This window comes from Silene latifolia, chromosome 11, assembly GCF_048544455.1.
Source record: "Silene latifolia isolate original U9 population chromosome 11, ASM4854445v1, whole genome shotgun sequence".
Lineage (NCBI taxonomy): Eukaryota > Viridiplantae > Streptophyta > Magnoliopsida > Caryophyllales > Caryophyllaceae > Silene > Silene latifolia.
The window spans coordinates 11485894-11557410 of NC_133536.1; the positions used below are offsets into that span (position 1 = coordinate 11485894).

The following is a 71517-nucleotide window of genomic DNA, read 5'->3' on the forward strand; positions in this document are numbered from 1 at the left end:
GTTTACAAAGAAGTTTTCATAATTTACAAAATTAAGATGTCGTATTATATATTTTGCATGGAGTTTTTAAGGATAAGTAGTCAAAGACTATTTCGTTAAAAAATAGATGGTGCTAAGACAATAAGAACGGTAACTCTATAATCCAACTATATATCTGAATGTTAGTATACAACTAATATAGTTAAATACCAAATGCCACAACGCTTTCGTTGCTTTTTTGTTATAGGAACTGATGATTAATCTGTCCTCATCTAAATCAATCCCCGAGATTTTGTTTGCTTCCATTTGTAGCATAATTTGACTTTTTGTTAAATTTAATAGTTTTCTTTACCAGACCATGGTAACGTCAAATAACGTTTTTAGCGGTGCCATAAAATATATACTACTAACTGACATTATTATACTAACTTGGTAACCCAAATATTTTAAAAAATGACATAAACTACTAACTGATATTGTCACAGATAATACTACTAAGTGCCCGTGCATTCTATGTAATAGAATCAGAGATATTGCGAGATGTGTATAAGGAACAAATACTCTTAATTGTAAATAGTCAAGGTAAAATTATGTTGTAAGAGATCTAATATTCTCTCTCAACGCACTAAATATATATAATTATGATAACTGCTGTTTTTGTAACATCATTCAGTTTTATGTAATTGTAAAATAATTTGCAAAACTCATAAAGATATGTCTCCGTTATTAAGGGTTCATATTGATGAGCTCCACCATGTTTATAGAGAAAGCGTTTTGAATTTAATTAAAACCGGTTGTGTCTGTAACAATGAAAAAGTGAGCGACATACTATAACTAATTAACTATGTCACTTGATGTTAACTAATCGATGGCAAAACTTTTATGCTAAAAGCATTAATAATTTATCGGTTATCATCTATACCAATCACGATTTTTTTTCATCAATGACAACATAGTAGGACTTTTTTATCAACTTAAGAATATATTTTTACAGATAATTCTAATGGAAGCCCCGTGCATCGCACGGGCTTTCCAACTAGTATTAATAATAAATGTTATTAATTTTAATAATAATACCAATAATAATTATAACAACAACAACAACAACAACAACAACCACAATAATAATAATAATAATAATAATAATAATAATAATAATAATAATAATAATAATAATAATAATAATAATAATAATAATAATAATATTAACATTAATAACATTATTATTCACAACAACAACAACAACATTAACATTAATAACATTATTATTCATTTCAATAATAATATTCATAATAATAATAATAGTAATTATAATAAATAAATTATTAATAACATTATTATTAACAATATTATTAAATATAATAATAATAATAATAATAATAATAATAATAAAGAATAATAATATTAAAAAAATAGTATTATTGATAACAAAATTAATAATAACTATTAAATTTAAGATGAGTAAAGCTGAAATGAGTGAACTTAATGGAGTGAATCAATCAATCAATCGAATGGAATGGAGTGAAATGAATCGAATCGAATGGAGTGAATCAATCGAATCGAATGGAGTGAATCAATGAATCGAAATGAATCAATGAATAGAGTTAAGCCGAATCGAAATGGTGAAAATAAGCCAGAAAGAACATGGCCTTAGTTAATAGATAAAAGTTCTCATTTCAAACAACTTGGGTCTTTATCTAAAAACCCTTTTTTTTTTTATCAAAGCGTCTTGCTTGTGACGGGCTAATCCCGTCACAAGCTGAAGACCTCTCACAAAAAGGGAGATGAGATAAGGTGGGGCACCCCCATGTGCTTCCCACTCACCTCTAAATGAGTATTTTGTGAGAGGAAACGGTATCCGTCACAAGGTTGTGACGGATATCGCCCGTCTTCAATGAGATTTTGTGTTTTTTTATTTAGCGGAGTGCACACTTAGTCACCTTACAATAGAGGTGACATGAATTCTAATCTGAGACTATTGTCTACAATAACAGGTTTTAACTACTAGATTAAAACATTTTCAACGTCTTTATATAGAAACTTGGTAATTGGAAAATCTTATAAAATTCACGGTTTGAGTTGAAACTCAAAATGCACAACACAATTATGGAGTACTCGTATAACGTAGCAAAAGTCAACTACATCTAGCTCTAGATTTTTATTAAAAAAAAATAAAATCATCTCTACGGCATCTCATATCCAATGAGAAATTACTCTTTGTATTTTATTTAGGTATTTCCGTATTTATATTCTTCTTTGTCATTTGTAAGAATAATTATAGTCAACTCTAGCTTTCTTGTTTATTGTTAGATTTTGGTGTATGATTATGTACTTAATAACTCTAATTAGTCCAAATGTTAACTATATTAGCAACTGATATAGTCATAAACGGTGGTACTTATAACCAAGGTACGAATCACATTTACATCGATTTGCTTAAGTTAGCGACCATTATGACCTGGCTCCTTATAAACAAATGATGGGTCGGAAACGAGCAACTTTTTTAGAGATTATTTTGCCCTTAAGGACGGTAGTATTAGTCTTACGATGAAAGCAAGTCAAAAATGTTTTCACTTGCATATACTCTCTAAGATTAAGTGTACAAAATTGTACAACCTTAGCTTTCTTACGAAAGCTCTCTGATTACCTCTTTCTTGTAAGAAGACGGATAATATGAACAAATTTTGAATAATGTTGTAAAAAGTCTATAAACTAACAATAAAATATACAAAGTAATTGATTGCAAGTGTAAACCTTTTTTAATTTTTATTTTTAATTTTTAATTTTTTTGCTTGCGGAGGTGGCTGTTATTAATAAGGTGCTAGGAACAATTTCATGTACATAAACTTTATATCAAATGGTGAACGAACGAAACGTTATGAGTTGTTCCCTAGTTTTGTTGCTAACACCTTTGTTTCTATGTTTTGTGGATTCATACAAAGCAATCCCTCAGGTAAGTCCATATCGTATTCAATGGTCTAGCGAAGGAGCTATTGTAGATTATTCTCGTAAAATAATGAAAACTTTTATCTAATTGCTTACTAGTTCGACCACCTATATATTTTCAGTCTATAACTTTACATCATAACTACAAATTCAGTTTAGTTGGTAAAGTCATGAAAAATGCTGCTAATGTCCTGACTTCAAATCCCGTCAGCATAACGTCTTAAATGACTTTGTGATGAGTTTAATGAAGTGTAGGAAGTAGAAGACATTCATAGAATTGTAGGAAGATCTTCATGTTGAATTTCATTAATTGTATTGTTGTTAAAGTACAATGCAGTTGAGAAAGTAATATATGCAGTTGGACAAGCCAATAATCTGTGGACATTGTCCAGCAGATAAAGCAACAACCTAGGCTACAAAGGACAGAAGCAGTAGACTATGTATCATCTAAATACTCTAGTTTACATAGGATTCTTTTTCTTTGCTTTAAGATATGAGTAAGCTTGCTTCTTAGACAAGTCTGATTTCTTGTTGCTGTCCTTTGTACTCGAATTAGTAGCATACTTAGTTGTCTGATTAGTAATTTGATTAGTGGACTGATTCTGATTAGTACTATCTTTACACTCCCCCTCAAGATGAGAGTGGAGGCTTGATGAAACTCCCATCTTGGAGAGTAAGTACTTGTGTTGCGATATAGGACAAGATTTAGTGAACACATCAGCCACTTGATCTTTGGTGTTCACATCAGATGTTGTGAGGAACCCTTGCTGAATCTTTTCCCTTATGAAATGGCAGTCAACCTCAATGTGTTTAGTACGTTCATGATACACTGGGTTGGCTGCAATGGCAAGAGCTGCTTGGTTATCACACTTGAGATGAGCAGGACCTAGATGTTTGAGACCTAAATCCTGTAGGAGCTGAAAAAGCCAAGTGACTTCACACGTAGTCATGGCCATTGCTCTGTACTCTGCTTCAGCGGAGGATCTTGACACAACAGATTGTTTCTTAGACTTCCAGGATATGGGTGAATTTCCAAGGAGAATGCAGTATCCAGTAGTAGATCTTCTACTGAATGGGCAAGAAGCCCAATCTGAGTCACAATAGGCAGTAAGCCTAGCTGCAGAATTACTGGCAAAGAGAATTCCCTGACCAGGAGCTGTCTTAAGATACCTGAGTACCCTTCTGGCAGCTTGCATGTGATCAGAGGTAGGTGCTTGAAGAAATTGACTCAGAAGTTGAACAGAAAAGGCAATGTCAGGCCTGGAAATGGTTACATAGATGAGCTTACCAACCAGCTTTCTGTACAAATCAGGATGAGGAAGCAAGGTCCCTTTGCCTGGTTCGAGTTTAATGACTGGATTCACTGGCAGTTGAATGCTCTTGGATTTATCCATGCCAAAAGTTTGGAGCAAATCCAGAGTGTATTTCCTTTGAGAAATGAATAAACTAGCACTGCTTCTCTCCACCTCTAACCCCATAAAGTACTTTAGTTCACCTAAGTCTTTCATATGAAAGGAGGTGTTTAAATGATCCTTGAGAGCTTGTATTTCAGAAGTATTATCACCTGCAATCACCATGTCATCAACATAGATGAGAACGACAGTGGTGCTTCCATGTTCTTGCTTGATGAACAAAGAATGGTCAGCATGGGATTGTCTAAATCCAAACTGAAGCAGAACTTGAGATAATTTAGAAAACCATTGACGTGGTGCTTGTTTGAGGCCATACAAGGATTTGAGCAGTTTACAAACTTTTCCTTCAACATTGCTACTCTCCCCCTGTCCCACTGGATCCAAGATGCCATCACAATAACTAGGGGGTAACTTCATATAAACATCTTCAAATAAATCCCCATGAAGGAAGGCATTTGCCACATCCATTTGGCAAGTTTCCCAGTTGTGAATAGAGATGACAGCAAGAAGAGCTCTTACTGTGGACATTTTTGCTACTGGGGCAAATGTCTCATCATAATCTATGCCATACATCTGCCTGAATCCTTGAACAACTAATCTGGCTTTATGCCTATCAACGGAACCATCAGGATTGTACTTGGTTTTGTAGACCCACTTACATCCTATGGCCTTTCTTCCTATGGGTAAATCAGTGAGGACCCAAGTATTGTTGTCATGAAGGGCTTGTAGCTCAAGATTCATAGCATGTATCCACTTGGACTCCTTAATGGCTTCTTGAAAAGTAATAGGATCACTCTCAACAGAAGTAGAGCAGCAGACATGGCCAGCAAAGGGCAAGTGGAGAAGAGCAACATTGGCTACAGTAGTGGGAGCCATGACAGGATTATTGACTACAAAGTCTTTTGTCCATTATGGTGCTCTTCTGTCTCTCCTTGGTCTATTAGATATAATAGGACCTTCTGTGGGTGGAGTGACTTCTGGGAGCTCAGCATCAGGAGTGGCAGGAGGATGAGGATTCTGGTTACCTGGGGACTCTTCCATGTGAGGGCTTGCTTCATGTTCAATAAAGACAGTTTGGTCCCCATCAGCTGGAGTGAACTGTGGTTGGTATTTTTCTGAGTGAAGTGTTGGAATGAACTGTGAAAAATTCTTGATTTTGCATGGAAACACCTCTTCAAAGAACTTGACATCTCTGGAAACAAACACAGTCCTTCTGACTATGTCATATACCTTGTATCCCTTTTGAGATAGGGGATATCCAATGAATATGCAGGGTATTCCTCGAGGTTGAAATTTGTCCTTATCTCTGCTTGGATTGTAAACCATGGCAAGGCATCCAAAAACTTTCATCATATTATAGTTAGGCACTTTCTTGAACAAGATCTCATATGGAGTTCTATTCTGTAATAGAGGAGTAGGGAGTCTGTTGATAATAAATGCTGCTGTGAGTACACAGTCACCTCAAAAGGACAAGGGAAGACCTGAACTGAATCTAATGGCTCTGCTGATCTCAAGTAAGTGCCTGTGTTTTCTTTCAACTACACCATTCTGCTGAGGCCTGTCAATGCAACTTGTCTGTTGCCAAATACCTTTAGACAGAAGAAATTGCTTACTATCACCCTCTGTGATTTCAAGTGCATTATCTGATCTAAGGATTTTGATAGTCTTCCCAAACTGAGTTTTGGCAAACATATAAAAGTGAACAAGTAGTTGAGCTACCTCAGATTTGTGTTTCATTAGATATATCCAAGTAGCTCTACTATGGTCATCAACCAAAGTCAAGAAGAACTTATGTTTGTTTCTTATCTCTTTTCTATAAGGACCCCAAACATCCACATGGACTAAATCAAACAGCTCACTATCTTTATCAGTTCTCACAGGGAATGGTAATTTTGTTTGTTTTGCCATTGAACAGGGAATGCAAATTCCTTTTGGATTTAACGGTTGGACACTTGGGATATGTTTCAGTTTATTGTCAGAGGCATGACCCAATCTTAAATGCCACAGATTTGAATTCTTATCATTGAAAATTGGCAACACATTACACATAATATCAGGTGCACTACAAGACTTGAAAATTGTGCCCCCTGAATTTTTCCTTTTTCCTTGACTATTAGAGAGTACAGACACACTAGCATTACATAAACTAGAATACTTAATCCTTGATGAACTATCAGCTAACTTAGGGTGTTTGGTGCCAACATTATTTAGTAAGTAGTAAACACCCTTGTTCTCCCTTCCAAGTCCCCTAGTTGTCTTGGTTTGAGAGTCCTGTATCACACACATTTTTGCATAAAACACCACATAACAACGTTCATCTTGAGTTAATTTTTGAACTGATAAAAGATTATGTCTAAAGGCAGGGACAAATAGAACATTGTTCAAAGTTATCCCATTGGAGAAGGTGTGTGTTCCTGTATGGGAAACAACAACTGTTTCTCCATTAGGTAAGTTTATTTTAGGTTTAGTTTGCAATTCCCTGACATTTTGCAGAAGAGTCAGGTCAGATACCATGTGGTCTGATGCTCCACTGTCTATAATCCACTCATGAGAGTGGTTATGAGCATAGCCACAATGTAGATAAGCCATACCTGCAAAATTAGCTTCTAGCTCATCCTCAGTATCCGGGTAAGATCCCATTCCTTTTCCTTTGCTGGTCATGAGTTGCTCAAATTGCTGAGTAGTGAGTATGACAGTGCCTGCAAAATCATTGGAAGCTTCTCCCAAAGCAGCATTTGCAGCACCTTTCCCACCTTTGTACTTCAAATTTTGCTTTCCTTTGTTTATTCCTCCTTTGAATCTCTTGGATCCAGCACCCTGATATCCACCTTGATATCCTCCAGAGCCTTGGTGGTCACTTTTGGATCCAGAGCCCGGATAACCACCTCCGAGCTTGTATTCCTGAGATTTTTCAGGAAATCTTTGTGACACAGGGTGATCAGCAGGATACCCAACTATCCTCCAACAGGTATTCTTGGCATGACCATCCTTTTTGCAGACTGGGCAGTAAGGGATGGGGTCAGTATCCTTCTGATCAGCATGCTGACTAGCACTAAAAGCTGAGTTATCCACTTCCATCTTCTCAGCTCCTTTATAGTTCCTTCTCTGGGCCTCCTCATGCTGAAACAAGGCAGCAGCTTCCTCTACAGTTGGTAGAGGGGTCATCATGAGTACGTTAGTCCTCATGGTGGCATAGGAGGAGTGCAGTCCATTCAGAAACTGAAACAGCTTCCTCTCTTCCTGCTCTTTGAGTTGTGCATCAAGCCAAGCATTGATTTTAGGGGTCACTTGTGTGACAGGAGGCCAGTCAGTCATGATCTCCAGATTTTGCCACAAGATCCTCAATTCTGTGAAGTATTCACAAATACTCTTCTCACCTTGTTCCAGATCTTCAAGCTCCTTGTTGAGTCTGAACTTTCTTGCGCCATTACTGACAGAGAAATGTTTTTGGAGGTAATCCCAGATCTCCTATGCGGTCTTGGTGTAGAGAATAGAGTTCTTGATAGATTTCTCCACATTGTGAAAAATCCATGAAATGAGCAAGCTATTACATGTATCCTAAGCATCAGCTCTCAAAGGATCACCAGTTGGCCTCTTAACAACTCCAGTTAGAAAGCCCAACTTCCTTTTTGAGCAGATTGTTATTTTCATCTGTCTCTTCCACTCTAGATAGTTCTCAATCCCTGATAGCTTAACATCAACTACCAGTGGATGAGTACTTTCTGCTGGGTGGAGGTAAAGAGGATCAGTTGGCTCCATGAATGATGGTGTTTTGGAAATGTTTCCAGTGTTTGCGAAAGGATTTTCCATGAAATGAGTTTATTGTTTAGAGTTCAGAGAAAGTTTTGGTGTGAATTTGTTGAGAGAAAGACTGCTCTATAAATAGGCAGTGAATCAATGTGTAGTTGTTGAAGGATAGTAAATGCTCAATTCATGGACAGTTATCAGTCTCCTCATTCCCGAGGCTCTGATACCATGATGAGTTTAATGAAGTGTAGGAAGTAGAAGACATCCAGAGAATTGTAGGAAGATCTTCATGTTGAATTTCATTAATTGTTTTGTTGTTAAAGTACAATGCAGTTGAGAAAGTAATATATGCAGTTGGACAAGCCATTAATCTGTGGACATTGTCCAGCAGATAAAGCAACAACCTAGGCTACAAAGGACAGAAGCAGTAGACTATGTATCATCTAAATACTCTAGTTTACATAGGATTCTTTTTCCTTGCTTTAAGATATGAGTAAGCTTGCTTCTTAGACAAGTCTGACTTCTTGTTGCTGTCCTTTGTACTCGAATTAGTAGCATACTTAGTTGTCTGATTAGTAATTTGATTAGTGGACTGATTCTGATTAGTACTATCTTTACACTTTGTTAATTACAGTGGCCAAGTAACCAAGAAGATCAATGGCTAAACCATGGAGGAGACTTAAGCAACCGGAGATACGCCGCAAAAGAGACAAAGATAAGCCCAAAAATAGCACCAAACTTGCAATTAAAATGGAAATATGAAACTCAAGGATTCATCTCCGGAACACCGTCTATTTACAAGGGAACGATCTATTTTTCTAGCATTGACGGTAACATTTACGCGATCAAGGAAAATGACGGTTCACTTGTGTGGAAGCAAAACTTACATGAACTAACAGGGTTCAATGCGACCGGGATCATTTTAAATGGCACCTTAGTCGTGTCACGAGGGACCCCGTCGATAGCCGCCGGTCACTTGTTGATTGTTGGAATGTATGGTCCTGCCGTGGTCCTCGGGTTGAAAAGAGATAGTGGCAAGCTTGTTTGGATGACTAGGCTTGATAGCCATCCTTATAGTCTCATCACCATGTCTGGTACTTACTATAATGGGTAAGATCATTAACCTCTATTGTAAATTAGTAGGTCTCGCTTAAGACTGTTATGTAATTCTGCTTTTATTCATTTGTTCACCTTTATTTAAAATATATTTCATAAAAAAGCGAAGGTAAACAATTGAGAGGAACAGCATGCGTATGATTTTTTATTGTGAAACGGATTAACGGATCTAAATGTTCTATTAATTCACAATAATGATTCATACAATGGTCTTAAATGTATTAAAATTGTCTCGAGATTTTATTTAGCTAACTAATTTATCGCTCGAATGTGCAAGGGCATTAACCTTTATCGTAGATTAGTAGGTCTCGCTTAAGACTGTTATATTATTCAGCGTTAATTTGTTCACCTTTAATTAAAATACATTTCATAAGGAAGCGAAGGTAAATAGTTGACAGGAACAGCATGCGTATGACTTTTTATTGTGAAACGGATCTAAATGTTCTATTAATTCATATTAATGACTCATACAACGGTCTTAAACGTATTAAAATTGTCTCGAGATTTTATCTAGTTAACTAATTTATTGCTTGAATGTGCAGGGCATTTTATGTGGGAGTGTCCTCTTTAGAAGAAGTAGCACCAATTGATCAATGCTGTACATTTCACGGTAGCTTCGCAAAACTCGATGCTTACACAGGAAAAATCATATGGCAAACATATACACTTCCTGACAATAAAGGCAAGCAAGGTGACTATGCAGGTGCATCTGTCTGGGGTAGTAGTCCTTCAATCGACATATCTCGAAATCACGTCTACATTGCCACAGGAAATCTTTACTCAGTTCCAGAAAGGGTGGAAATATGCCAGGAAAAACAGAACAATCAGACAATTCCTACACACCCAGAGGATTGCATTGACCCAAATATCCACTTTGACTCGATTTTGGCCTTGGATTTGGACTCGGGAAATATTACATGGTTTCGTCAGTTGGGAGGATACGATGTCTGGTTTTTGGCATGTAATGGTGTTTCGGGACAGAATTGTCCACCCGGTCCAAACCCGGACGCTGATTTTGGAGAAGCACCAATGTTGTTAAGTGTTCATAGCAAGGGTTGTAGAAGAGATCTTGCAGTTGCTGTTCAGAAGAGTGGATTTGCTTGGGCTTTGGATCGAGATACCGGTGATCTTGTTTGGAGTACGGTATGTTTATTAATAATCTTGCAAAATTTTCCGAGTACTTGGAAGCCTTTAACATGACTATTATTGTGCAAACCTGTTCCACTAACATGACTATGCAGATGTCAGCTAGTTTAGGTGATAAAGTCAAAAGAGGTTAAAGTTGACTTATGTTAAAGTTGACTTATGTATATTCACCTGGTTTGAATCTCGTCAGCAACACAATGATGTTAAAGTTGACTTATGTATATTCACCATAATATTTGCTTTAATTGATTATGTCAATAATGATTAAGCACATGATACAATAAACACAAGAAGCAGGACCGGGAGGTTTAAGAGGAGGCGGTATGTGGGGAGCAGCAACAGACGAAACAAGATTATACACCAACATAGCAAACAGTGATGCTAAGAATTTCACCCTAAAGTCGTCTACAAAAGTCGTACTTAGCGGAGGATGGGTGGCTATGGACCCGAAAGGTGGCAAAATCTTATGGTCAACCGCGAATCCTGGAAATGCCTCTGCATTTGGTCCTGTATCAGTTGCAAATGGTGTCGTGTTTGTTGGGTCGTACGACAATGAAGGTGGCGTATTTGGGATAGATGCTAAGACTGGTGGTGTTTTATGGTCTTATAAGACTGGGTCACCTGTGTATAATGGGGGTGTTTCTGTTGGGAATGGGTGTATTTATGTAGGGAATGGGTTCTTTGGGACTAGTGGTATGACTGTGTTTGCTTTCTGTGTTTGATGGCTTATGAAGCCTTGAAAAATAAAACTTACTCTTAAATTCTTGATTCCTCCATATATATAAATTAAGATCTTATCCATTAAATTATTGTCGATGAGATAATTTAAATTCACGGTTAAACTATTTCTACGTCTTTTTAAAACTTCATTTCAAGAATTATAAGATACCGAGGAAAGTGTAACTCAAAAGAAACCGTGCTAATAAAAAGAGTGAATAAACTGATTTCGAAATACTTCGTTTACCGTTTTTACTTATGTTTTAGATTTCAATATACTTCACCTTAAAAGCAAACCCTCTGCATAAAGAATTTTGAATTTTAAACAGATGTTACACGAATAGTTATTCACCAATTTGGATCTAGAATGAAAATATATAAAGTAATGGTGTTATGTAGGATCATCTAGTACCTATGAGAAGTGAGAGTGAACCTCTATTTGAAGTCGACCCTTTAAGAGCGAACCGCTACTCATTACTCCCAATAACGGCTTTATGTTTTTTTTAGGGGAAAAACCCAAAGGTTTTACTGTATTAACGATAAATCAAAAGAAACAGCATTGTTTACGATCGGTGGTAAGTCATCCGACCATTTAACTCTACCGACGACTCTAGGATACAAATGAGCAAGCGCATGAACTACACTATTGTTAACACGACAAGTATAAGACCATAAAATAGAAACAAAAGAGTTACAAGCAACGAAAATATCATCTATGACTTAACGACAAAACACTTCTTCCTTTAGCCTTCCTTTTGAGAGCCTCGACAACTTGTAGACAGTCACTCTCAATCACGACCATGGAATGCCCTCTCCTCCACGCTTCCTTAACTCCTTCGAGAACAGCCACCGCCTCAGCTACTTGCGGTTCCCAAACCTGCTCCTGCCAATAAATTTGCCCAAACAATTCCCTAGCTTCTGTGCATTCGCCATATTGGTTCGACCCGCAATGGGTAGGTCACAAATTCTTGCCCAATTTGGAAAGCGAGATAGAGAGACAGCTGTGATCTTACCTGCTGAGTTCGGTTCGTTAAAGCACCATAAAAATTTCTCGAAGTGCCACGGCTGCCCCTCCAGAACCCTAGCCTTCTCCCTCGCTGCCCCAAAGCGGAAAATGAATGTCTTCTCCTTCGCGTCGACCACGTTGCCCATCATAGACTTCGACGGATTCCATAATTTTATCATCGTATCGATTGCAGCTTTAACATTAATGGCCCTTGACGCCCATAATTTACCAACCAGTATCAAATCATTTGTAGCAAGTTAGCAACGATACCCCCCCCCCCCCCATCATCATCCCAATCAATCGAACCCTCATCCTCCGCCATAGGCTCTTTCCCTTCCCGATGTTGGCCCCTGGTAACACTTGACATTCGACACCTACACAAAAAGCGAAAACAAGCAAAAGACGAGAATAGAAACCAATCTCACGATTAAAATCGCGAGAAAAGCCTCGAGAAAGAGGATGAAAAAGCAAAGATTTTTTGACAGTAAACCCTAGACTTAATAACGGCTTTATGTTAGTTATGAATTATCATGTAGGAGTATTTGAATTCTTAGGTATGCATACGCGATAGAATCATCGTTGAGAGTGACAATTCTTCGCTATCAAAGCTATTACTCATAATCGCGGTGTTATATCAGTCACATTTTTGACAAATTACAATTAAATTAAAGTAAATACAATGTTCGTGTAAGTAAGAATCGTCATCAATAATGACGGTTCACTATTAAAAACATCATTGCTAATATTCTGTTTGAAAAAAGTTTAGGTTCAAGGGTATGTCTTACTCAGTCCAAATCCGGGCAAACTACCGATCTTTTTGAGAACTCACAGTGATGTTTACAGATCTCTTATATCATTACTAATGTTGATTCGCTTTTCCATCTTCTAAGAATCAAGTAATTTTTTTTTTCCGATCATTTTCGGTTTATGTGTGTCATTCTTGCGTAAGAGTCATGCTAAGCTTTTTTATGTCGTTTCAATTTTATCAGATATCCCTGAAGAGACATAAATCAAGTAAATTTTTTATTATTAAATTTATGCAAATTGGTAATAATAATCTAGGAACAAACCCGTCAACATCAAAATCATCATCCTCGTAGTCAGTCCATCACTGAAAAAAGAATAAAAAGATTCTACCTTTTATCCTTTGAGATGAAAAAGTTGAGGAGACAGGACAAAACAGAGAAAAAATTGTCGAGGAGCGAGAAAGAAATGAGAGTTGAATTAGAGTGAAATAACTCACTCACTCACACCTGCAAATTTCCCTCTAAATTCATTAATTAATTAATCAATCAATCATGACCTAAATTCAATAATCAAACTAAATTAATCAAATTCGCATTTCTTTTAGCTTTTGATTTGATTTTATGGTAAAACAACGATCAAATCAAATCAAATCAAATTAATTTAATCATCGAATTTGTATGTAAATTAGTAACTAGTGACTAGTAATTGGAAGTGTGATTGTTGAATATTAATGGTGTGAAGTGAGGTATTTTCGCGGTTAATTTTGACCTAGGAAAGAGAAAGATGCACGGCGGCGTTGACGGTGGAGTAAATGAAGTTTCCGGCGTCGGATGTTCGCTGGAGTGGAAATTTTCGCAAGTGTTCGGCGAACGGGCAGTTGGTGAAGAGGTTCAAGAAGGTGAGATCTCAGTTATTGTGAATTCAATTAATTTGATTTAGAAATAGTTGATTTGGCGTTAATTTAGGAGTTTTGAATTCAATTGATTTGATTTGGTTTTAATTAAGGGATTTTGGTGATGTAATTAGTTGTGAAATGTTTGGAATTTGTGATTTTACGGATTATATGTGGAGATTTGATATGATTGTTAGTTGGATGTGATTTTGTATGAAGAGTGATGTTAATGTGTATGTAGTTGGATGATTGGGTACTTGATTGGATATGGAGTTTTCGAGTTGGCGAAAATGTGTGCAGTAAGGAAACATTATCACGAAACAGTGAGTGAACTTTGAGCTCATTACAACAACAACAACATTACCCCAGTGCCTCAGTGGCTCCCGCAAATTGGTCGGATGTACGCAGCCTTACCCTTGTGTTAAAAACACAAAGAGGCTGTTTCCGAATGACTCAAGATGAAAATTGCGTCGAGAACTGCATCGAAGGACTGCTACTTCACAAGAGAAAGAAGCGTAGCCACTTTAGTGAGCCATTTTACTTTACTCCATCATAATCCAGAACCAAAGAGTAATAGTCTTTGGAACTTTGAGCTCATTACGAAAGAGAATTTATAAGGGTAAGCTGGAAATTATAGAGGAAAGCGCTGCGGAAATGAGAGTAGTATGGACTTGCTTCTTGTTGTGCTTGTCAATGCTTTTTCGTCTAATCACGCGTATCTTGGAGATGAAATGAGATTGTACTTGCCTTCTACCCATAAATGTTGTTATTCCCACATTGCGCGGAATTTTTTTGTAAGTGGGTTGGTGACCGAGAAGAGGAATAAGTTTACTTGCTTTTGTGAGTAGATTGGTATTTCCAAGACAAAAGATGTTTGTGGCTATGTAGTTGAAATGGAGGTTTTTGGTTGAAGCTTAATCGTTCATTAAAATTAGTACTGTAGAATTTTGATCTGTCAAATTTGAGTTTCAAAGTTAAGAATCAAGCTGCGAAGTGTGTGACACTGCAAGAATTTTGATGTTCCATAGTGTGATTCTGAATCAAGATTTTGAAGCAACATTGTAACTGATATTAGTGTGTAGATTATAGCTGTTGGAAGAGGAAGGTGACGGGTTTTTGATTCATGTGGTTGCTGCTGCTTTTAGTGAACTTAATTATTTGGAAACGACATTATTCCTTGTAGGGTAATTGGGTTTATGACTTTATTGGCTTCACTTGACCATGTTAGAATTAAAGGGTACTAATTGTGAGATGTAATTTACATGCACTGCTTTTGTTAGTTTCAAAGATACCGTGACTTGCATGAGTTGCATCCAGTGTAGTCCACCAGGGGAGATATATTGGAAGTTTGGAACTGCTTTTGATTGACCAGAATATTTTGTTTTTGATTTATTAAGGTGCTATGCTGTTAAATTTGATTTAAAGATTTAAACTTTCGCCTGGCGTCTCAAATATGCGGATGATAGTGCTGCAACATGCTAGCTCGATATGATATATTTAATCTGACTATACTGCTATTTATTGTGCAGTCGATATCATTTCAGCTATTGAGTTTGATAAATGTGGAGATCATCTAGCTACTGGTGACCGTGGTGGTCGAGTAGTTTTATTTGAGCGGACCGATACGAAGGATGTGAGCCCTATAAATCTCATCTTATTCCCACAACGTAATGGGCATCTGCTCATTTGTTTTCCATGTCGTTGTGCAGCATGGTATCCCTAGAAAAGATTTGGAAAGGACGGACTCTTCAATTGGTAGGCATCCTGAGTTCCGTTATAAAACAGAGTTTCAAAGTCATGAGCCTGAGGTAACATACATCTAATGATCATGTGGTTTACTTTCTGTTAGGATATGAAGTTGATGTCATTTTTCAAACATAAACGTGCTTTGCTGATGATGAGTTTGGTTCTCTCACTGATCAGTTTGACTACCTCAAGAGTTTGGAGATTGAGGAGAAAATTAATAAAATCAGATGGTGCCAAACTGCAAACAGCTCACTGTTTCTTTTATCTACTAATGATAAGACCATCAAGTTCTGGAAGGTAGGCATTTCTGCTGATCTATTTTGGTTGTTGCCGAGATAGTTTCAAACCTGGTGAAGTGTGGCCTTAAGTGTAGTTTGTTTATAATTTCACACCATCTTCTTGGACACTGGTTTACCTTTTTGGTGTTTGTTCATTTATTTGTTCTTCGGTTGGGATGTTGTGGTATCAGAAGTTAATGTGAATTAAGCTCAAATCAGATGGACCCATTGGTATATGTACAACCCCCACCCCCTCCGTTTTCTTTTAGGAAATTAGTTGGCTGTGTTGTTTTCTGGAGTCAGTTGTTTTTTCGTAAAAGTGAATGTTATCCTTCCTTGTAAGTTTTGGTCCTGTGTGTGGTCTAACAAAATGACATATTGACAACGCCTTGCCATCCATTCAACTTGATGTTAAAGAGCCAAATTGAGACCCAGCCATGATGGCATCATATATATGTAAAAGCTGTAGGCTTTCCTGGCTAATTAAAATTATGAAAGGAGGCTGGCTTAGTATAACATGTATAAGAAGTATTAAGAACATTAGAATAACGAATATGTAGATGCTCACTTCAGATGCTTTGTCTCTTGATTGATGTCTATTTTTTCATGGTATTGGAATATTTATCCTTTGGAAATGTCTGACGACAAGAGTCACAAGACTGTAAAATTCTGGGATCTTTTTTGTGAAGTCTATATTTACCGTGTCTTTTTTGGTTCATTTGTTTGTAGACCCTATAGGCTTAGCCCCTAAAAAACTGGGTGGAGAGTGACACTCGTTTCCAGTGCCACTCAAATATTTTGATTGGCTTACTGTGCTGTAGCTTTAGTTATATGGTGCAACAGGAATAGTGGATGTTACTAAATGAAGTTTCAGCATATTGATTCTTGAACACAAGGTTTGGTGCTTTAAAGTGGCACAATATTTAAATCTGTGTTGAATGTAGAATTGTGACTTATTCATCTTTTACAAAATTCATTCTAGAAGTAAGTTCCATTACCTTCAATATACTTACTCCTGTCTGGTATTGTGTCCATACTTGCATGCCCACTCCCGTTTAAGCTGTTTTTATTATTTTAGTTGAGATCTTAATTTACCTACAAAGTTCTCTTCTGTGTGCACTCTTAATCTGTAATTTCTTGCTTCATGGTTGTAAATTCTTACAGGTTCAAGAAAAGAAGGTCAAGAAGATAAGTGATATGAATATGGATGCTACCAAAGCTGCAGGGAATGGTTGTGCTGCAAAGAGCTGTTCTAAACCGCATCTTTCAAATGGAGGATACGCAGACAAATTTTCCAGTTCTTTGAATGGCCTATCATTTCCACCTGAAGGAATAGCCTCACTACATTTACCCGTGGTAGTTGTACCCTATCTGATTGATTGAAACTTTGATACTAACCCCCCTTCCTCCAAGCTTTCCGTTGTTGAAGTTTCATCCAAGTTTTAAATTAGGTCCTGTTTGTAGGATTAGTATCGTATAATCATAACTCGCTGTTAATCCATCATATGAATTGTAACATGCAGATCATGTATCAATTTGTTGGAACGGTGTCTTCAATCTTGTTGATTATCTTTAGCTTGACAAGTAATAGTGCTAGGGTGGATCTAATTGCTTTGAGAAGTGAGAACAGACCCTTGTCTTTTAAATTGGAAATACTGAACAGGTCTAAGTGCAATGTCATAATATGCTCTTGTGATACTGTTTGTCATATATGTTGGAGAAAAGATTGCCGTCTTGGTTTCTTTTGATTATTGGGTTTTTTATTCGGCTTGTTGCAAATATACATTGCTATGTTTACGGGGCTCTTTATTGCCACAACATCATAGCTCAGGAAAGATTTTGCAAACCCTAATCTACTTTCTTTTAACTTGTAGCACTAGTGCTGATGGTAGTGTTGACTGCTTTGAACTCAGATATTACTAGCATTAAGACTAGCATTGTAGCTAGATTTCTAAAATCCTGCAAATTCCAATATCTATTTTCTTATCATCGTTTTGCTTGTAGTTGTGCCATTCATCTAACTCTTCTTTTAACTTGTGGAACTATTTGCTAATGGTGGTGTTGACTCCTTTGAATTGATAGGTCACCAGCAAGGAGACTAGCCTTGTAGCTAGATGTCGAAGAGTGTATGCCCATGCTCATGACTATCACATTAATTCGATATCAAATAACAGGTGATGGTTCTTCTAGATATAGTGTTATAGCTTAAATGTTTTACCCAATTAAGATTTATGCGGTTAACACCTTTACCTCGGATGTATTGCCTGGCAAGATGACCGATGCATTTTTATTGCCACTCTCTGAACAAATTAATCGCACATTGTTCTTTATATCCTTTTTATCTTAAATGTAATCTGTTACTTCTCAGTTTAAAAGAAACGTGTATCTGTAAAATACTGTAATTCGTTTTGCTTGCTAATGTATAAAGCTTCATTTGCAAGTTAGTCTGTAATGGTTAGTATTGGACTACTAAAGTGTAGCCTCAAATTTTCAACCTGATGAATTTCCCTCATTTAGTTACCATTTAATCACACTATCAATCAAATAACACGGTTGACACTGGAAACTTCAGCTGTCTAAATATGCTTGCTTTTAACTAATGTAGTTATACGTTACACATGCCCCTTTTTGACTATCAATGTCCTATATTACAGCGACGGCGAGACTTTTATATCGGCGGATGATCTGCGTATAAACCTCTGGAACTTAGAGATCAGCAATGAGAGCTTCAATATAGTTGATGTAAAACCACGAAACATGGAAGATCTAACTGGTATGCTCTGAACATCAGTCATCTTTTCACCACTAGTTTACAGTTTTAGAACTGTTGAGTAATGTGACATCAATGATTGGATACCCATTTTTCTGTTTGCAATAGTTCAATTATCTTCTGCAAGAAAAGTCTGTTGGTGGCTTTCATAATGTTCGATAGGTAACTCAAATTCTATTTGTTGTGTCATCTGTTATTTCCCTGAGGTTGGTGTTGGTGAGGACTCTGAAGTGGATGAGCTGGGCTGTAAGGGTAGCGTGAGTTAGTGTTCTAGCAAACATGTCAACATGGCATTGGACACCATAGATACCAGATAACAGATTCTGAGAGAACTTTTTGAAACTATGCTAAGTTTGGAGACGTTTTTGCAGTCGTATCATTTGGGCATCCCTGTTGTTGCCCGTGCTTTTGTCAATATAACAAAATTTGTTATGATCTGATTCAAAAGTTGCCCACTCAACGTTTGTCACCAATTAAGAGTTTGATGGATAATCGGTTAGTAATTTAAACAGCTTGATACAATGTTCAAATGGTGATCTACTGAGTACTGATCTACCTATGATAGAAGTGAATGCTTCTCTGTACGGTTGTGAATGTTTGCCTGCTGTTAGACACTACACTCTTCAACGCATTCTCTCACATGAAGTAAGACCATGCATGATGGTTGGTTAGAGTAAGCTAATGCTGGATAAGTGAAAGTTCCTCTAGCTCATTCTGCGATTGGGATTTTTGGGAAGATTATACATGTTTAGGAATTCAAGTAGCGTGTTAGCCTTACCCTGCATATTGAAACTAACATGTTCCAGGGAAAAAGAATAATCTTGGATGTTTAAGTGGTTAATTCTTATGATCACGTTATTTTTTGTGTGTATTAAAATGATTTGGTTGAAAAATAATGATCAATATTGATAATTACCTTCATATCTTTTACTGGCATTTGTGTCGTGAATTTTCTCTTTATAACTTGTTACTATCGTTACCTCTTTGAGTTATCCCCTTCTATCTATCTTACTTTGATTACCTACGAATCTGAGTAGTGAGTACCTTAATTTCTCTCTTCATAAGCTTCAGCTAAGAAGGTTTATTGTATTGTTTTTTGCCCCCGGCAGAGGTTATTACATCAGCTGAGTTTCATCCCAGCCATTGCAACACCTTGGCATACAGTAGCTCAAAGGGATCAATCCGCCTCATTGATCTGCGACAATCAGCATTGTGTGATAGCCATGCAAAATTGTTAGTAATTTGGTGTTTTCTTAAGACCAACTTGCTTTCTTTTATGTCATCCAATTATATTAATTTTTTTTGGTGTAGTTGTAGACTTGTAGTGGAGTGTTTATATTGCAGAAATTTTATTTATGTTTGCAGGTTTGAGGAACAGGATGTGCCGAGTTCGAGATCCTTTTTTACAGAGATAATTGCGTCAATTTCAGATGTTAAATTTGCAAGAGATGGAAGATACATGCTTAGCCGTGACTACATGACCTTGAAGGTTTGAATTTTTTTATGTCCTACCTTTTGCGGGTATTCTCCCCTTCACCTTTATTTATCCGGTTATGACTGGTTAGTGGCAATTGGAGCAATTGTGGCTAACTTCTCTTCATGACTTTTTTTTTTTTGAGAACAACTTCTCTTCATGACTTACTTACAATGATTGTTATGCTGAAGAGGGATAAATTAGTTGATCAATCTTGTCATATACTGTATTCCATGCTAAATCTTTCAATTTGGCTTAGGAGAGTCATATGCATTTATGTAATGCGTTTAGTTAGATGAGAATTATCCAGAGTTGACCCCTTGATGTTGTTCCGAATGTGATTAGGAACTTCAATTCATTCCAGAATGGAGGCTGATCTGGAAATTGTTTCGATAGATCAAAATTTTGTTTTTGAGATATTTTTGGTATTTGTGTATTAGATGCAGCTATTTAGTTGTTTTGTTGGACCAAGCCCCTGCAATGAATCTATGTTGTTGTAGTGTCTATAAGCTAAACTTCAAAAATCTAAGTGGTCTTTCATGAGCAGAAGGTTACAGAGACGTATAATGTCCTCAATTTGAAAGTTGTTCTGCTTGAACTTCAACAGGGTGTCGTTGCATCATTTTCTGTTGGCGAATCTTTTTTTAAATCTTTAGGGTCGTTGGTTTCAACAAAGCAGAAACCTTTTTGAGAGTGGATGTGGCTTAGTTTAAAAGACGCGAGGCAATGAGGCGTATGGTGCGAGGTGAAGGCATGTGCTTCATGCACACGAGACACACGATGCTAGGTACAAAGTGCATAGGAAGGACATGATAAAAGAGCTGGAAGCAAAAATATGTAAAGTGCATTGCAGTAACTGGTTGTGTTTGTGGGACTGACAGGTGGCGCATATGGAAGGGTATTATCTATGTTTGTCGTCCTCTGCATGCATGGTTTCTGATTGAGGCAGATGTGTTTCTGGGAGACTGAGAGTCAGAAGCATTTTGGGAATGGCTGTCTAATTTGGGGAGTTATGGATTTAGGTTACTGAATTTTGCTCAGCCCTTAAACAAGTCATGAATCGGTTTTGCTCAGCCCTCAAACATACATAGGAAACATTATATTAGATCATAGCACGAGTTGGATGATATGTATTCATATCGAATTAGGCGACCATGGGCTGGATACGCTAGTGAGGGCTATATTTTTTTTCCCTTCCAAGTATTTCCTATGTTGAAAGGAACTTAAGTTGGCTTATACGCTTCCTTTCCATTTCACCCCAATCCAATTTACTAATGTAACAGGAAATTTGTTTCCCTCCCCTCTCTTTGCCTCCGAATCACACCATCCAAATACTTGATTAATGTTGTTATGTGTGGGTGGTTTGGTTTGATTTAGTCAAAGTGAGCTGAATCATGAAATTAAAGTTTGAGTGAGCCGAATCATGAATTTGAAGTTGATTACTTACACTAGCATGCTAACCTTTGTTTGTGATCTTGAATCGACTATTTGATGATATTGGCAGTTGGCTATGAGAGTTTTCAGCTATTAGTATGCTTTTGTCACGAGAGAGGATCCATACTCCATAGCATCAAAATTCTGTGTTATAGCCTACTTTTTTCATTATGGGCATTTAAAAACTGGCTATATGTGGAATTGTGGATAATAATGCGCACATCCAACTCCGCTTACTATACCATAGGCACTGGGTGATGTTAGTGTGCTTTTATATAATACAGGCACTGATTGTTACTCCGTATTTCAGTTATGGGACACCAATATGGATTCAGGTCCTGTTGCAACCTTTCAAGTCCACGAGCATTTAAAACCTAAGGTGAAGCACTGAGACTTGATTAATTTTGCAATATCCTCAATTATATATTTTTTTCAACTTTATCAGGCTCACGACCTGTTTAATTGTTTCAGCTATGCGATTTATATGAAAATGACTCGATCTTCGATAAGTTTGAGTGCTGCCTGAGTGGCAATGGCCAGAGAGTGGCGACTGGCTCTTACAGGTATGTGTGTATATGTTTGATACCGTATCTGTCCATAGTAATTCTCATTTCTTGAAGCTGATTTTTATTTTTATTTGTGGTTTAGCAATCTATTCCGTGTATTCGGTTGTGCTCCTGGCAGTACAGATGCTGCAACTTTGGAAGCCAGCAAAAACCCTATGAGGTATAGTTTATGATAAAGATAAGTGGACAAAATAACTTTGTATTTTATTTGATGAGAGTGAGTTTGATAACTCGATTGATGATGGCAACTACAGGAGACAAGTGCAAACACCATCAAGGCCTTCCAGATCATTGAGCAGCATTACACGCGTTGTCAGAAGAGGTTAGATCTTTTGCCTTTTGATCAAATTTGTTTTGACTGAAAGCTTACCCGGAGTATGAGAAATTCATACATTTGAGCACTCCATGAACCATGGTTCAAAATCTCGGCCGACGTGTATTGTATTGGCCGAGTTGTATCGGTTTTTGACTTTAATGATACGAGACATCACCCGTGAAATCACCGAGAATCACGGTGATTCATCCGCAACGACTGATTATACCGCTTCTGCGACTACGACCAATACCGAGATTTTGAACCATGCCATGAACCCAATAGTTAGTTGAGGAGTATATTAGGGAGGTTTGTCTCCCATGTGGTGCCAGTCTTGTACAAAACTCACTGGAAAACTGTACTGATTAGTTCCAAACTTATATGAGACGGTCTTAAATGTGAAATCAACACATTAACCCTATAATTAAATAATGGAGATTTGGCTGGCGCCTGGCCTCGCACAAGACTCATGGTAAAAATTATATTAGCATAGAAATTCTCATATGAATTGGAAGTCTCTCTTCCCTCCCCAAAAAGGAAACACTAAAAAATGTTCTCCATTTCAATGACAGGATCTGAGGGTCCACGTGTTGATTCAAACGGAAATTCTTTCGACTTCACTACAAAGTTGCTTCACCTAGCATGGCATCCCTCCGAAAATTCAATCGCTTGTGCCGCAGCAAACAGCTTGTACATGTATTATGCATAAATATGTCTATTGTCTTCTGAAGAAGATATTTTATCGTTTTAGGCAATTTTTTCTGCGGTTATATCTAAGAAACCAAAGCAAGGCCTCTTTCCCCTCACAGCACCCAACATTTCACCTGTGCCAACTCAGAAGTGCATCTAATGTGCAGCTGCTTAACTCACACAACCTGTCGAAGATGAGCGTATCTTCATATTTCGGGTATCTTCATATTTCAGGGTCCATGGCACATGGATCCTGTTTTGTTCATTCTATTAACATGCCGCTGCTGAAGATAGATGGAGCTCCGTTTTTCAGTTAATGCTGGATGAAACCAGTGGCAGAGATATTCATTTGCAGTTCTCCTACAGCTCAGATTGCATTGATGTCTCATTTTGCCACTAGAGTTTGAAGATGAATGTAACGTTTTTTTTTTTTTTTTTGTAATTTCCCCTTTTAAAACTTCTGACCCTGAAAGCAGCTTTTGAAACACCTAGTGCATTAATTTATTTATTTCTAACAAGTGTAGTTCTTTTCCTAGGATTGTAAATTTTTTTTCATATTGGTTGAATTTCATCTGATATTGTTGTAACCTTGTAACATTCACATTTACTGTAGTAATTATCGTCACTTCTAAATCTTAATTGACAACCGTCTTCTTTTGTTAAATTCCTTTCTTTCTTTCTTGTGTCTTAATTCTCTATCTAGTTTGTAAGCAAGGTTTCTTCGGTCAGTTGAGAGTTTTCATCAGTTGTCTCTCTTAACGTGCCCCTCTTTTTTTATCTTGATGCCCTTGTAGTTTTCAATAATTTGTAAATACGAGGAAAAAAATTGTTCCAAACTAGAGAGTCTGGGGAACACCCTAAATGGACGGAAGTATTAAAAATTTGCTAAACGTATTAGGCCAACACTATTTTGCTACCCGTACTATCCCAGTTATTTGTTTATTTTAATTAAAATAATCGTCACAAATAATTAAAAAAAGTAAATAAATGAATGATAATTAAAATCATTGTCACAAATAATAATAAAAAAAAAAAGTAAATAAATGAATGAGGCGGGACTCGGGAGAGTATCGAATTACAGTTAGTCTTGTTGAAGACGGGTTGGCGCAAGTGACGGGTAATGCCACTCACAAAACGGATAGGGGGGACAAGGTGGGGCACCCCCATGTGCTTCCCTCTCTCCTCTATTTGGGTCATTTGTGAGAGGAAATGGTATCCGTCACTCCAAAATGACGGATACGTGCCGTCTTCAATGAGATTTTGTGATCGAATTATTAGGAAAAAAAAAAGTCAAAAAGTCAAAATCATTAAAGCAGCAAAGCTTCTGTGCCCGAACAAGGAAACATTTTCACAGTCGCCCCTTCTTCTATTAGTATTATTACACTTTACACCCCATCGTTCTTCAACTCCAAAATCATGTTCCACCAATTAATCCATAATATTTCCATATAATTCCCTTTAATTAAGATCTTCTTACAATAAAAAGGTCAAAATTTCATTGCAAGAACAACTGAAATTCAACAATTAGATCAAAGTTTCTTGATTTTAATTTTCAACGTTGAATTAAACCCAAAATAGAGATACCCAGTTGATAAATCACTCAAATTTCCACAGTTTTGATCTTTCCTTTGATTTTGGAGGTATATTTTCCAATTAATTCTCAATTTTATTTTGTGGGCATTTAATATTTTGAATGTTATTATTTGCTGGATTTTTGTTCAGTGGCGGAACTAGAGGGATAGCAGGGGCGCTCGCCCTCGCTGGACGATGAAAATTATTGAATTTTTTGTTGAAATTGATGAACTTTTTCTTAATTAGCTCATTGTATTAGTAATTCGCCTCTGCTGGAATTTTTCTCTTCCTAACTATAAATCCTGATTACTCCCCCGTCCCGGTCATTTGTTGTCCTATTTCTTTGGGTGTCTCAATCAATTGTTATCCTTTCTATTAAAGAAAGCATTTAATAAGTGGTCCTTCCCTCTTTTCTTGGTCTTTATGCCAAAACCAAAAGAAAACAATTGACCAGGACGAGTAGTTCTTTGTTGATGCAAGTACTGTCTTGTTAGTTTTAAGCAGTTGGGTTGTGCTTATGATTTTCCAAGTGATGGAGATTGTACATCCCCCAAGGCGGTTTCGCTTTAATGGCTCTTGGTTAATGAATTGATTGATGAGTGTGATAATGATACAACAACAACAACATTACCCCAGTGCCTCAATGGCTCTCGCAAATTGCGGGGGTAAGGAGGGGTCGGATGTACGCAGCCTTACCCTTGTGTTAGCAACACAAAGAGGCTGTTTCCGAATGACCCAAGATGAAAATTGCATCGAGAACTGCATTGAAGGACCGCTACTTCACAAAAGAAAGAAGCGCAGCCACTTTACTGAGCCATTTTGATTTATTCCATTATAATCCATAACCAAAGAGTAATGAGTCTTTGGCTCCATTGGAAATATGGAAAAGAGTGTGATAATGATAAATTGATAAAATTGTTGGCAAGTTTGTTGCTTGATGTGTTTGGTGAATTTGGCAAGTTTATGCACAAATCGCTTTTTCACAAATTATCGTATGAGATGGTCTTGTGATAATCATTTTGTGAGACTAACCTATATGAGAATTAGTTGGGGTAGTTATTTTTTAAGTTAGTTGGTTAATGGGTAATGTTGATTGTCGTGAGACCCTCTCACTTATGGAGCTGTGTTATAACGGGTATTTTGATTGCTCGCCTAATGTATTAATGTGCATCCAGGTTTACATTTGGTTACTTGTGTCAGCATGGAAGCTGAGTATTTACAGCAGTTGAGTTGAGCGTGCTGTGGCTAGTTGGTCCTTGGGCCGAATAAAAGTCGTTGTAGGGAGGTTCAGATTGACATGCTGAATGTTACATCCAGTAAGTGGATTAGAGATGAATTCTTCAATAGAGGATATCGATTTACTACATCAGAGGCATCAGTTGATAGTTAGGGAACTCGGGGTTGGAGAAGAAATAGATTTAGAAATCGGAGTTAGTGATGATTATAATGCAACATTTGGGAGCACCACACTTGTTAGCGCTTCTCAAGATGAGCCATCAGCTGGGGAGCAAGATGAGACCAAGCAAATGGCAATGTTGCCCACTCTCCAGAGTGATGATCAAGATATGTCAAAGAGTCAACCAATGAAGAAGAAGAAAAAGGTTGTCAAAAGGTGGAGGGAGGAGTGGGCTGATACTTACAAATGGGCATACGTTGATGTAAAAGATGGATCAGCGAGGATATTTTGTTCGGTTTGTCGAGAGTATGGCAGGAAGCATAGGAGGAACCCCTATGGAAATGAAGGTAGTAGAAATATGCAAATGAGTGCTCTAGAAGAGCATAATAACAGCCTATTACATAAAGAAGCTGTTCGTTTACAGACAGCGTCCAAGGAGAAAATTGTTGTTGAAAAACCCATTTATGTAAAAGGTAAGTGTTTTTACCTATACATACTAATGTTAGCCAGGTTGTGGTGTGATGTGCTAAACATGTTGGTTATCCTCCGAAAATATTTGTTGTCGAAGTGAGACTTTGCATCTTTGGTATCATAGAATATCAAATATATTTTGATTTGTTATAGCCATTCCTGTGTGGCAATATTTGGCTATGCTACTCTGACTCGGATGCAAATGTGGAACACGACACGGTCTCAGAGTGTCGGATACTATTTCACCACGAATATTTCAATTTTTGTTCTTAAATGAAGTGTCGAAGTTTCGTGTCGTGTCTTATACTTCAAGTGCCTGACACGCGACCAAAGTAATATAGATATTTGGTGTGTAGGAGTCATGGTTTCTACGACCTAATTTTCCCTTCATCCATATCTTCGATCATGTTTTGAGGATCTGTTGGGTTGTTCATAAAGTAAATTGAGTTCATTTTATTGTGTGTGTGTGTGCATGCACAATGCTTTATTTCTTAGCATGATAGAAAGGGAACTTTGTAGGATACTCTAGGTGGACGGTTCTTCCATCATGCGTTAGAGTGAGATGTACGCTAAATAATACACACGGAAGATGGGTTTCCGTGTTATTTGGCACTTTGTATCACTAAATTGTGTTGATTATGTTTTACCTTTAGCTAATTTTGGTTTTTACTTTTGGTTTTCATGTGATGTTATCTACGACACATAGCTCTGATGTCCAAAACAACTGGATCAATCGTTGAAGCTGCACTGAAAAGAGATCCTCATGAAGTTGAGTTCATTCAATCAGTCCAAGAAGCGGCACATTGTATGGAAAGAGTGCTTGCAAAGAATTCACAGTGAGTCCCTTGGATTTATCATTGTGGCTGTATACTAATGAAGATATAATCACAATATTTTAGTAGTGAACCTGTGATTGTTTCTTTCAGTTATGTCAATATCGTTGAACGTTTGCTTGAACCTGAGCGAACAATTATTTTCCGAGTTCCATGGGTTGACGACCTTGGTGAGACACACGTTAATCGAGGGTTTCGAGTGCAGTTTAATCAGGCTCTAGGTCCTTGCAGGGGAGGAATACGCTTCCACCCATTAATGAACTTAAGTATTGCAAAGTTCCTTGCATTTGAGCAGGTATACGTTGTGCGTGTTACCGGTTTTGACTATTTTCCCTCTCATTCAACTTTCACAAACAAGAAAAAATTAGAAATGGATAAATGTGTCTTGCAGTATTTGCATTCGTTCTTATTTCTGGATTTTATAAGATTCTTCTCTTGAAATAGAGATATACCATGAGATTCCGTGTACTCGTGTCGGACACTTGACACTCGAACGTGGGTAGGACACTCAAGACACTTCTTGTTAGACTAAAAACATGATTTATTTTCCATAAAATAGACGAATCTGACACTTAGACATGCATCCATGTCGGGTACTTCTAGCCGAGTCTGAGCTGGAGTCTACTTAAGTGTTATGATTTTGGAGAAGTATATCCTTGATGTTTATTTGTAATATTTCCAGTCTATATAAAACATATAAGGGAAAAACTGCTAAAACTAGATAAATCAAACACTCCCTCCATTTCAATGGATCAGCACCATTTGTTTTTTCCTCACTAAAAACGACTTGCATATGTTGCATTTAGCTATCTTTCTTTGTAAAAGACAGTTTAATATGTTACAAGGTAACAACATATGATGTCCTGTAGGGCAGACTTTGAAGAATGCCTTATCTCCATACAAACTGGGAGGGGCAGCCGGTGGAAGTGATTTTGATCCAAAAGGAAAAAGTGACAATGAGGTTCCGTGGTCATCTTCCAGATTTTGTAGTGCTTACTAAATTTCTCCTTATCAGTTTCTGTTTCCCCTCCTGGTAGAAGAAACTTGTCATTTGTGTGTCCATGTCTGCAGATCATGCGCTTTTGCCAAAGTTTTATCAATGAATTGTATCGATACTTAGGGCCTGATCAGGTACTTTGAAATGTTTTTTTGCTTATATAAAAATTTAAAAAAGAAGAAAACGAAAATGTTCGTTCATTGTATTGTCTAGATGGTGGAGAAAATTTTCTGAGTCCTTGGTGAAATAAAATCTTGTTTGGTGTATCTTCAAATATTGTAGGATCTTCCTTCAGAGGAAATGGGTGTTGGTGTTCGAGAAATGGGTTATCTTTTTGGGCAGTACAGACGCCTTGCTGGTCATTTTCAGGTAGCGAACCATTGCTATACTAATCTGTATTAATTGCTGTAGTCTGTATTTTCTGTGGCTACAACTCTACGTAGTGGATATGAGAAATATGAGAAGCCATATATGTATATGTTCTTTCCCTTCGCTCCGATTATGCTGGTTTTGGCTACTTCCTGCAACTTAACCTTGTCAAAAGCGAGCAATATCTCACAACTCACGTCAATACCACTATGGTTTTCTTATGCAGGGCTGTTTTACAGGACCAAGAATTCTGTGGTCCGGCTCTAGCCTACGAACTGAAGCTACTGGCTATGGGCTGGTAAAGTGACTTGCCGTGTTCTATTGTCAACGTTTCGTATTGTTTCATGTTGTTTGATGTTCTTATTGCGTAGTTTCTTGAGCGCAAACTTATTTCATTCCACTCCCCTCTTTTCTCTGAAGTGGGCAGGGTATAGAAAAAAGAAAATTCATTGTATATTGGCAGTGAATTAAGCTAATTGGGACACTTTTGAGAGCACCTGAAAATACTTTTAAACCCCTTGTTTTTCTCACGATGAACGACAATTTTCTTTTTCGCCCTTATTCTTCTTTAAGCAGGTACAAGTTGCCATGTTTTCTTGAGTGGGTTTTGGATCTCATCAATGTTCTTAAGTTCTGCAGGCTTTCTTTGCGAACCTGATTCTAGGAGAGACAAACAGAGAATTGAAGGGCTTGAGGTGTTTTGTGTAATTTTAATAAACGAATTTACTGATACAGTATTTCAATAATACCTTTGTCCATGAATAAACGTCTGGGTTTGTTTGCACAAAACTGTGGAATATGATAAGATGTGGTTGGAAATGCAACTATACAAGTTGATGAAATATGTGGCGTCACCACGTCACAAACCTTAATAGCCTCCCGTACACGATTCTATCAGGGGTGATTATTCATGGACACCCCAAACTTGAAACCAGGAAATTTATTCATGGTCAGAGGAATCATTTGTTGATTAAATTGGCCCGCAACCTTTTTTAGAAGATGTATCCCTCTCTCATGTCACTTCTCTATTTCTCCAGGTGTGTGGTCAGTGGATCAGGGAAAATTGCACTCCATGTTATAGAGAAGTTGCTTGGCTATGAGGCCATTCCTATCACCGTGTCTGGTACATATTACAAACTTATGGGTGATAAATCTTATATTATTGCTTGATGCAACTTGCAGTATGTGCCTAATGCTTAATTTTTTTCTTAATTTCTGTGGACAAATGTTTTTATGGGTTTATTATCTTCACCTGTGAAAATCATGTTAATAATAATGGTTATTGATGTTAGTTGTGATATCATACTACGATACATTTTTACTGATATCACAATGTTTGTGCCTACCGGCTACCTGTCTGATCCTTTATTACATAATTCATGTGCTATGTGATGTATTAATGTAGATTCCAACACTTGCCTTGATTTGCTTGCATTGAGACATTTTCTGTTTTTGTCGCTTTCTGGTTTGTAGGCCTTGCGATTTACCCCCCTCCATCACATTTACATTATTCCGATTAACTTAGGTTATTAATCAATGTCGACTTTGACTGTTAATTTTTCTAAATATATGCTATATTACGAACTAAATCTTGTCTATGATTGAGTCATCAAAACAATTATTTGATTATCATTTCAAAAAAATGGTCTAGATTATGTTGTGAGATTAAAATCGGACAATCCGTCAAAAAAAAAAGATTAAAATCGGACAAAATTCATAGTGTTTGACCACCAAAGTCAAATAGAAACAACATACATGGGAAGGAGGGGGTACATTTTCAGAATGTAATTTGTTTCATGATGGCATTAAATTAGTCCAATTGCCGAAATTCCATTTATGTGGGAAGTCTGTGGAACAAGAGTTTCATGGTGATCATCTTGGCTGCTTAGTTTGTTACTGCTTCTTTCCATTACTTCAAAACACTCAATTATGCTGCTTTTGTTGGTACACATGTTCGTTGCCGGAGCACTTTTTATAGATTCAAAGGGCTACTTGGTGGATGAGGATGGCTTTGACTATATGAAGATTCAATTTGTAAAAGAAATTAAATCTCAAGGAAGAAGCTTGAGGTGGTACTTCCTATGTCTTTGAACATTCTTCGACTCTTTTCTTGAATACAAAAACAGAAGGCAAAGGGAGAGGAGAGGGAACGGGGCAATATCATTTTCCGTCCAAATATTTCTATGTTGAAAGAATTTTACTTTGACTTGTAGGAGGGAAAATAAGGGATCCATTTCCCCTCGCCTCCCCTTCATTTCCGTCCAACTCACATTTGCTAACCATTCCCCTTCCTTTCCCTCTCCTTCACCTTCCAAATCCCTTTATCAAAACAAAGCTATTTTTTTTTTAGCTCATGAACGGCTTGATAATTCTCTAATGTTCTTTTGATTTGTGTCAACAGAGATTATTCTAAAACCTATGCACGATCAAAGTACTATGATGAAGCTAAACCTTGGACAGAGCGGTGTGATGTTGCTTTTCCATGTGCAACACAAAATGAAATAGATCAATCTGATGCCCTCAACTTGGTCAATTCTGGTTGTAGTTTGTTAGTTGAAGGTATAATATAATGACTGTTTGGGTCAAATCTTATCTTTACAAATATTTAAAATCTGAGAATGCTAATATAACTGAATGACCAGGTTCTATTATGCCTTGTACCCCTGAAGCTGTTGATATCATTCGAAAAGCCAATATTGTGATTGCACCAGCAATGGCTGCTGGTGTTGGAGGGGTAAGAATACTATTGTGCCTTACTTGATATGGTATTGGCGGACGTGGAAAAATTAAATGAACTATCTTTTGCGTTAAAGAAACATGGCCTAAGGGTATTTGGCTGCATGTAGAAATTAATGTGCAAAAGGCGCACTATTTATCGGCTTTGGAATTCAATGGATTAAAGCAAAATTTTCACCAAAGTTTATCACTCTTCTTCGACTTTGGAATTCAATGGATTAAAGCAAAATTGTTCAGTAAACTCTATTTTTTTTGTATCATGAAGTAGCAGACATGCGTTTTACTTCACAATTTTCGTAATGGGTCAGCTGAAACAACCTCAGTGTTAAAAACAGACAGGTAAGAATGTTTATATCCCGACAACCCTACTTTCCCACAAGCAAGAGCCACTGTGGCACTAAGTAATATTGTTGTTGTTGAAGAGTGAAGACATTAAAATTGAATCTTTCTTGAAATAATTGTTGCGCAATTGGAATTACCGAAGGAGGCATTATCAACATCATTAAGCTCTAGTATTGATCTATAGTTGTCTGTGCATAATCGAGACAATGTTTACTTTCAGGTTGTTGCTGGAGAACTTGAACTGAATCAATGGCCCCCTGAGGATTTTGAGTCTAAGTTACAGGTCAGCAAATATACGATTTGCCGTCAATCTTTATCACATGCTTATTTGGCAGAAAAGCTAGGTCGGACTTAGGTAGAGGGGTTTTGACGAAAGGGAGTGGGGGCAATTCTTGGTTCGGTTAGTAAGTTGGGTTGTCAAGAAATGGAGGGATCCATGTCCATTTTCCTCCCTCCAAGCTAGATTAAAATGCTTTGATCCACGATATTATTTGGACGTAAAGTTATCCCCTCCCTTTCCCTCCCCTCAACTTGTATCCAAACAAAGAGTTAGTTCCTTATATATTCAAGTAGTATAGTTTACTTAGGTAGAGATCCCAAAAGACCAATTCTTGAATGAATTGCTAAGGATCCAATAAGTCCAACATTAATTCCTTCAGATGTGTCAATTGGGCAAATACGGCTGTAGTGACTAGGGTGAATATCGCGTATCCGAAAAGTCGAAAACTAGCCGTTCGCCCTGTCAATCCCCAGGGCCCAAATAACTCAATTTTCGTCCATGAACTATTTGTGTCAGTGGATTAGTTCGATCCAAAACTTGAGATAATGGGTGTAATCCAAAAAAAAAAAATTCATTTAGTCATTGTTAATGGAGTTGAAGTTACCAAATTCTGAGGAGTCGGTATTAATTTATGCCGAATTGCTCTGCATATAGTTCCTCGAAGGCTCGAACCACATTTTCTAAACGAACCAGAGCCAATCGACATGCATGCTGTCTCATACTCTCATGTATTAGCGAAGCTAATATGCTCTAGTCTACCATGTCATTAGCCTAGTCTCTCTTTTGAGATTTTACATCTAGAAATTATTATGTAGGCCCCCGAATCCCTGATTGAGAAGATAATTAAACGCGATAGTATTTCACTACAGGGTAGTTCATTCACACAATTGTTATATAGCTTGAATAGTCCAACATGGAAGTTTACACTTGAGTGCGTGACACTTTGCTGCATTTGATCAGTTACGGTCAACTTCAACGAGATATTTAAATTCTTGCTATTGCATTTTTGCTTCATTGACAGGATGCTATGAAACAAACTTACCAAAAGACATTAAAAGGAGCTATGGATTTTGGCTATGAAAAAGAAAGACCGGAGTAAGTTCCAATGTGTTCCCTTTTATCTTGTTATCTTTCGACTTCCGTTAAAGCTTCTGCTGTGTATAGTCACATATAGTCATTTACCCTTTGGATGAAGGGATTTGGAAAGAAATGGAGGAATATGATTTCCCTTGTTTAGGGTTGGAGGGAAATGGGGTTTCGAAACAGAGGTATCAAATGTAGTAAATTCTGTCTTACTCAGACTCTCCGACATGGTGTTGTGTCTGACACGTGTCGGAGTGTCGGACACGGCTATTTTGGGTGAATTTTCCTATTTTGTGGTCTAAATTGAAGTGTCGAAGTGTCGTGTCGTGTCGTGTCGTGTCGGACACCGACACGGCAGTTAAGTGAAGTGTCGGAGTAACATAGAGTAAATTAAGTTGAATGGAGGGTCGTAGGGAGAAAATCCTGTACGTCGCTTACACACAGATTGATTTTCACCCTTTTCTTATTTTATGTGCTTTTGTGTTTGGTAGTGCTCTAGTCTATGGTGCGGCGATCAGTGCATTTCTGAGCCTCTCGCAAGGTATGGCAGGACAAGGATGTGTGTGAAGATGACTCCAGCATTGTTTCGTCCTCTTTCCGGTGCATTCATCTTCAAAAAGAGTCCAAAGGTTAATCCTCCTCTCTCAAAGAAAGTAGAAGAATTCCGAGCTTTGATGCTACATCGAACATTTTGATGCTATGCTCTTGGATATTGTAAAATACATGTAAGAAACACGAGAGCCTAGGTAGGATGGGAGTCATGACTCATGAGACACTTGAATGGGTTATAGTCGTTGGGTCGATAAATATTTAACAGGCGAATTCCTGACCCACTAGATATGTACATGACGTTCCCAAAAGTTTAGTTGCGATAGCAAATGAAGTGTAAATTATCATAGTGGATTAATGGAAAAGAATTGCAAAATATTTGGATTATTTACTGTATGCTGTGTAATTTGTGTTCCTTTTGGTTATGTACTTTACTCGAAATGGGGGGTAATTGTAGCAATTTCTTCAATTATAGAGAATTTTTTTGGGCAGTTTGAAAAATTATTACAATAGGTGAGAATTTCGTGGAGTGTCAGCAATATGTCAACATGACTCTCTTAGTCACACATACAACAAAAATACTCCCTTGTCCTAATCAATAGTTTACACTTTTTTAGGTGTATAAAGCATATGTAAACATTCATGGAGACGGAGGGCGTAATAAGGGAATTTAGCATGAATATCTGAGAGTATGCTGAGGCAATTTTAAAAATTTGGTAGCTTCATTAAGATTTTCAAGGCTAGAAAACCGTATAAATTCTAAAGAGCTAGCCATGCCTTCAAGCGACTCGAACCTAACCCAAATAATCAACTGTCGGCCCTGGTGGGGTTAAAAGCAGTTCGGGATTTATCAGTCAATATGATCTTTGGTACCTCGTTGGATTATTACCAGGTCACGTGTTGGGCATTATTATGTTCGTTTGTCAACATACATCATATTGCTTCAAGTTTGGGGCCATAGTTTTCGAGGACTGTTGATCTACAATCAAGCTCGTCACCTGAGAATAAGTATTTGAGAGAGTAGAAACGTGGAAACGAATAGGTGACGGAAACACCAGAACACAAACATGTCGGCTGTGTACTAACAAATGGTAAGGGAAAGGGACAAAGGCCGTCCCTGTTTCTGATTGTAACGCAAATGTTTTACTTATACAAAACAAAATACAACAAAATATTTCACCATAGTGGCTATTGCTGATGGCGAGTAACATAACATCTCAAGACTGCTACGCGTATTCTCATATGCTCTGACTAACAGAGACGACAAGAACCCAAAACTCAAGTACACTATTAAGCAGACATTTCTTGAAGAATTGGTTAATCTTCTGATTTCTCCGCCAAATAATGTTCTAGCATGTCGTCTTCATCATCTGAGTTACATCACAAACACCAGAACATCATATCAAACATTATCTTGGAAACAAGATAATGGAAACAAGATGACTCTAACCATTTTTGTGCTGAACATAACAGACTAAGTGGCGGACCTAAGATCTATGAAGAGGAAATGCACCCTTCATGCGAGTTGTAAAATAGAATTAGAGCGAAAAAGAAAAAAGAAAAAAAAAAGGTTGGCCTGAAAAGGGGATCAAAGACGGGTCACTTTAAAAAATTCGACTTATAACTGCTATGGAGCAGAAGATTTACTACTTGTTGCATGGTTAGCTGGTTAGGGGAGCAGAAGAAACAGCCAATACTTGGAAGTTGAAACCTTTGCCAGTTATTGAACCCATAACATCTAGCTCGATTACAAGTGGCCCACAAGAAAGTTTAAAGAGCTAGTGCAACATAATAATGACATCTATTTATTTATCTTCCACAATTTTTTCAAAACTCGACATCTAGATGCTTATTTTTATTTAAAAACGAGGGACACGCATCTTTGCCCCTGACTATTATATCTCATGGAGACAGTACGACACTACAGAGCTACACTATTAGAGTTGTGGCTTCCCCATACTATCCTAAAAACTGCAGCTCAGTGATAACAGCAACATAATTTTATAGTAGTGTTTGCCAAAGATTCCAACATAAAATTTAGCGTATTTTCTTCTGAACAAGGTGGAACGATTTGAAATGACGCAAAACATTCAGAGTCTCCTGTTTTTTTCCCAAAACTACGAATCATGTATTAGTATTCCTGCCATCCATTTTATCCCCACTTGACTAGATGTTATATTTAACATTTAGTGATGAAATAATCATCAACTATGGCAAACATATTCCCCATTTAAGTAAAAGTGTTAACTAAAGTTCGCCTTTTATTATTTCACTAGATTTAGATGGACTATGGAGGGAGCATAACTGTCTAAAGAAGAGGCAGGTGTGAGCTTTTAAGACTTCAAGCCAAAGACTAGCACCAAAACCTAAAACCGACACATTTGCACCTAAAACTCACGCATTTGTACCTTTAGACAGTCCCATCCACGTTTTAAAATTCTAGAATATCATACCTTCAAAGTCATCCTCGTCGAAGTCAATGTCTTCTTCATCTTCAACATCGGATTCATCTTTGCTTGTCAATGTACCTCTCTGCAAACATATCACACGGTTATTTAATGCTTTGAAATTTAATGCTACTAACTGTTTTCTCACTATGATTTGAGGAAAGATACAATTGCCTGGGGAGTTCCTTGAATTCTTGTTCTAAATTTTCGCTCAAAACAGGCCACCACGGTCATGAACTTACCTCTCTCAGTAAATTTACAGTTTATTGGCATAGTAACTTAACAAGCATGAAGGCATGATTGGTAGTACAATTACATTACAGCAAAACCCTGTGGTTTGACAAACATTTCAAGCCAGTATACACTGAAAGGTCATCTTTTTTCAGTTATAGACTGCAAACAAATACCGAGTGCACAAGAGCAGAAAATTTTGAGTAAAGAACTTCAACCCTGATAACTCTACTTCGTAGAAACGTATATCACATAGCTTTTTTGGCTCCCCATTTCTATTTAAGCACACCTTAATAGGTGCATTCTTATATGAATAAGCTACTATACAATAGAAGTGTGTTTTATAATCATTCAAATGACTGTCTGGGTTTTCTGGTTATTGATTGCAAAAGAATACAGAGCAAATCAACTGACAATCCTAATGATTAGTTAGCGCCTTTTTTACATTCAAAAACCTCTAGGGCTGAGGCTGCATACATAAATCCTTACTTGAACAGCAGTAACTACTCCATCTGTCCATGAATAAAAAACTTCACGATTTGCTTTTTCGAGAGCTCATTAATAACACTCCCACTTGAGATCTTTCCTTTGTATGTACGCGTTATTCCTATTTGTGATAGTTATTATGGTTTGTGAATTGTGATCCTACAACTCTACTCAACTTTCATTTTTATCCACGTTTAAATGAAGTCCTTAAATCTCGTGCAGAAGAAACTGCGAAAATTTATTCATGAACAAAGAAAGTAATAATATAGAGAAAAAACAAGAAAACAATGTTAATATGTTCACAAAGCCAAACTCCATCCATTGCCCAAAAATAACTATGACAAATTGAAAATTAGCATCAAGGAAGAAACGTACTGCTGCTGCAACCGCTCTTCCACTTTCAAACCACTGCCTTCCGGATAGCCTCTTTTCCTTGGTAGTAGCAAGCGCAGAGTCTGGCATTAACCTGAACGCAACGGTAAATGAATGTCCAAAGAGTCCTCTTAAGAAGCAGAAACACCGAACATCATAATATTTCTGTTAATAATTTTAATGACCTGGCAGCAAAGTCTGATTTTTATCCCTTATTATTAGCTAACACTAATGTGCTATAAGAGTATCCTTCATCAATATCAACTCCTTATTTATGATTAACAAGGAAACTGTTGGTTCATTAGGGAAAGAAGCTATTTGAAACAGCCAAGTAAGCTACAAACCTTAATCTTGAACAAGTCAATGAGACATTATTCACTTTAGAAAACATGTGAATTGGAAATCCATTCGAATTGAATGTTTAGGGTTGTAGGCTGCTTTTCTTTTTGACATTTCTGTTACCAAAATGGATGAGTTGGCAGTACTATGAATTTATACTTTCAACATAATGGGAGACGTTGCTTATCTACTTCACCCTAGGTAAGTGGAAATTCCCATTAGAAATTACTCCCCTCATTGACAACCCAACAAAATGAGAAAATTCCTGTGAATTTGTTTCTACTTCCTCGGAATTTGCAGTGTAAGGAAAATTTCAGTTCCTATATTAAGTAAACAACCACCAAGTATTGTATAGGTGATAAGTGCTCACTAAATAAGAATAACGACATTCTAAAACAAAAGAAACTCACTTGGCTCGCTCAAGTGCTATCTCTGCTTCATATCTTTCTCTCCAAGCCAAGAACGTTTCAACGGTAACAGGCTCTCCGTGTGGTACTATTACCTAATGATCACGAAAACACGAAGCTTCATATTAGTCCAAACACAAATTTTCACAAAACAGACCCACCCAAAACTCAAACCCTGTGTCCGACATTTGCAAGAGTTGCAGTAAGATAGCACATGGGTCAAAAGGAAAATATTTATTTGAGGTTGCAAGCTATCTGATCTTTCTTTTAATTTAAGTTTATTGCTCAATTCCAAAGCATTGAACACCAGGACAGAAACGCAAGTAGGGGAACAAGAAAAAGTTGGTACCATACATCATCTTTCTCTAAATCATCATCTGCTGTGCTCTCAGTCACACCTTCCTGTTTGAATCTTACATTCAGCCATTCTTGGGCAGATGAAACTAATGTGTATATCATAGCCATCCCAAGGTTTTCAGCAGCCTTTATGAAACACAAAAAGAAAGAAACAAAAAATTCACATCATGAATAAATTCCACAATAACACGATTAAATTAATCAAGCATCATAACATTGCCAGTGTGTTAAGCGGATAATACTGATATAGACCAGCGTCCTACAGCATTACCGCAGCATCTCCTGCCTACAGCGAGATAAGATGGTTAAACGTACACAACTTTACTCCTGTGTTGAGCACAAAGGGACTGACCCAAAATGGAAATTTGGTCCTGAATTCCATCGACAGACTACCACTTCATAATACCAACAGCGCACACAATTTAGTGAGCCAATTTTCTTTTTTCCATAAGATTCTGAACTTCATAATACCAACGAGTCTTTGGCTCCAACGAAATGGAATCAGATGAAAATGAAAACTCCGCATGTCACAAAGGCTAAAGGGCGTTTGGAGAAAATAACACATTTTTAGTTACCTTGGAATTTTAACCTTTTTTCTACACAATTCATATGCTTAATTTATATTTGGAAAACAGTCTATTATAGTTCTTAGTTACAGTGCATATATTGATATATATAGATATATGGGCATCAATCCTCACAAGAGCACACTTATTGCATGATGCTTACTGGGAATTACCACAGTAGTTGGTGCTGAGAGTATTCAATTATTAGACTTCCAATAAACTTCTTATCAAGAAAAAAAAAGCACCCAATGCAATACACGAGGTAACTGTGGAGTAACTCACCTCTTGTTCCAGTTGTTCTTTCAAAATTCTGAGATCTTCTGGTGCTATTCCACGCAAACTGAAATTGAGACATTACATCATGTTTAATTGGAATCACTTGATGGATAAGAAAGTGGATAACAGTCAACTATAACTTAAATCACATATCCAGCAATGACAAATCATCACATATTGACTACAGCCTATACATTGAGGTTAAACTTAAAAAGTCCAAGAAATGGTCATCTAGTCGTTATGTATTAGTACTTACTGAATCTATTTGAAGCAGCACCAAGGGGATCACCCCCAAGTACAAAGGATCAAAGAAGCCCTTTTGCATGGGCAGGGCAGTAACAAAATATCTTTAAGAAGCTCAATTACAAGACAATGGCCGTCTCTTGTTCGAGAAGTGGAATAAGGAAAAGATAGGGGTGCCAATTGTTGGAAAGAGTCCAATCAGCCAGAAGTTCAAAAACGTTTACCAAACGCGTTGTATCTTCCCTTTTTAAAATATGAAATTTGAGTTGATTTCCCATGAGTTTAGTCTTTCCTCTACCTCTTATGCCTTCATTTTCACAAATGCATATTAAGACCCGGAAATACAGGTTATGGTGATATGCTGCACATGGATTGATGCAGCCTGAATCATTGTGACGACCCTCTATACCAAAGTCACCTATTGAGAACATAAGCTTGTCTTCAATCTAAATATCACCCTTCTTTTATGACGAAATAGAAGACATGTTGGGAAAGACCACGACAAGAATCAATTAATTCATCACATATTCTTTGAAGTAACGTGACTTGGGAATTGAATTGATGTGAAACTTAATGTAAATTTTCAAGTGAAGTTACTATACTGGAATTTTCTAATCAAGTTAATGTTACACATGAGCATGAGCCACAATGAACGTGTCGTGAACCTAACATGATACTTAAAAAGGCAGTTTGATTGAACAGAGATCCGAAAGCATGGTGATCCTGTGATCTGTGGACCTGTGGTCTAATTGATGCTTATTATTGTTCACAGTTTTAAACCTATAGCATTTACCTTGAGCCTTACTAAATCATGAGTAGGATTTAGGTGGAATCATTTTTTTAAGGGTAGTACGAAGAAAGGAGCATGATGAAAGAGAATGGCGATATAGGATAGAGTTGTGAAGATTAAGTGAAAATAGTTACAAACTCACAAGTCTTACAAATTAGCAAGAATTACACTATGGATGACCGGTATTTTCGTTGAAGTTAGATTGATTTGAACATGTAATGGAGCAAGTTTTGATTTGACTGGACATCAAGAAATGATAATTTCTAGCAAGTTAATAGCTACAGTTTTACTGGATTAATCGCCTAAAGCTATTAGGATTAATGATAATTTGCATGTACTAAATCCATACTGGTTTAGGATTCTTATTTCCTCGTAGAATATTAGAGAACTTTTATAATCCATTATTCTCTAATTAAGCTCTTTAAGCAAGGTTATTGCCTTTTAGATAATAACTGTTCCTCTGTCTATAGGCGCTTTTATTTGTGAAATTAACCGAACGAATTCTATAACGTAGATAACCTTAAGTCAGCAATACTCTGATTAAACTTGGTCAATAATGGCAAATCAACAAGGTTATGTATAGAAATAAAGAAAATAAAGGAAAAAACTACTCGGTACAACATTGTGCACAGGACTGACCTTCTAACATTCAGCAACGGAGGTTCATCCGGATAATTTTCTGTGTGCGCGAAAATCAACGCTAATTGAACTGCAAGAAATTATTCAAACAGCTAAGCTCCAAATGCAGAAAGAGGAAAACTACAGTCAACTCAAAAAAGCAGCCGTCATAGTAATTTTCTTTGATATATTTACGAGAAAACAAGAGATCCAACTGTCAAATCATGCTAAGAAATTAATTAGTCCCCTGAAAGATTTATCAACATAATGAAATCAACCCATTTAACTAAAATCTTCACCCAAATACCCATTAACCGCTGAAAACTCAGAAAAAAAAAAATTAATATAATATGCGTCACTGCGTCAGTCTCAGGGTAATTGTACCGCGAGATCATTTGATATGAGAATTAGTGCTTAACTACCGATGAGGCGATGAATAAGATAACAAACCTGGCAGCGAAGCTGAGTCTTCTGGTTCATCATCCTGAAAAAAAGGTAGTATTAACTTTAGCCAACAGTAAGTCAGTAAGAAAAATGAAGATTATGCACATGAAAACTACGAATTGCAGTGACATGTTCCACTTTCTAATTCTAGATGAAGGAACGACATGATCCAATATACAGTAGGCAATCTGTCCAATTTCCAGAAGATACTACTGGATTTCCCACACATTTTATCTTCACTCACCGCAAAACCATAGTTGAATTATTTGCAAAATAGGGGCAACATTCCAATCATCATGGTTAGGTGTAACGAGAAATTGAAAAACTATGCAAATCAAGATTCAAGTTGAATATTAGTCGGTGACAAAGAAATTTACTTTCCTAGACGCCAATAAACTCTCAGAATCCTGATAGAAACCAAAGAGTTGAACCATTTTCATAAACCATAATGCACACAATTTATATCTAGAACACCAAATGGTACGAACAAAAGAAAAGCCCCGTCTTTCTCAATATACCTGTGGATCTATGGTGATTTGATAACATGGCTTAGAAGTGTTAAGCCCACTCTCGCCCGGGTGAAGTTCTGCTCCAAAATAAGATAACAAAAACGCCCATGAAAATCATATCCGGTGATTCTAGATTTAGCATAATGGTAAACGACAACCCTAAATCATAATCTATGTTACTTCGACACTTCATATGAGCTCACGTACCCGTGTCTGACACTCGATCCTTGGACATTAATATGACACTCAGACACCTCATTTAAGATTAAAAACTTCGACAATTTTTCATAAAATAGCCATGTCGGACACTTGGATACGCACCCGTGTCAGACACTTGGAGCCGAGTCGGAGTAACATAGAACATAATCATAATTATGAAAATGGCTAGTTTGCTTCAACAAACCTTTAAACTCATCCATAAGAATGGCCTCTAGAGCTTCAATCTCCATCTCTTGCTCTTGCACATAGTCTAAAATCACACCACAAGAAGTTAAATAAAGAGTTCAATCAAACATATTATAATTAAGTCAACCAAAGCTGAAATTTGAGCAAATAAGAGACTCAATTGCTCAAATGCAATGACGGAACCAGGCAGGGGCTAGTAGGGACGGTCGCTACCCGCTCCACCGAACAATGAAAAATTGTCAATTGTGATTAAAACTTCTGATTTTTATTTTCTAGGTTTACCCTATTTCATTAGCAGTTCGCCCCCGTCCAAATTTTTCGCCCGATAACTTAAAATCCTAGTTCCGCCACTACTCAAAGATAATCACTTTGATTGGTACGATACTAACTTTCCCTAAATTCGACAATCCCAGTATAAACAAGCTAATTTAACATCTGGGTATACTTAATTTCATCAAATTAACAAATTATAATTATAATTAAAGGTTGTACGATTGTATAAAATTGTATTTATCGATCAAATCTCATAAGATACGGAGTATCAATCAAACAAAAACATATAGAGAAAATGTTAATTGTTGAACAAGATTGAGAATTTACCCGTCATTGTTGTTTGAGTTGTAGATGAAGCTCCTCTCACCACACTGTATTTCTTCTAGCGTAGCAAACCCAAAACCTCGAAATTTTTTTCCAAAATATTTTAGTTCACGAGCATTATTTTGACACGGACAATGTTAGGGCTACCTGGCAAACGGGCCGGGTTGGTTTGGTTGTCGTTCGGGTTTGTAAGAAATCGGAGTTAGACCGATCCATTTCGGGTATGGCCATATGGGTGCTTTTTGGGATGATATTATCAAGTTATTTAGAGATAATGATTACTTTCCAACAATAAAGATTCGGGTCGAGTCAGTTTGAGATCAGGTCAATTCAAGTCGAGTCAGTTTGAGATCAGATCAATTTGGATTCAGGTTAACTTTGGGTCCACAATTCATGTGTCAGTACGAATCGGATATTTGGGTTGCGTCATTGGGGGGGTTTCAACTTTGCCAAGTCTAGGCTAGGGATGGCAACTTACGGATGTGGACTGAATTCAACAGGATCCAGATTCATATCCGCATTTTCCACTCTTGATCCAGATTCGACTCAAACCCAACGGGTCCAGTTATCTCCAGGTGAATTAAGCCAACATCAGTTATTTAGGTCTTAGACAAGGCTTTTCGGATCTTATGTGAGCATTAAGAGAGATTCTGACGGGCTCTCGCAACTTGACAAACTATGCCACCCACTACTTATAAGAAGGTGGCAAATGGGTTATTCGGGTCGGGTATGGGTCGGGTCATTTCGGGTTTCGGGTCATTTTTGGGTGACCTTTTGTCGGGTTACTTCAGGTAGGGTCACTTTCGAGTATGGGTCATTTTGGGTCGGGTCGCTTTCGGGTTAATGACTAAAACACTTTAGTTAGTACTATTTTGATTACGAAATACTATTTTACAAATCTAACTATTTATAAGGGATGATTGTAACAAATGAAACTCTATTTGGTGTAAATAACATTAATTTGACTTAGTACTTGTTGTTTCGGGTCATTTTGGGTCAATTTAAGTCATTTTGGATCGGGTCAATTATGGGTCGGGTCATTTCGGGTCGGGTCAACATTGGGTCAATCAAGTTTCGCGTCGAGTCTGGGTCGGGTCGGACTAATTCGGGTTTCGGGTCATATCAGTCCGGCAAGTTCGGGTCATTTTCGGGTCTCTGGTCAGCCTTATCGGGTCGGGTCATTTGGGTCGGGTCAACTTTGTCAGGTCTACATAAGTCTACCCTTTATCAGGCTTTTAAACTTAGGTATCGGGTTCCTAATTATTCAACTAGTTCAACGTCTCAAACTAATCAAATAATAATACAAGACAAATAGTAAAGCAATGACACACGATTGATTAATTGAAATGGACGTTAAACCAATAAAAAGCTTATTGAAAAATATTTAAAGGAGCCCTTAAGGTGGAGTTTAGTGATTAAAACTTGGGTGAAATTCTCAAGGGACTCGAATTCAAGGCTCTCTATAGGATTTAGGTTGACAATATATTATAAGTCTTGTTATGTAACCGTATTGTGCTAATCAAATTAGTCCTTGTCTTAGAAGAAAAAAAGGTAAAATTAATACTTGTAGATGTGGAGAAATAGGAACTTATATTGGATGTATTACCTCATACCTCATTTATTATTGAGCTTATGTGTATTTTTTCTGAGCTTTTTAAAGTTTATAAATTTACATTTTAATTTTTTGCCGTCAAAAATTAAATTTAACTAATCTTATCCAATTAGTCTCCTGTATAACGGATGTATCCGTTATACCAATAAAACGGATCAAGTAAGTTACCATATAGGATTAAATGGTACGATATAATTTAAAGAGATAAAATTATTTAAAAAAGGAAAACTAATCAACCTAACCGTCTAATGAGTGTAATTATATTGTTGCCTATATTCATGCCTTTTTTATTCCTAAAAATCTTGTAGAAGATTTTCCTTCCATTCCCATATTTTGTCTTTCACGCTTCTCCATAACCGCTCTACTTCCATTTTCGTTCGGATTCAACCTACCATCTTCTTCCCCAATTTTTTGTTCATTTTCAACCTAATTGTAGCTACTTTTTAATTGTCATAATTTCAGATCTAAACTTACCATAGTACCGGTTTTTTTTGCAATCAATTTGTTGTTTGTATTTTCAATTTTTCGGAAATGACGAGGAAGCAAGCAGCAAAAAGGGGTTTGGTTGAAGCAACTTCATCAAGTGTTATTAAAGGTATGATTTAGTAATTTAATAGTACTGATTTAACTATTTTTTACTTAAATAATTTCATTGTAGTTACTTTTTTGGGCCGATTCTTTGTTTTAAGGATATGAAAATCCGAGACAAGCAGTTACAATTAAGAATAAGAGGAAAGGTCGGCCTAATAATGGAGAGAATGAAGTAAAACAACGACTTAATGGTGTTGATGTTGATTTGTCGGTTTTATAAGTTTTTACATCTTGCGTTTTTGGTAATTTTTGAGTACATTCAGGCCCGTCTAAACCCTAGCGCTCTATGTGCATTGGCACTGGGCCTCAAAATTTTGGGGCCCAAATCTTGGAATTACCCATACAATTAAAAAAAAAAAAAAAAAAAAAAAGTTAAAAACAATAAAATCAGCAAAGGGCACGCTGTATTCCTATGACTATTCTAATTCTATTCAACAATCCCCTTCCCCAAATCTAGAGTAATTAATTTCATTCCATAAATAATTAAATTTGGGCTTCATTTTTCCCATAAACATGTCCAACCTTTTATTTATAATTTTTAAATATGATTAGTCCAAATCAGTTACTTATAAATCATTCAAATTTACAATTAGTGAGATTGAAATCAAAACTTTTCAATATAGTAATCATTCAAAGAGATCGAAATAGGTAAATATTTCTTCTTAATTTTAATGAATTGTTCTGTTATGGGTGATAATGTTGATTTCTTGTGAATCTTGTCTTTTTTTTCTTTCATATTATTGACTTATTGTTTATTTGCTTTATCAATTTTCAATATTTGTTCTAAAATTTAATGTATTTGCAACGATTGGAGAAAAGAGAAAGAGTTGGACATAGAGGACTTTGTTTTATTGGTTTTTGTTGGAATAATATCCATAGAAAGTTTGATCGAAGGTGATAATTATGAAAGTTTGATATAGGAAGAAAAATTGGTGGAGAAAGTCTATTATAAAAGTTTGATAGAAGAATTCGCTTAAAAATAAATTTTACGTGAAAGAATTTCATCATTGGTTTCTACGGTGTATTAACGCAAATTATTTGAATAGCGATTCTTTCACGTAATTTTTTTTTCTACGGCCGTCTCAAGAAAAGTTTGATGAGGCCTCTTTTATTTTTTTGCACCGGGCCTCCACTTTTCTTGAGACGGCCCTGAGTACATTAACTTAGATATGTTTTTTGGAACTTATTCAGATCATAATGTGAGCAAGTTTATGCTATTTGTAGCTTATAACCATTTGTAAAGAGTAGTTCTGATTTCAGTTTCTGTGACCATTTTGCTGAACTTAGTGGTCATTTGTTGATGTTTAATTACATCTTTTTTTTGTAACTTATTAAGATCAGAATGTGACCAAGTCTGTGCTATTTGTAGCTTAAGACTGTTTGTTAAAGAGTAGTTCTGTTTTCAGTTTTTGGGACCATTTTTGCTGAACTTAGTAGCCATTTGTTGATTGTTGATGTTTAATTAGATCTGTTTTTATAACTTATTAAGATCATAATGTGACCAAGTTTGTGCTTATTTGTAACTTAAGACCATTTGTTAAAGAATACTTCTGTTTTCTGTTCTTTGTGACCATTTTCCTAAACTTAGTGGCTATTTGTTGATGTTGAATTAGATCTGTTCTTATAACTTGTTAAGATCAAAATGTGACCAAGTTCGTGCTATTTGTAGCTTTAGACCATTTGTTAAGGAATACTTTTGTTTTCAATTCTTTGTGACCATTTTGCTGAACTTAATGACCAAATAAATGTTGTAAGTAGCTTAGGACCATTTGTGACCAATATGCTAATCTTTGTGGCCATTTATTAGCTTACCATTTTGATGAACTTAGTAGGTATATATATATATATATATATATATATACATATATATATATATACATATATATATATACATATATATATATATGAGTATTTTGTTAGTTACCATTGTTGTGATATTTATTGCTAAATATATTGTTCCTATTTTAATTATATTTTGTAAGTACTCATTTAATTTTTGTATTTGAATATGTAGTTCAAGTGTTTTGATCATGAATAACTAGTTAGTAGCCATGTTTCATCTCTATTTTTTTTACGTTTGCCAGGACTTCTAAAAAGATTACTGATGCATACGGGTCCTCGGGTGGTTTGTTTAAACTGATTAAGAAGATGACTGAAGAGTAGAAGAAAAATGTTGAAGAGATTGGTTTTGGGGGCTGTTGGAGGTTAGAGCTAGAAGAATAAATCATGTAATGATAGATTGGTTGATGATGCGTTATGACCCAGACTCCAGGATGTTCTTGATTGATAAGGAGGAGTACTTTGTTTTGACGAGAGATGATGTAAATTTATGTTACCTTGTAACCATAGGAAGGAGGTTTTGCGCACCTCAAGTAGAATGCTATTTTTATTTGGATTTGGTAATTGATTTAAAACTGTTACTGCTTTCTAGTTGTATTTGATATGTCATTCACATTTTTCTCTTAATATGTGAATGACTAAGTATTGAACGCATCCTATTTTGGTCGTTTTCTAGTTCGGATTGTGAATTAATTGAACAAGTATTGTTTTTAAGACAATATTATGCCTGCTTTATTTTCTTAGTTAAATAATTTTGTGGTCAAATATATACAATTCTAAGCTAGTAACAAGTTTACTAAATACGGTCACAACATCATCAAAGTTGGTCACAAAATAAAGGATATCATATTTATTTGGTCACAAAGTTATCAAACTTCTACCTTAGATAGATGGTGAACAACTATTACTTTAAAGACAATACTACGCCTTGTTTATTTTCTTAGTCAGGTAATTTTGTAGCCATATGTCCACAATTTGTCGCTAGTAACAAGTTTACTATATTGTAACATATCATGAAATTATTTATGACTAAGAAAATAGAGTTTGTAACCAAATATCTGTAACATGTAATTCAGAAAATTAATTTTGTGACCATAATGACTAGTAAGATATGGTCACAAAAATAGCACGCATCTTAAGCCTATTGACGTATTTGATATGGTCTCTCATCGTGTGTCTAACTAACTCTTCACCTCCAGAAGTGACAGCTAGAACACGATATTGAACACATGGATGAACCAAAGCTTTGGTCGTCATTTCAATTACCTCACCCTCTTCTGCCGTTATTTTTCGTTCACACCTGTGAATGCGATGCCATTGAGAGGGCGTTAAGATATTGTTATGATCAAGGTTGTTAGAACACATTGGATTGATGATGCCAAGTCCCTTTGTTATTTGATTGTTTGCTCTTAGTTGAAATAATTAGTGAATGAAGCAATCAAATGGACTTTCAACAATGATTCAAGATGATCAAGTCAATCAAGGAAGTCAAGACAATGATATTTTCCAAGCCTTAGTCGATATATGTAAGAGTAAGTGTAACATTCTCATTTAAGTCAAGTAATGGCAAAACCATGCAACGGTACGCTGTACTGTGGTTTCTGGTACTATCATACGGAGGAGGAATTTTCGTCCAAATGTTTTTAAGTGTCAAAACTTTGCAAACTTTAAACCTTAAACATTTGAATTTTCAAAAGCTTGAAAATAATCTGAAATTTTGGAGTCACAAGCCCATTTGTCTAAACCTCTAGATTTGTGCAAACACCTTTTACTAAAATGGCAAAAAAGACTTGTCAAACTTCTAAAGTAAGAAAAGCTTTTTGCCATTTTGGTAATTGTCACATGTTGAGTGTAGATGTTTAAGTTTTCTGATTTCTTAAGCCCCAAGCCTATAAGTCTAACACTTACCATCACTCAAAGCTATCATTTTAATATTGGATTTAATTTTTCAAAGTATACTTACCTAAGACTAAATCCACTATAAATAGAGTGTCTTAGTCACATTTATTTCTCAAGACTTTCAAAACATTTATTGTAAAAACCTTGCAAATCATTTGTGCATTTAAAGCTTTGTTCTTCAAGTGTTTGCAAAACGTTTTTCTGATTTTAAGTCTTCAAAATTGTTTTCGAAAAAGTTGTAAAACCTCCAAGTATCAGTTCGCTGTACAGTGACATGATGAGTTTGTTCCATGATTCTCGTGTTAGATCTTCATTGTAATCTCCATGTTCATTTGAGTGAACTCTTGAGATTCAAGATTCTGTAACACCTTGAGATAGAACCCATAAACTCTTGAAGCGGAGTAGCTTTAAGTTTGAGTGCAACCGGAGTAGGTTGGCGAGTTATTTTCATTGTAAGGGGTTTAGTAAGTTTGAGTAAATTTCTAAACAAGTAATAAAATAACGGTTGGACGTAGGCCTCGGAGTAGAGGCTGAACCAATTTTTAAAATGTCGTTTGTTTGTTCATTTACTTTTACGTTCTTCCACTTTGCTATTTCTCGCATGTACCTAATCAAGTTCTGTGTCACAGTCACCTATACCGTGACATAGAACTGTTGTACCTTCTTATGAACTTACATTCAATTAAGTTTCTCAAGTCTTGTACTTCTTTATTCTTAGCTTAAAGTAGTTAATTAACTAAGTTAAGGATAAAATTTTTAAAAGGTACACCTAATTCACTCCCTCCCCCTCTTAGGTGTTAATCGTTCTTAACTCTTTAATTGGTATTAGAGCCTTGTGCTCTTGATATTGGTTAAATCCAAAGAGTTGATCCTATAGTTATGGACGATTCAAAACACACTAAGTATCCCATTTTCAAGGGAGAAAACTATGCCTGGTGGAAACATCGCATGGAGCACTATGTCAAAAGTGCGGACTATGAATGTTGGTTAATCATTCAAAAGGGTCCCCTCAAAATCGAAGTGACTAATGCTGATGGCACTAGCTCCTTGAAAAGTGAGGAAAAGTATGTTGAGGCCGACTATAAGAAAATCGAGAAAAACTCTAAGGCCATGTCCATTCTTCAATATGGGATCGGTGACCAAGAGATTAATCGTATATCTGGATGTGCTTCGGCCAAAGAGATTTGGGACACCCTAAACCTTGCCTATGAGGGAACGTCACAAGTCAAGAAATACCGTATTGATCTTCTCATGCAACAATATGAGATGTTCAATATGGAACGAGATGAGTCAATTAATAGTTTGTCTTCACGTTTTTCTAGTATTGTCAATGACCTTAAGAGTTTAGGTAGGAGTTTTCAATCCGAGGATTTAGTCCGTAAAATCCTTCGTAGCCTAACTGAAAAGTGGCAACCGAAGGTTACGGCTATTGAGGAAGCTAAGGACCTTTCATTGCTCACCCTTGATGAACTTATGGGCTCACTTATGGCTTATGAGTTAACTCTCATGAAGCGTTCTAGTGAAAGCTCTAAAGGGAAAGGACTCGCTCTTAATGCTCTCTCAAGTGATGAGGAGGATGAAGATGATGAGTTTGCAATGTTCACTAAAAACATGGTTGGCATGATCAATGGTCGAAACTCTCAAAGGTATAGCAACAACTCTAGTAAACGCCGTTTTCCTAAGAGAAGATCTAACTCCACTGTTGGTTGCTTTAAATGTGGTGACAAAGGTCACCAAATCAAGGAATGCCCAAAGTGGAACGATATCAAATCTAAGGAAAAACGTGACTTTGCAAAACGTGATTACAAAAACAAGGTAATGACCGCTATTTGGGGCATGTCTCGATTCAAGAGGACGATGTCCTTGAGGATGAATTAGACGCCAAACTTAGCATCTCGTCTAGTTCCTCAAATAATGCTTCCAAATCATCAAAGAAAGAAGACATCAAGTGTCTTATGGCTCACTCCGCGGATTCAGACTCTGATTCAGACCATGAGGTTATTAAGCTCAAGAAAAAGGTTCGATCTTTCTCTAAAGACAAAGTTTGTCTCCTCCTAGATCAATTCATAGATAAATGTCGTGTCCAAACTAATAAGTTGGAAGCTATGCAAATCGAAATTGAGGACATAGCTGAGGAAAATGTAGTCCTAAAAGAAAGTCTAAATGAGAATGATCAACCTAGTTCCATGTTGGGTCTTGAAAAAGAAATCAAAAAGCTTCGAAAACAAAATTTGTTTTTAGCCAACAAAGTCGATGAAACCGATTGCAACGAGATCCTGTCTTTGTTGCATCCAGTTCTAAAGGAAATGTGTCATCACTAACACAAGAACGTGACCAACTTTTGATTGACTTAGCTACTCGTAACAACGAAAAGGATGATCTTGTTAAGATTCTTTGAAATGTTAAATGATGAGTCTAGTCATGTCAAAAGTGCCTTAGAACGAGCTCAAAAATTAAATGATGACCTTCTTGCTCAAATTGAGATGTTAAAAGAGCTGAACAGACTCATGCCACGAGAGGTCTCTACTGTGGCATCTGATTCGAGAAAAGAAATAGATACTCTCTCGAAATTAGTGTCTTCTTTAACTAAGGAACGTGAAACTCTTCTAGCTGACCTCAAATTATGTCAAAGGGATAATAAACAATTGGAACAAATTGGGATGTTACTTAGTGATGAAGCAAGACTTGCAAAACAAGCTTTTGACAATTTAGGTAAATTGAATCTTAATCATCTTGCTAAAATCGAAACATTAACTAAAGAGCTAGATGAGGCTAAGTTGTTCTACTTAAAATGGGAAGGAAGTCAGAATGTTTTGGAGTTTCTCTTGAAACAATCACAAGAATATGAAAAATTTGCAAAGAATCTTTGGACTTGGTTTCAAATGCAACAAGAACACACACTGTTGTTGCACTCGAAACCAGGATCCAAGTCAAACCGACTTAGAAGAAGAAAGTATCTTTGGTCTTCCTGAGTACATCATTTGTAACTATTGTGGCAAAACAGGTCATGAGTTTAATGGTTGTGACAAAAGAGTCCGTGACTTAGAAAGAAACACTAAAAATGCTAAACAAGTATGGATAAAGAAAGAGGAAGTCAAAAAGGTCATTGTCAAGAAAGAGCCCAAACTTGTTTGGGTTCCTAAACTAAATGTTTGATTTCTTATAGGCATTAGTGAGGGGCAGCAGCAATTGGTATTTAGACAGTGGATGCTCTCGTCACATGACGGGAGATGAAAACCAATTCCTTTCGCTAGAAGCCTACGATGGTGGCATGGTGACTTTTGGCGATAACAAGAAAGGTGAAATCATTGGTATTGGAAAGGTTGGTAAGTCAAAGTCATTATGCGTGGACAAAGTGTTGCTTGTCAAAGGTTTGAAACACAATCTTTTGAGCATTTCACAACTTTGTAATCGAGGTAATATTGTTGAATTTCTTGCTAGTGAATGTAGAATCATCAATGGAAAAACTAGAGAACTCATACTTGAAGGTAAACGTGTTAAAGATGTCTACATGACTAACTTGTATGCATTGTCGGGTCAATCACTATCATGCATGAGTGTTCAAAAGAACGACCCTTGGCTTTGGCACAAACGACTTGGTCATGTAAATGCTAAGACACTTAACACTCTTAAGAAACTTGATCTAGTTGACGGCATTCCTAACATTAAATTTGAATTTAAATCACTTTGCGATGATTGTATTAAAGGAAAACAAGTTAAGTGCTCTTTTAAATCCAAAAAGGTTGTTAGCACTTCCTTACCTCTTGAAATCATTCATATTGATTTATGTGGTCCCATGCGAGTTGTGAGTAGAGGTGGAAGTCGTTTTATTTGTGTCATTGTAGATGACTTCACAAGATTTGTTTGGCTTCTCTTCTTAAGTTCTAAGGATCAAACATTTGATGAGTTCTTAATTTGGGTCAAAAAGATTCAAAACAAATTTGGTTATAAACTTGTCTCATTGAGATCCGACCATGGAACCGAGTTTGAGAACTCGTCATTTGAGTCCTATTGTAATGAGTATGGTGTTAGTCATAACTTTTCGGCCGCAAGAACCCCACAACAAAATGAGGTTGTGGAACGAATGAATCGAACTCTTGAAAATATGGCTAGGACCATGCTCATTAGCTCTAAGGTTCCCAAGAATTTTTGGGCCGAAGCCGTAAACATATCTTGTTATATTTACAACCGTGTCATGATTAGAAAAATCATTGAGAAAACTCCCTATGAACTACTACGAGGAAGAAAACCTAATCTTTCACATTTAAAATGTTTTGGTAGTAAATGCTTTGTGCACAATAATGGAAAAGACAACCTTGACAAGTTTGATGCTCGTAGTGATGAAGGAGTTTTTGTTGGTTATTCCGATCATAGTAAAGCCTATAAAGTTTATAACAAGAGGACTATGAAAATGGAAGAAAGCGTTTATGTAATATTTGACGAATCTAGTCTTTTTGTGTCAAACACACAGGTTGATGATGAGGATGATGAATATGATGATGATTTTGAGATTGGTATGATACGACATGAAATGGATCAAGTGGTAGAAGAAGCTGAGCAACAGTTGGAACCACTGTTGCATGAGGAGGATGCGCAAAATTCAGGGGGAACTAATCGTCCTCCTACACAAGATGATGCTACCTCATCCAGGGGGAATAAGGATGGTGAAGAACAACCCAACCTAATCATAAACGAACCACAATCACCTCCTTCAAACAATCCTCATGCAACAGTCCCCTCTACTGTTGCAGACGAACAAACCGAATCCTCTAACTCACTTATTCCCAAGAAATGGAAACACCAAAGCTCACATCCTTTATCAAACTTAACCAGTGACCTAACCTCTGGAATAAAAACTAGATCATCGCTTCAAAATTTCTGTGCACACAATGCCTTCATCTCAAAAATTGAACCAGACCATGTCACAGTAGCCTTAACTGATGAATGCTGGATGATTGCAATGCAAGAGGAATTGGAGCAATTCGAAAGGAACAAGGTATGACATCTTGTCCCTAGGCCCTCCCAACGTACTGTAATTGGTACACGGTGGGTCTTTCGCAATAAGCTAGATGATGTTGGAGAAATCGTAAGGAATAAAGCTAGACTAGTGGTGCAAGGTTTTAACCAACAAGAAGGAATTGATTACGATGAAACCTTTGCACCGGTAGCTAGGCTTGAAACCATACGAATGCTTGTAGCTTTTGCGTCTTTTCAAGGTATAAAGCTTTTTCAAATGGATGTCAAAACCGCATTTTTAAATGGATACCTTGATGAAGAAGTGTCGTTGAACAACCTCCGGGCTTTATAAACAACGAGTTTCCCAACCACGTTTTTAAACTAGATAAAGCACTTTATGGTTTAAAACAGGCTCCTAGGGCTTGGTATGATAGGCTTTCAAAGTTTCTATTGGAAAATGGTTTCATACGTGGGTCCGTGGATAAAACGTTGTTTATCAAGTCACAAGGAGATGAACTGTTGTTTGTGGAAGTATATGTCGATGATATTATTTTTGGTGCAACTAACAATGTTCTTTATAAGTACTTTTCTGATTTGATAACTTCGGAATTTGAAATGAGTATGATGGGAGAACTTGGATTCTTTCTTGGTCTTCAAATCAAACAATGTGAGAATGGAACGATGATTCACCAACAAAAGTACTTAAAAGAAATGCTAAGTAAGTTTGGGTTGACTAATTCTAATCCTATGCCTACACCAATGGTGTGTAAAGTCAAGCTTGACAAAGACGAAAACGGTAAGAGTATTAGTGAAAAGGTATATCGAGGTATGATCGGTTCCTTACTTTACTTAACCGCTAGTCGACCCGACATACAATTTAGTGTGTGTGCTTGTGCCCGTTTCCAAGCAAATCCTAAAGAATCTCATTTCAAAGCTGTCAAACGGATTTTTAGGTATTTGATTGGAACACAAGGGTTATATCTTTGGTACCCAACTCACTACGAACTTGATCTTGTAGATTTTTCGGATGCGGACTATGCCGGTGATACATTAGATAGGAAAAGCACCTCGGGCATTGCTACTTTCCTAGGACCGTGTCTCATTTCATGGGCTTCGAAGAAGCAAAACACCGTCGCATTGTCCACGGCCGAAAGCGAATATGTGAGTGCCGCTCTATGTTGTGCACAAATTCTTTGGGTACGTCAACAATTGCATGATTATGGCCTTACTTTTGAGACTACCTCTATTTTTTGCGACAACACTAGTGCAATTAATATATCAAAGAATCCTATACAACACTCACGAACTAAACACATCGACATACGACATCATTTTCTGATCAAGTTGAGAAAGGTCATATTTGTCTAAGCTTTTGTAAAACGGAAAATCAAATTGCGGACATTCTTACAAAACCGTTAGAAAGAGAACAATTCGAAAGACTTCGGTCGGAAATTGGTTTATTGGGTGACATACCGCTAAATTAGATTACTTTGTCCAATGATTGATTAGAAGGAGGATTTACGTGTAATTAAATTTCAGTCAATATGGTTAAAATGCATGCATATGTCGAACAAAATGAAATTAACAAATGTCTATATGCACTTGAGTTTTTTTTTTTTTTTTTTGCATTGAGCTTCCAAAACTACTTTATGTCCCATCACTCCTAAAAGCCTACACCCTAGCCTCACTCTCTCAACACTCAACCGTCCTCTCACCTTGATTAATTACACCAACCCCTTATTTACTTCATTGTTTCCACTAACACACCCTATTACCCACTAAACAAAAACCAACCCTCACCTTTTTCGGATTCCCAAAACCGTCACAACCTTTCTCTTTCCACTCTCTTAAAATGCCTCGAAGATTTTCAAAGGAAGTTCTTCAACTCAGAAATACTTTCAATCCAAAATACATTTCCAAGAAAAAGATGGCTCCCAAAACCGCTGCCAAACCAAATGAAATCTCTGCCACTGCCAAACTAACCGTTGCACGAAAGAAGACAACCGCCAAAAGGGGCGGTGGTCGTGAGGAGGAGGAAGAAGTAGGAATCCTCCTATCTCTCTTCAACTAGATCTTTGAAGTGGACATTGACACCGATGAAGAGGACTCCGGTTCTAAGGCAACCAAAAAGGATGAAGACATTCGAAAATCAAGTGATGTTGCCGAAACAAATGAAAAGAAAGATCAATCAAGTGAGATGAAAGAGGGGGAACTTGGAAGTGAGAAATCAAAAGAGGGAAAAGAAAGTAAAGAAAAATCAAAAGAAAGTGAAGAAAAATCAGAGGGAGAAAAAGAAAAATTAGATGAGAATGAAGGGGATTCAAACGAAAAGGAAAGGAAGGAAGATAGTGATGTTGCAGTTGAAAAGAATGATGATGATGTGCTCTTAAAAAATTTGGTGAGTGAAACTTTAGAGAAGGATGAGAGGAGTGAGATTGATGCAACGGTGGCTTCCACTGTTGAAAGGGAAATCGGTTCCAATGCTGAAAAAATTGATGAAGAAGTTGTTGATGTTGAGGATCATGATGATGCCACAGTGGTGTTTGATGATGGGCTTGACTCATTATTTTCAAAACCCGCATCACGAACTCGGTCCAAGCGAAAGATGCTTGAAATATTCGGTGATGATGATGAGGATGTGACACCGGAGGCATCCCCTCCAAAACCCAAGGTCACTCAAAGAAAAAGGAGATCCGGATCAAAAACCAAAGCACCCAAAAGGGCTCGTTATCATCGGGATTTGCCGAGCATAGATGAGAATGAGATCATTGAGGAGAAGGTTCCTCTCAACACATGCATGGACCTTGTTATTGCTCCTTATGCCGAATCATTCAAGAATGATATCCTCAATCATCTCAGTTCTCTCGATCTCCCGGAGGAGATCTTCAAGATATGCCACGGTATGCTGATTTGTTGCTTCCACAGTGGAAGGCGTTATAAGAAATCCTGGTATGACACCTCTCTCGCTTTCAAATACTTCAAAGAGGCTATGTATGCACAGGGTTGGGTGAATCTGTTGGACAAATATAGTCCCATGTACTTGTCCGAAATCATCCAATTCTATGCAACAGTCAAGGTAGATGTTAAATCTGGAACTCTCTCAGCCTTTATAAATCAGAAACCCTTTGTCCTAACAATCAACCAACTTGCTGCCCATCTGGACATTTGTGATGTCGGGCTTACCTCCTTCCCCAAACTTGATTGGGGTGAAGTTGATGAGGTTACCTCTACCCAGGTCATGAAGGTTCTTCGACCTCATGATGACGATGGCCCTACCAACATATATGCCTTTGAATTAACCGCACCTATCCGGTTCATCTTTAACCTGGTTTTTCGTAACCTTGTCCCTTATGTTTCACCGAATTCTTGAGATGTCCACTGAGTTCCAAAGCGGCAACTTTGACAAAAATGCCGTGGTCCCTTATGGTATGTGGCTCTCGATCATTTTTATGAGGGAGGGGTTAGTGTTGAAAGGAAGCCCTGCAATTGAGAAATTGAGTGATAAAATGACACCGGGCCTTCTTTCTCGGATGAGCTTGGAGATTAAGAATGGAAAATTGGAAAGGAAGAATCAGTCCGGTTCTACAGCAGGTTCTACTATTGAAATGGGTGTGGTGCTAGCAAAGTTGGATGAACTCCTTGGAATTGTGAATCGGTTGGTTAAAGAACAGGCCAAGTTAAGGGATGAAGTTGGTGATCTTCGCACCATGAATGAAGATCTACTTGAACGTCTTCAGAATGCCTTCTAAGCTCTTGCCTCTTTAACCCGTCTCTCCTTATGAACTTTGGCTCTTTGTTGTTTTTTAAAGACATTCTCTTGCACTTTAGGCTATTTGTTTTTATCTTGCTTGAACTATTTGCGTGTGTTTAAATCGTGTTGCTTGACTTTTGGACATGTTTTATCCTCCTTTGACGATGTCAAGAGGGGGAAGTAGTTTAATTATGCTATGTGTGATCTTCTAACTCTTAGGCTAACGTCCACCTTAATTATGTCTTAGCTTCCATGATTAGATGTTTTACTTTGGCCAAGCATGTTGCACCTTTCGACTACCTTGATCATGTTTATTAATTATGTTTATGTTGAAATTGACCAAAGACCGACTAACCATGGGCTAAGGGGGAATATCACACATGTTTGGACTTGTCATCATCAAAGGGGGAATTTGTTAGAACACATTGGATTGATGATGCCAAGTCCCTTTGTTATTTGATTGTTTGCTCTTAGTTAAAATAATTAGTGAATGAAGCAATCAAATGGACTTTCAACAATGATTCAAGATGATCAAGTCAATCAAGGAAGTCAAGACAATGATATTTTCCAAGCCTTAGTCGATATATGTAAGAGTAAGTGTAACATTCTCATTTAAGTCAAGTAATGGCAAAACCATGCAACGGTACGCTGTACTGTGGTTTCTGGTACTATCATACGGAGGAGGAATTTTCGTCCACATGTTTTTAAGTGTCAAAACTTTGCAAACTTTAAACTTTAAACATTTGAATTTTCAAAAGCTTGAAAATAATCTGAAATTTTGGAGTCACAAGCTCACTTGTCTAAACCTCTAGATTTGTGCAAACACCTTTTACTAAAATGGCAAAAAAGACTTGTCAAACTTCTAAAGTAAGAAAAACTTTTTGCCATTTTGGTAAATTGTCACATGTTGAGTGTAGATGTTTAAGTTTTCTGATTTCTTAAGCCCCAAGCCTATAAGTCTAACACTTACCATCACTCAAAGCTATCATTTTAATATTGGATTTAATTTTTCAAAGTGTACTTACCTAAGACTAAATCCACTATAAATAGAGTGTCTTAGTCACATTTATTTCTCAAGACTTTCAAAGCATTTATTGTAAAAACCTTGCAAATCATTTGTGCATTTAAAGCTTTGTTCTTCAAGTGTTTGCAAAACGTTTTTCTGATTTTAAGTCTTCAAAATTGTTTTCGAAAAAGCTGTAAAACCTCCAAGTATCAGTTCGCTGTACTGTGACATGATGAGTTTGTTCCATGATTCTCGTGTTAGATCTTCATTGTAATCTCCATGTTCATTTGAGTGAACTCTTGAGATTCAAGATTCTGTAACACCTTGAGATAGAACCCATAAACTCTTGAAGCGGAGTAGCTTTAAGTTTGAGTGCAACCGGAGTAGGTTGGCGAGTTATTTTCATTGTAAGGGGTTTAGTAAGTTTGAGTAAATTTCTAAACAAGCAATAAAATAACGGTTGGACGTAGGCCTCGAAGTAGAGGCTGAACCAATTTTTAAAATGTCGTTTGTTTGTTCATTTACTTTTACGTTCTTCCACTTTAAAATTTCTCGCATGTACCTAATCAAGTTCTGTGCTAGGTAGCACGGACACTCCTCCTAACTAGCTGTCCCGTGTCCGACACCGTGTCCGACACCCGGACACCCGACACTCGTCGGACACACGCCTATAGTTTAGACGAGGAATAAAATGTCAAAAGAGATTGATTAGAAGATGAGTTTAGGTGGAAAATAAGAATTAGTTATAGTCAAAGTCAAATTTTACCTTCAATTATGTAAATTTAATATCAAATACATTAAAAAGTTAAAATCATACGTTATTTATAACTATAAAATATATATTTTATTAAATTTAAATAGCGTGTCCCGTGTCCTAAATTTCATGAGATGCCGTATCACGTGTCCGTGTCGTGTCCGTGTCCGTGTCCGTGTCCGTTTTGGTGCTACCTAGGTTCTGTGTCACAGTCACCTATACTGTGACATAGAACTGCTGTACCTTCTTGTGAACTTACATTCAATTAAGTTTCTCAAGTCTTGTACTTCTTTATTCTTAGTTTAAAGTAGTTAATTAACTAAGTTAAGGATAAAATTTTTAAAAGGTACACCTAATTCACCTCCTCCCCCTCTTAGGTGTTAATCGTTCTTAACTCTTCAAAGGTTGTGTTTTAAAATTTCCCAAACTCTGTCCTTGTTGAGTTATGTCCTTATGGAGGTCTTGCTTGCAATCACGTCTAGCTAGTAATGTTGACTCGCTTTGTTTGGGTACCTGACAACATTGGTGTCCCATCAGAATTCAATGATCGTCCATTAGCACGCCCCCTGACACGAACAAACAAAATATCTCTGATACTCGATATTCTTCTCATACGACGAGTGCCTTTTCTAGTACTAAATCTCGCTGCTCGAGCATGTCTATTGTACACAGTGAGTATGTATTTGCCATTTTGTAGCCTTCAATCCGACATGAGAGCCAGTAATATCAAATTCTAAAACATAAAAGTAAAAACAAATAATCAGAAGCTATTGAATCATGTTATGTGGTAACATAGTAACCAATAATGGTTATAATTTGTTCGATGGCGGAGACAAATTATATGTGACGACATCAGGGTTAAAGAAAACGTTCATTACCTTTTTTAAGAGAATGAATTGATCCATCGTTCAATATAATGAGACTAACATCGACTTCGACGTGATTATCATCTTCATTTAAAGATGGACTTACCATATCGTCATTATGGGGTGTAAATATGGTATCATCATCGTCTTTCACACAGATGGGGTGGTTGATTATCTTACAAACAGAAAAAAATTGATGAAAATGATTGATTGGCAGAGGTAGGAGATGAACATAATTGATATGAGTAACAATGGTGAAACCGTTGTGTCAGTGCATTTGCTTAATATAGGAGACTAATTAAAAATATTTTAATTAAGGTAAGTGTATTATTTAGTTGCTGATTTTGTGGAAGGTTTTTTTAATTTAAATCACATGACTAAATTTACCCAACCCATATTACTTGTTAATTAGATTTAAATAACTAATATCCGAGTCCGTTTCACTATTGTCGTGTTTACAACCGTTATAAACAAGAATTTGCGAATATTTTTTAGTTATATTGTAATTTTTCGAGCTTCGTTTTAAGTGAATGAACTCAGAAACTTTATAGTAAACTCAGAAACAAACTCAAAAACTTTATTATAATGTTCAAAAACTACACAACTGGTAGTAATATATCGGATGTATAATCTACTTATGTGCTACTGAAAGTGAAGTATGAATAATTATTTAATTTAATCGACTAAACTAAATTCTTCCAAGTATGTGTTGAAAAGGGTATTTGTTTTAGTAATTGTCTAATGCCGTCCACCGCCGTTGTATACAATATCAAATACAATACTCTAAATAATTAAAGTTTACATCTTTACGTGGTATATTATGCCGTGTCAAGTTATCTTCATTTTTATTTTAGGCTTGAGTTTTGTAACATGATTACATGACATTTATATTTTTTGAATGGAATAGCCCAAAGTTTACTCGATAAATTAAAGTACGGGGTAATTTTGATTTTGATTCTTTGAGAGAGCATTTTTTCTGTAGTTGAAAGACACCATGGCTTGTTTCAATCAAACATCCAAATTCAACATTCCATCTATGTCGACCATAAATAAAAGATGGTCATAAGGCCATACCAAAATATACTATGTTGGTCAAAATATTTTTAGGACTTGTTTGGATTGAGGATAAATGGATGAAAAAAATAATGGAATAATAATTTGTGATTATTTTAGTGAGTTTGGTATAAGGGTGATTATTCATCTAGGTAACTCAATACACTTATACAGGGGTAGGCCCTGTTTGGTAAACAACGGATTAATTTCAGCATAAGCAGATTGCAAAAACAGATTATAAATGACAGATTTTATTAGAATGTTTGACTAACATATTATAACTAACAGAATTAATTTGAGTGCTTGGTAATTGACAGATTACAATTAGTAGATTGTTAGTTTTTTTTTGTAAAATGGAGAAAAATTTCCTATTTTACAATATGCTAACCAATATGCTGGGGTAAACAGCATTTTGTAAAGCGACATATTGACCCCAAATATGCTATTTCAATATGATGTTTACCAAACACTAAAATTAGCATATTAATTGGTCAAACATGCTAAAACCCTTAAATATGCTAAAAATTGGCTAATATGCCATTTACCAAACAACGTCGTAATGTATTACCCACCCTCTCCCATGGGCAACTATTACTGGAGTAATGCATTACTCTCTATATTGAATAAATAAGAGTTCATTTTATATTTAATGCACTAATTACACTTTTTACCAAACCCGAAAATAGATTATCGAGTAATAATTTTCTTAACATTCAAAACTTGCAAATAACGAACATGTTACTTCCCGGACTATATTTCCCGGTAATTATTTCCTTTAAAACATTACCCCACTAATTGTTTCCTTCTTTCCAGGCGAGCCCTTAGAAAAATTAAGTACTCGTAATTAATATAATGCTTTCACACATTGAATGATAGAGTACCTTTTATTATTGACCTGGGGCGGAGTCAATGTCTAAACTTAGTATGAGCAAATGAGTAATAATATAAGGTAAACTTGAAAAACGTTCATAAATTTTAACTAAAAATTCAAAATTTCTATCTCAGGATGAGCGCCCTACTAGTCCTACTCTAACTCTGCCACTACTATTGTTGACGCAATTAGTAGATTATACAACTGATTGTATGTAGTTTATGTACAACCTTTTTAATGTTGTCGAGTTTTGTTATAAAGTTGTCGAGCTTTACTAACAAAATTGTCGAGTTAAAATACAAAGTTATTGAGCTTAAGAGGAATAATTATTAAACTCAATAACTTTTTAAATTAGCTCAATAACTTATAAAATTGCTCGACAACTTTGTGTAAAGAACTCAACAACTTTGAGGCGGTTGTACAATGCTAATATACAACTGGTTGTAAGATAGTATTTGTGATTGTTGACGTTATCATTCCCCTAGAACGAGAGGAGATAAAAACTCCCAACATGGGTATAAATAGTAAACCATGTAATAGTTTCGTCATATTTATCTACAGTTACATACATGATACATGTACATTGTACATATGCTTTACCGAAAGGTCTTAGACAAGTTATGCATCAGTCATCACGCGTTATGAAGGCCATGTAAACAAGCAAATAAACAAAATACTTTTCTGATCTTATGCACATGCAACAAATTACAAACTATAGCTTGAATTAATTGATTGTGGAGTATAATTTGGGGCTAATATATTTCAGGTTTTCTTTTATTTTTGTTATTACGGACTACTCCGTATTATTAATAAACGAATATTAATAGACTGAATCATTAAATGTTGATATTTAGGAATCGTATAAAATTATATTTGAAACATATGTAAGCATAACAACATTATTCAAAGGACATTATGCATCCTTCCCAAAATTATAGATTTTTATTAGATTTGAGAAACGGGTCAAACGGTTCAAGTAGAATCCGAAATTATTCAATTGTCCAAATTTAATATGTTTATGTTCTAAACAGATCAAGACAAATAAAGTCATTTTAATATACTCAGATGTGTTATACTTTTAACGATAATTTAGTAGTAGTCGGATTATTTTTGTCGGGTCTTTATCTTTCTCCAATTAATCTGTCTCATTGTAGACGGATATTATCCATCTAAACTCTAAAGCTGTAGATGGATACTATACATCTAGAGCTGTAGACGGATAGTGAGAGCTGTAGACGGATAGTGACCCTCTCACAAAATGCACAAGTGGGCTGTGGGGGTATCCATTTCCCAGTAAATTGCACTATTCACTCTCATTTTGTGAGAGTGACAATATCCGTCTACAGCTTTACACGGATAGTGTCCGCCTAAAGCGAGAATATGTTCTCCTATATATGCCACCCCCACCTACCAACCTTATATAGAGAGAGCAACAAAAGAACATTTCTTGCATCCAAGCCATAATATAACAACTAAGAAGGAGTCAAGGGAAGTTCCCTTCCCCTAAAAGTCCCAATAAAGAAGCCATTGATCCGGCCAGTAGTGATACATCGGTCGAAGCTCCGCCTTCATCGATGACTAACAAGAGGACAAGAGACATGGAAGACACGTCTAACAAACGTCGTAGGGTCATCAACAATGGCATTGACTCCTCTAACTATGTTCAAATTTCGACAACAAATGATCGGAAAGGAAGGAGAATGTCATTGAAGTTGGTTGATTCAATGAGGTTTAAGGAAGAGCTTAAGAGGTGGGCAAAAACAGTTGTATGGCATGCTAACCAATATTGTACTTGCTCTACAGATTATCACAAGGTTGGAGATTAATGGTAAGATGGGGGTACTCGGATTCGAACCTGGGTATTTGGCTTTAGTCACTTGCGCTAGCTTAGCTAAACATTGGAAGATGTACTTAGTTTCAATTTTGGTCTTCTAACTCCCAAAAAATTATCCTGCTTGACCGAGTTCTTAAGTTTTTTACTTTTTACTGCTGCCAAAAAAAAGCTTTTTACTTTGTACATAACATTTCCTATTTAATGAGAATAATAAGAACTTCAATCAATTTTCTTTAATGTTTTGCATATAAAGGTATGAAAAATGAGATAGCGCCACCTGGTGACACTCAATTTAAGTACCACCGATGGCATAATCGTAATTTCCTTAATATTTTTGCTTCCCTCTTTAACGTTTTGAATTTTAAACTTATTTTACATAAAAGGGTATTTTTGGAACTTCATTGAAGATTAAAACTAAATTTTAATTTTAATTAAAATTAAAATTGATCTTCTAGTTTTAAAACTGTAGAGTACGTTAATTTCGCCGTTATCCATTTTTTAATCAACAATGGTGTTGATATCACAATTCTGAATACTTTAGAAATCAATGCGCAATGTACAAAGTCGCCAATTGCATGTAGTTGTGTTGTTTAAAGGAGTAAGACTATCAATTAGTAAACGATGAATATGTCGTGTGTTTTGCGGATTTTCCTAATTCCTCCCCATTGATTGTGCCGTTTTAGAGCTAAACTTATACGAGTATATTTGGAGCAATCACAGATGATTGCATAGTCCTTTAAATACGACCGTCGACAGATATCGCATCTGAATTATTCGATAATTATCGATTGAATTGATTCAAGATATTATCTTTAATCTTTTATTAATCACAATCTATGAGAAAATAGTCTTATTACATTCTTAACCTTTCTAATTTGGCCCAAAAGTGGGAGGTTGAAATTTTCATTTTGTTTATTTTATTATTTTATTATTATTCCGTCCCTATGTATGTTGGATGGAAAATTTTCAGGAAGTCTACCAGGAGTCCAGGATCATGGCCTGTGTTTAGCTCCATCCCTGCACAACAAGTTCTTCTTTACATATGAGTTTTTGTGAGATGGATTTTGAAAGAAAAAGAATCGTCAAGTAGTAATTAATCTGATCCAATCCTTTTACCTAGCTAAGTCATGAGTAATTGAGTACCACCTCCCATGACTTTACCAGGCTACTAGCTAAACATTAACACGGATCGAAAGAAGAAGGATGTATCCTTGACCGTTAAACTATAATTCAAAGAAGAAAAGAATAATAGTAGAAGAGTAAGAATGTAAGATATACGATGAAGGCAAGTATTACGCATTTATGCATATGATACTTTAATTTATTTATTTTTATTAGATATTACTACGGAATATAAAATCACTTGATAAAAATAAACTAAATAAGATTATTCTGAAGATTAATTATAATCCTCCACATTAGCTAGAGATATGAAGTTACATGATTCTCGAATTAGGGATACGACCTTCTCTTCGTAATTTCTCCCTTAATTATGATGAGGTTACATGATTCATGTGAGTGGGTGACACCGAGCTGAGTAAATGAACATTGTTTCGAATTACTTCACCAACTCCAAGTCATCATTTTTTTCATATTCATCGTCTGAGGCTATCGATACCACGCAACTTAAAACTTCAACTTCGTCATCATATTCATCAACATGGAAGTTTATCTCATTCCAATCCTCGGAAATAAGTAAATCATCTGATTTTTCACGGTCCAACTTGATCTCTTCAGAATTAATCAAACCAAGACGATCTAATACCTTTTTATTCTCGACTTCCATTAATTGTAATTCCGTCTTACAATCCTCATATTGTTCATTAAGCTTCTCTATTTCCTTCTTAGAGGACTTCAACTCATCCTTGGTTAATAAAAGTTGTTTTTGTATCTTTTCGAGTGCAGAACCCTTACTTTGACTTTCACCCTGTACAAAGCTAAGGTGTCCCGCAACCTCCGCGAACTCCTTCCTTGAGGTCTCTAATTGATTCTTAGTCAAGTCTAATTCATACTTGATAACACCACATTCTTCTATTACCTTTCCTATTTCCATCACCATATCTCGATTTTCCGTCTTGTAAAAAGAGAGTTGATCTTCAAGCTCTTTTACATTCTTTTTCGACAATTCAAGCTCTTTCCTAGTCGATTCCAACTCGTTATTAATTTCGACAAGTTCATCCTTTGTATTTTGATAATTACTCTGCATCTCTTCACTTCCCGTCTTACAAGTTGAAAGATTTTCCTCCAATTCTTCAACTCTTTTCTTCGAGCTCTCTAACAAGGTTGTTGTAGACTCTAACTCAGAATTAGTCAAAGATAATTGCTCTCGTACCTTGACTAATTCATCTTCCAAACATCGACTCTCTTCTCGACATGTATTAAGTCGACCATCGACTCTCGACAATTCATTCTTAGACAACTCCAACTCCGTCTTGGTAGATAATAACTCCGTCTCCACCAGTTCGAGTTGATAATTAGCCTTTTGCAATTGATCTTCCATGCTTTGTTTACTTTGATTACAAGCCAATATTTCTTCTTTAAGATCTTCAACCTCGTTTCTCGAGGCCTCGAGGTTAGCCTTAGTTACCGAGGCTTCAGCCTTTGCAATCGAAAGTTGTTTCTCAAGTTCTGTCACCCTACTTAACTTCAACTCCATCTCTTGTTGAATCTTTTTACGTGCCGCGATTTCTTCGTTAAGCTTCTCCACCTCTTTCCTTGAGGCTTCCAATCGAGCTTTCACCAAGAGCTCTTCCGTCTTGGCGTTTACGAGTTGTTCCTCGAGTTCCGCGAGCCTTCTTTCGATCGCGATCGACTGTTCCGCCCCCATCGTCTTTAGGTTAAATTTAAGCTTATTATTATAATTAGGTAATTAGGTAATTTGATGAATAAGAAAATTGGATATTATATATACATAGAATAGAAAGGAATAGAAGTAGTTTTAACTTGTTGGTTAGGAAAAGGAGATGGTGTATGAGAAGATATAGGAGAAAGAATTAATCAAAGAATTCTTGTTACGATTGGTTGTTAATGGATGCCTTGTTTATAGCTTAGGAGACTTCTACTATCAACCAACTAGCACGAAGCACGCCTAATAACCTAATCCTATTGTTGATACAATTGGTCTCCCTTGTGACGTGTTACCATTTGTGGTGGATATTTTGTGAGTAAATATGGTAACAAAATGGGTTAGTGGAGAAAGTGGACCACATGAATAGTGTTGCAGAGAGAGAAAAAGTGGGTACTTTGTGAGGTAAAATGGTATCCGTCACTCAAGAGTGACGGATATGTGCCGTCACAAACAAGAATTTGTGTTGATATTATACTTCCCTATTCTCTCCGAAGTCCTAATGAAACCCTAGGACTTAGCCGTTTTATTTTAGCAAATACGGAGTATTATTTTATTAAACTTATTAAAAATCATATGATATCTATATGATATGACAAATTAGACCGGATAAAATAAAATAAAATAAATTTTCAATGAAATTAAAATATCTAAACATAGATTTGCTCCACTTCTACACATCTTCTACGGTTCTACTATTATCGTTATTTCATTATGCAGGTTTTACTAGAGAGTCTTAGAATCTTGCACGCTTTTGATGAAGATAATCGATTTTATCTAACCTGATAGATTGTAATTGATAATTTGACAGCATATGTATTACCATATGACGAAACATTATAGTACTGATGTTGCGCGTCCTTGAGATGATAACATAAAAATCGAAACTTTTTTTATTGAGAGAAGAAACGCATGAGGACTAAATTTCTCCTAATGAGATAACAGAAAATAACTTCTCCTAACAAAAGAATAATAACCTTTTTCATATAAAGTAAACTAAAACTAATGATTGGAAAAGAAATTCAGGCTTATCACCATCGAACATTCAAATTGATTGAAATTGGTTTTGGTGTAGAAAAACTCATACTCCCTCCGTACCACACCAAAGGTAACGTAGGGAAAATTGGAGTATTTAAGAAAAAGTGGAAAAAGTAAGGGTAAAGAGGGAAAAAATAGGTGGGGTATGTAATTGTGAGTTTAATTGTGTGTTGGTAGGTGGGGTATGCAATGACATTTTGTGTAAAAAAGAATAATTTGGTAATGTTATGGGTCAAATAAGGAATGTTACCTTTGGTGTGGTACGTCCGTTTATAGTAAGTGTTACCTTTGGTTTGCTACGGAGGGAGTATTATAATAACAAGATAACTAAAAGTCATAAAATAGGTACGAAAAATATACAATAAATGAGCTACTAAATTTGAAATATAACGAGATACAAAAATATCGCAGGTATCATCCAAAGAGGTACGAACAACAAAAAAAAAAGTCACATTTTTTTTTTTGGTGTAAACCATCCAATTTAGACCTGGTTCGAGCCGGTAGGACTCTTAAAGTCTTAAGGCGATAAAGCTCGCCCTCTCATACATTTTAACACTGCTGCATTCTCAAGTCTCGAACACGAATCATCTGATTAAGGTAGAACAACCTTTTATCAGCTCATCTAAGTCTCATAGTAAAAGTCACATTTTTATATGCACTGAAGTGCTCTTACAATAAATTATCCTAAATTATCCTAAGACGATCTTATATAAAAAAAAAACTTGTGTACATTATATACATAATCCTTATGGTATGGTGCATTTGAATAAGGAATATAGCATATATAATTCTCATGATACAACATATAATAAGTACAATTATCGGTTTAATAAGTAACTAAATAATACATACAATTGTTACAAGCGATATTTCAAATACTAGCGACACGTTAATTACTAGCGGAATTAAGTATCACCCATTAACGCTATCTCATCTAATAACGCTAATATGTTTATTTACATTTACACATCCTCCTCAACATCCTCAATTTTTATAAACACAGGTGACTTATTTGTTTCATCTGAAATCGGACTAACATCCATCGATGTAGGTTGTAATAATCTTGGTTGATCAAGCTGTTGACAAAGGCCTAACTCATTCCATAACATCGAAAGCATCACTTCCTCGATTTTTCGATTACTTGATCTCACCTCGGCATCAATCAAGTTAATATCATCGGACAACTCTCGAATCTTATTACCCATATCATGATTTTCTTCCTTGTAGGAACAATATTCATTCTTGAGTTCTTCTACTTCTTTTTCGGACGATTCCAATAATCGTTTTGTCGACTCTAATTCGGTCTTGGTTAATCTTAATTCCGAATTCATTGATGAAAGTTCGTCTTGTAAATTCTTTACTTTTACGACAAAATCTTCATTGGCCTTCATTTTTAAAGATAATTGATGCTCGAGTTCTTCTACGTTCTTTTTCGAGGAATCTAGCTCGAGTTTTGTACACTCAAGCTCAAAATCGACCAACGAAAGTTTCTCATTTACCTTCTTCAATTCCAATTCCTTATCTTTTTCGATTTTAACATATTTTAAAATTTGTTCTCGAAGCTCTTCTACTTCTTTCTTAGCTTCTTCAATCGCATTATCCTTCGTCTTGAGCTCTTTCCTCAACGACTCATTAATTGAGTCGGGTACAACGACACCAAACGGAGACCAATCAAAGACGACATTATGAATCGGTCTACATAAACCCTTTCCCGGTAAAAAGAAATAGCAAGCGCCATCACAATTAACATAAATATTCCCCTGTTTCTGATCGAATGTGAGTGAACCATGTAACCTTTGTAACATAGGTTCTTTTATCTCGGTCCCATGTACCGTCAATTTATCCTTTCTTAGGTCTATGTTACGAATAATTATTCGATTATTTGACCCCTTTACATACGCCATTCTATAAACAAATCTATTGCTATAGTAGGTAGGGTTAATAAAAATAGTGGGATCTTCTTCTAATTTGTAAATGACGGCCATGTTTTGTTTGGAAAAGATATTTGTAAATTGATGGAGAGAATACAAATAGAATTGAAATTGGTTTTTGTTGTAGATATATAACTTAAGACGGAAAATGGCATTGTCGTTTATATAAGCCGATAAGCGGCTTACTTGCATATGAAGGAGTACAAATTAAGGAGGTTAAGTAGCTAGCAAGAATAAATATAAAGTTATATGCCTATATTATTCTCCTCGAAAATTATCCAAAAATTCGCGTTTTATTATTCTGTATTACGGTTATTTTGTACGGAGTATATGTTTTGAAGATTACAATGGCCGTATTATACGAGACTTTAAAGTGATATTGGTCGTATTAACTCGAGACGGTTTGTTCGTGATCACTACCACGACTGTGACCGATATTGTAGTTTAAAACTACTATGTTTATTGAATTGTAGTTTTGTAAGTGTCATACTTCACTCCATCATTAATCTAGGTAGCACCGAAACAAACATGGACACAAAGTTTACAGGGTAATCATTTCGATACTTTTCTTTGAAGTAATATTACTAGAAGCTAGGAATATTCAACGTTGCAAGGACAGGAAACTTGCGACAGAACAATTTTGTGGAGGGGGGCAGTAGTTAACCCTTACAAGTTGCTCTATGTTATTCTTCTCTTGTGCAATGCTTATTCCTATTTTCAGAAAGATGGGCTATAAATAAAATATTAAATATGCACGGATATATGGTTTCGGAAGAGAATCAAAGGAAACTTTCTATTCGGAGGCGGTTCATAAGATGTTCGATTAGATTCTCAAAATTGGAATTCAACACCAAACGGGTCTAAAAGTAGTAAGTAGACTATACAATTAGTTGTATTGGAGATGATACGATTACACTCGGTGTATAGAATCTTCTATACACCACTAATAAAGTTTTGACATGTGTAAAAATATAATATTAGCCAAGGAGGGGAATTTGGGAGAGATTTGGAGGAAATTTTTTAATTAAAAATTATATTTACCATAAGTAAAGATTAATAATAATAATAATAATAATACCAGAAGTTTAACGGTATATTGTCAAAAAATAATAATAATAATAATAATAATAATAATAATAATAATATTTTTAATAAAATAAATAAAAAAAATTACTAGTTTGTCAAATTTTGATTAATACGTCATATTTGTATGATTAATAAAGTCGGATTTGTATGCTTCGATAGGCTTTGATTTACATATGAAGATTGAATCCCCCTTATACTAAAAGAATAAGAAAGACTCAAATTTTTTCCGCCTAACTCAATATAACACCTGCCAATCTTTGTTCTCTTATTTAATTGGTCCCACTCTATTATTCTACTGAATTAATGATCCCCACTATCATACAAAATACTTGCCACTAATAAATAAATCACCCAATATATGCCACTAATAAATTACACAATTCTTGCCATTGTATATGCCCTAAATTACACAATTGCACAATTGCCACAATTACACAATATTTGCCTCTAAATTACACAATTGCCTCTAAATTACACGATATTTGCCTCTAAATTACACAATTGGCATATGTTTAGGTATTTTTTACCGAATTGGTTGATTAGGGTCAATGCAGTCTTACTCGTTGGTTGATTGTATGATTGTTCGTATATTGATACGTAAATAAAGAAATTAAGTGCGAAATATAAGTTAACACGTGAGATTTGGTGACGCGGAAAACCCAATGTGGGAATAACCGCGGGAGGGACGGTACCCTTCCAAATATTGCACTATACTTGAATAGGAGGATGATTACAATAGTGACGTAGTGCTAATCTTGCTGGCACGAGGTATCAGGCCTGCAAGACCTTGGGCGGATGTATATGTGAGTATGATAGTATGCTGAGGTCTTCACGTTAATGTGTGAATATGTGGATGTGTTGAATGTCCTTCTTGATTTGCTTCCTTGGCTA

General features: G+C 36.3%; 5 protein-coding genes, 1 long non-coding RNA gene and 1 pseudogene across 7 annotated transcripts; 4 read left to right on the forward strand and 3 right to left on the reverse strand.

The window, feature by feature from the left end:
- The first annotated feature begins 8259 nt into the window (after positions 1–8259).
- Positions 8260–11068, forward strand: LOC141612920 (uncharacterized). The gene is made up of 4 exons (XM_074431668.1): positions 8260–8277; positions 8719–9194; positions 9743–10347; positions 10641–11068. The coding sequence occupies exons 1-4, from the start codon at positions 8260–8262 to the stop codon at positions 11066–11068; spliced, it is 1527 nt and encodes a 508-aa protein (XP_074287769.1).
- A 1896-nt stretch (positions 11069–12964) lies between these two features.
- On the reverse strand, positions 12965–13074 carry LOC141615842 (U6 spliceosomal RNA; annotated as a pseudogene).
- Positions 13075–13223: 149 nt separating this feature from the next.
- Positions 13224–23638, forward strand: LOC141611012 (serine/threonine protein phosphatase 2A 55 kDa regulatory subunit B beta isoform-like). 2 transcript variants are annotated; one of them, XM_074429404.1, is made up of 14 exons: positions 13224–13714; positions 15238–15341; positions 15418–15516; positions 15632–15751; positions 16897–17091; positions 17815–17906; positions 18387–18505; positions 19612–19735; positions 19868–19991; positions 21721–21789; positions 21882–21973; positions 22059–22136; positions 22231–22298; positions 22862–23638. In XM_074429404.1, the coding sequence occupies exons 1-14, from the start codon at positions 13600–13602 to the stop codon at positions 22996–22998; spliced, it is 1536 nt and encodes a 511-aa protein (XP_074285505.1). In that variant the 5' UTR covers positions 13224–13599; the 3' UTR covers positions 22999–23638. The 2 variants fall into 2 exon arrangements, with proteins under 2 accessions (XP_074285505.1, XP_074285506.1); XM_074429405.1 differs by having other exon boundaries at positions 13235–13714; positions 16897–17088.
- A 661-nt stretch (positions 23639–24299) lies between these two features.
- On the forward strand, positions 24300–34003 carry LOC141611013 (uncharacterized). The gene is made up of 16 exons (XM_074429407.1): positions 24300–24619; positions 25727–26420; positions 27125–27254; positions 27345–27546; positions 28126–28212; positions 28323–28382; positions 28531–28617; positions 28844–28915; positions 29257–29312; positions 29655–29740; positions 30596–30686; positions 31019–31176; positions 31260–31351; positions 31916–31978; positions 32997–33070; positions 33550–34003. The coding sequence occupies exons 2-16, from the start codon at positions 25856–25858 to the stop codon at positions 33623–33625; spliced, it is 1899 nt and encodes a 632-aa protein (XP_074285508.1). The 5' UTR covers positions 24300–24619; positions 25727–25855; the 3' UTR covers positions 33626–34003.
- A 696-nt stretch (positions 34004–34699) lies between these two features.
- On the reverse strand, positions 34700–42845 carry LOC141611014 (uncharacterized). Its single transcript, XM_074429408.1, has 11 exons — positions 42698–42845; positions 42096–42161; positions 41702–41769; positions 41190–41223; positions 40761–40830; positions 39095–39152; positions 38244–38372; positions 37893–37984; positions 37147–37237; positions 36061–36139; positions 34700–34977 (listed from the first exon to the last, which is right to left on the reverse strand). The coding sequence occupies exons 1-11, from the start codon at positions 42702–42704 to the stop codon at positions 34925–34927; spliced, it is 747 nt and encodes a 248-aa protein (XP_074285509.1). The 5' UTR covers positions 42705–42845; the 3' UTR covers positions 34700–34924.
- Positions 42846–44619: 1774 nt separating this feature from the next.
- On the forward strand, positions 44620–47455 carry LOC141612706 (uncharacterized). Its single transcript, XR_012529159.1, has 2 exons — positions 44620–44901; positions 46982–47455. It is a non-coding gene; the product is annotated as an uncharacterized LOC141612706 (long non-coding RNA).
- Positions 47456–65001: 17546 nt separating this feature from the next.
- LOC141612708 (uncharacterized) lies at positions 65002–66670 on the reverse strand. The gene has a single exon (XM_074431493.1). It carries the CDS (start codon positions 66551–66553, stop codon positions 65285–65287), a length of 1269 nt encoding a protein of 422 aa, XP_074287594.1. The 5' UTR covers positions 66554–66670; the 3' UTR covers positions 65002–65284.
- Positions 66671–71517: the final 4847 nt, after the last annotated feature.

Excerpts from the sequence above, each read along its gene's own strand:
- LOC141612708 (XM_074431493.1), bottom strand. The coding sequence starts at position 66,553 with ATGGGGGCGGAACAGTCGATCGCGATCGAAAGAAGGCTCGCGGAACTC.
- LOC141612920 (XM_074431668.1), top strand. Across the intron at positions 9,195-9,742 it reads TCTGGTACTTACTATAATGG|GGCATTTTATGTGGGAGTGT; the intron begins GTAAGATCATTA and ends TTGAATGTGCAG. Across the intron at positions 10,348-10,640 it reads TCTTGTTTGGAGTACGGTAT|CAGGACCGGGAGGTTTAAGA; the intron begins GTTTATTAATAA and ends AAACACAAGAAG.
- LOC141611013 (XM_074429407.1), top strand. The coding sequence starts at position 25,856 with ATGTTACATCCAGTAAGTGGATTAGAGATGAATTCTTCAATAGAGGAT. Across the intron at positions 28,213-28,322 it reads AAGGAAAAAGTGACAATGAG|ATCATGCGCTTTTGCCAAAG; the intron begins GTTCCGTGGTCA and ends CCATGTCTGCAG. Across the intron at positions 28,383-28,530 it reads GATACTTAGGGCCTGATCAG|GATCTTCCTTCAGAGGAAAT; the intron begins GTACTTTGAAAT and ends CAAATATTGTAG.
- LOC141611012 (XM_074429404.1), top strand. The coding sequence starts at position 13,600 with ATGCACGGCGGCGTTGACGGTGGAGTAAATGAAGTTTCCGGCGTCGGA. Across the intron at positions 15,342-15,417 it reads AGCGGACCGATACGAAGGAT|CATGGTATCCCTAGAAAAGA; the intron begins GTGAGCCCTATA and ends GTCGTTGTGCAG. Across the intron at positions 19,992-21,720 it reads GTGACTACATGACCTTGAAG|TTATGGGACACCAATATGGA; the intron begins GTTTGAATTTTT and ends TCCGTATTTCAG.
- LOC141611014 (XM_074429408.1), bottom strand. Across the intron at positions 37,238-37,892 it reads ATAGCACTTGAGCGAGCCAA|GTTAATGCCAGACTCTGCGC; the intron begins GTGAGTTTCTTT and ends CGTTGCGTTCAG. Across the intron at positions 34,978-36,060 it reads CGACGAGGATGACTTTGAAG|ATGATGAAGACGACATGCTA; the intron begins GTATGATATTCT and ends GATGTAACTCAG.